The 72089-nt window shown below is 42.1% G+C and overlaps 2 protein-coding genes across 3 annotated transcripts; both read right to left on the bottom strand.

Moving 5' to 3' along the window:
- Positions 1–31305: 31305 nt before the first annotated feature.
- On the bottom strand, positions 31306–39619 carry LOC115137050 (protein YIF1B-like). Of its 2 annotated transcripts, none has more exons than XM_029673067.2 (8): positions 39457–39619; positions 33760–33986; positions 33552–33656; positions 33334–33412; positions 33184–33241; positions 32921–33076; positions 32648–32741; positions 31306–32533 (listed from the first exon to the last, which is right to left on the bottom strand). In XM_029673067.2, exons 1-8 carry the CDS (start codon positions 39521–39523, stop codon positions 32378–32380), a joined length of 942 nt encoding a protein of 313 aa, XP_029528927.1. In that variant the 5' UTR covers positions 39524–39619; the 3' UTR covers positions 31306–32377. The 2 variants fall into 2 exon arrangements, with proteins under 2 accessions (XP_029528927.1, XP_029528928.1); XM_029673068.2 differs by having other exon boundaries at positions 39481–39619.
- Positions 39620–47926: 8307 nt separating this feature from the next.
- On the bottom strand, positions 47927–62106 carry LOC115137049 (HHIP-like protein 1). Its single transcript, XM_029673066.2, has 9 exons — positions 61533–62106; positions 54990–55636; positions 54656–54799; positions 51203–51531; positions 50939–51065; positions 50613–50758; positions 50118–50199; positions 49613–49695; positions 47927–49500 (listed from the first exon to the last, which is right to left on the bottom strand). Exons 1-9 carry the CDS (start codon positions 61818–61820, stop codon positions 48455–48457), a joined length of 2892 nt encoding a protein of 963 aa, XP_029528926.2. The 5' UTR covers positions 61821–62106; the 3' UTR covers positions 47927–48454.
- Positions 62107–72089: the final 9983 nt, after the last annotated feature.

The following is a 72089-nucleotide window of genomic DNA, read 5'->3' as shown; positions in this document are numbered from 1 at the left end:
CGATGGTGTTTATACTTGCGTACTATTGTTTGTACAGATGAACGTGGTACCTTCAGGCATTTGGAAATTCTCCCAAGGATGAACCAGACTTGTGGAGGTCTACAATTTTCTTTCTGAGGTCTTGGCTGATTTCTTTTGATTTTCCCATGATGTCAAGCAAAGACGCACTGAGTTTGAAGGTAGGGCTTGAAATACATCCACAGGTACACCTCCAATTGATTCAAATTATGTAAATTAGCCTATCAGAAGCTTCTAAAGCCATGACATCATTTTCTGGAATTTTCCAAGCTGTTTAAAGGCACAGTCAAGTTAGTGTATGTAAACTTCTGACCCACTGGAATTGTGATACAGTGAAATAAACATTTGTTGGAAAAATGACTTATGTCATGCACAAAGTAGATGTCCTAACCAACTTGCCAATACTATAGTTTGTTAACAAGACATTTGTGGAGCGGTTGAAAACGGGTTTTAATGACTCCAACCTAAGTGTATGTAAACTTCCGACTTCAACTGTTGCTTCAGGTCCAGGGCAGAACACTGGGACAGGACCTCCCCCACTCCTACATCAGACGCATCAGCCTCCATCACAAACTGATGGGAAGGGTCAGGATAAACCAGCATGGGAGCAATGGTGAAGCAGTGTTTGAGGTCCCGGAATGCCCTGTCAGTAGCAGGGGAGCATGTGAACGAAACCTTGGGAGAGGTGAGTGCCGATAGGTGGGAATCCAGGTTGCTGTAACCCCGAATGCAGCGGTGATAGAAGTTGGCAAACACGAGGAAACGCTGCAGCTGCTCCCTGGACGGAGGCTGGGGCATATCCACAGGTTCTCACCTTCCCCGGATCCATCTGGACACTGCCAGAGGAGATGATGTACCCCAGAAAGGGGATGATGGAGTGATAGAACTCGCACTTCTCTGCCTTAACAAACAGCTGGTTCTCCAGGACGTGTTGAAGAACCTGTCAGACGTGGAGCTCATGTTCTATGGAGGAGTGGGAAAAGAAGAAGGATGTCATCAATGTAGACGAAGACGAACCGGTTCAACATGTTGCAGAGAACATCCTTTACCAGAGCCTGGAACACAGCAGGGTTGTTGGTGAGACCAAATGGCATGACAAAATACTCGTAGTGGCAGCTGGCCGTATTGAAGGCAGTCTTCCACTCATCCCCCTCCCGTATCCGCACCAGGTGGTAGGCGTTCCGTAGACCCAGCTTGGAAAACACGGTGGCCCCCTGGAGAGGCTTGAAGGTCGAGGAGATGAGTGGTAGTTGGTAGCGGTTCTTCACTGTTATTCCATTGAGTCCCCGGTAGTTGATGCACGGGCGCAAGGGTCTTGTCCTTCTTCTCCACAAAGAAGAACCCTGCGCCGTTGGGAGAGGATGAAGGACATATTAATCCTGCAGCTAGGGAGTCCCCAATGTAGGTGTCCATAGCCTTGGTCTCCGGTCTCAACAGTGAGTACAGTTGTCCCCAGGGCGGAGTGGTGCTAGAGAGGAGGTCAATCCAGCAGTCATATGGCCGGTGCGGCAGAAGGGAAGTGGCCCGGGCCTTGTTGAACACCTCCCGAAGGTCCTGGATCTCCTCTGGAATGGCGGAAAGGTCCGGGGCACCTTCCGAGCCCCCAGGAAGACGTCCCGGGGGAGGTTGCACTGACTTCAGACACTGAGCATGGCAGAACGGAAGCCTCGCTCCTGCCAGTGAGCCTGGTCTTTTTAAAGGACAAGAGGACACAAAATGACTAAAAGTTCCGCAATACAGACAACTCTTCATGTTGATCCTGTATTGCTGTTTCACAGCATGACTCAGCGACTCTCAGAAAAGGTCGGGAAGCCTCGGGTTCTCTCGGTAAGGGGATTGTCGGGGACATCCGGGATGACTCGAAAGCAAAGTGGAATCCCTGGATATGCTAGCGAAGTCAAATTTCCTCTCCCTCTGTCGTTCCCATAGTCGTCCATCGATTTGGCTAGTCAAAGCAATGAGGGATTTGAGATCCGTAGGTAACTTCCAAGCTGCAAGCTCGTCCTTGACCTCTTCAAAGACACCGTGCAGGAACATATCGAACAGTGCTTCCTAGTTCCAAGCACTCTCCGCTGCCAAAGTGTGGAAATCCACCGCATAAGCTGCCACACCGCTGGAGTCCTGCCGAAGCTGGATTAGCTTCCGGGCAGCTTCTCTCGCGGAGAACGCGGTGTAAAAAACCTTCTTCACCTCTCCCGAGAAGGTGGAGTGACCAATGAGACGGCACTGCTAGCAGCTGGGTTACTGAGGGGCTGAGGTTACCACAGTAATAGGCGGCCTCCTAGGCAACCCGCAGAATTGCTTCAGCTAAATGTCCAAAGCCCGGTCATGGCGTTCAGCCAATGTTTGGACCGCCTCCATAATGCCACGAAGCAGCTCCTTGTGCCTCCCGGATGGCCCCTTAGGAGGAGATGGCGTCGCCTAGCTGGTCCGGGTCTGCTGGGTCAGTCATGGCCAGTTCGTATTATCAGGTTTGAAGGTAAGACCCAGGTGCAGACTAAAAGTTTATTAAATCAAACACGGGCAGGCAAAGGTACAGGATGGCAGGCAGGCTCAGGTTCAGGGTCAGGTCAGGCAGAGGTTGGTAATCCAGAGTAGTGGGGCAATGGTACAGGACGGTAGATAGGCTCAGGGTCAGGGCAGGCAGAGGTTGGTAATCCAGAATAGTGGGGCAAAGGTACAGGACGGCAGGCAGGCTCAGGGCAGGCAGAAAGGTCAAAACCCGAAAAACTAGGAAACAGGCACTATAGACAGGACAGGAGCAAGGGAAAAATGCTGGTAGGTCTGAATTAACAAAACAAACTGGCAACAGACAAACAGAGAACACAGGTATAAATACACAGGGGATAATGGGGAAGATGGGTGACACCTGGAGGGGGGGTGGAGACAATCACAAAGATAAGTGAAACAGATCAAGGTGTGACACCCTATACAGTAAACATGTGTCCAAAATGAAGTTGCTTGGTGAGGGGGTTAAAACTGCTTTACTTAAATTGTGTTAAATGGCATTAGCAACAATTGGATGTGCGTTCAACCAACTACTGTGCAGGTGGATAAGAAAGATACAAAAAACAAAATAATTAGGGGTAAAACATAATCATACGAGAAAAATAAATGCTCTAGGGTCCTCCCAGGTGGTGCAGTGGTTAAGGGCGCTGTACTGCTGTGCCACCAGAGACTCTGGGTTTGCGCCCAGGCTCTGTCGTAACCAGCCGCAACCGGGAGGTCCGTGGGGCGACGCACAATTGGCCTAGCGTTGTCCGGGTTAGGGAGGGTTTGGCCGGTAGGGATATCCTTGTCTCACCGCGCAACAGCAACTCCTGTGGCGGGCTGAGCGCAGTGCGCGCTAACCAAGGTTGCCAGGTGCACGGTGTTTCCTCTGACACATTGGTGTGGCTGGCTTCTGGGTTGGATGCGCGCTGTGTTAAGAAGCAGTGTGGCTTGGTTGGGTTGTGTATCGGAGGACGCATAACTTTCGTCTCTCCCAAACCCGTACAGGAGTTTTAGCGATGAGACAAGATAGTAGCTACTAAACAATTGGATACCATGAAGTTGGGGGGAAAACGGGGGAAAATAAATAAATATAAAATAATAAATGCTCTTCTGTTAAAATCAAACATTCTAATCAGGCTCAGAAGGATTTTGTGAGAGTGGGACATTTTCTTGCTGACAAGTGCTTCTTCCGTGAAGCCTTGGGTGCCCCAAAAACTTATCAGCTGCAGTTATAATTATGTCCAGCTTAATGGATTTCTAAGACACTTGTGCAGTACAATTAATAATAACTGTGGCTATAAATGCTACAAAATCCACTTTCTTCACAATGAGTGTATCCAGATCACTTGATTGACTTAAAACATTTGCAACTGGTTGCGGTGCACCCATCACCATACTGTATCTTCTTCAGCACTGTGGCCTCTTGCCCCTTCGACTCTCTTCACTGCCTCCACATAGGAGATCTGCTGTCCAGCCCTCATCCTTGACACCTCGGCCCCTTTCACCCTACCAAGTCACTCAAAAAAGTCTGGAGTATTATCCTTACTGCGTATACAACATTTTTCATTCACAGATTCTTCAATAACATACTTCTCCCATCTGCAAACATTTGACATGTGGGCATATCTTTTGCAAATCCCACACTGTAGTGGTTTGGACAGAAATGATTTTCACTGCATACCTCACATATACAAGCTTCACATGTGCAGGTAGAGTCTCCTCAAACAACAATAGTATCAATAGGCTTTTCTCCTTCTATCTATGTACCATATCGGTCAGGCGACGTGTACTGACGACTCCTGGGATTTTCTGAATAAGGTACTGGACATCTAGATCTAACAAAACTTTATGTATAAGACATGTGACTTCTGATGTGGGCAATTTTGCCAGATCCAATGCACATTTCTTCTGTTCTTCATCAACACAATTAACCAAAACAAGGCCTCTTCTAGTCACCTTGATTTAATCCATCTTTCCCACTGCTTTCTTCACCATCTTCAATAGTACACATGGATTTTCCAAATGAGCCTCCTTGTCCAGAAAACACAGTCCAACAAGAAATGCATTATTGGACAGATCCTTGTCTTCCACTACAACTTGCTCATTTCGTTTCATTCGTTGATTTAACCCTTTTCCATTTTCCTTTCCTTTCAGACTCAAGCCTCATTTCCATGGATGCTGCCAATATAGTCCCGTCAATAAATCCTGATCGCCCACACCTAAATAATTATCAAGGCTTCCTGGCAGAGCTAACCCCCTGACCCGGCTGGTGCTGCCACCTGGGGATGAGGTGTGGAAGTGTAGTATGTTGTCCATCTATACTGAACAAAAATATATATGTGCCTCACACTAAACTACCCCCTATATCACAATAATATTTATGTTTTCCCTTTCTGTAATACACATGATTTCCAGTGTTCTATTTGTGACTCTCATTTATGTACGGTTTGATGATACTGAATGCTATGGCTTATACTCATATAATTTGACGCCAGAGCTACTGAAGGTGTAAGGACCGAGAACACACAGATTATTACTGTATTGATGGCATTATCAACACTGTGGCAGCTGGCAAAAACACTGTCTTTTGTTGTGACTTTCCACAAGCCTCTCGGATGGATGTTTACATAGCATTTCGTAATGCCTTAAAAGGGCCAGTCAACAAGAGGCCCGTTAGATATTTTCTATGCTTCTGGTTCCAGAGATGTCTCCCTGAATTATTGTATTAAACTGCATTTGTCTTTGATTGGTTTTATCAACTACTGCTCCTCTTTTTGTTCACCTGGAAATGATGTTGCAGTGATATAACAGGAATTTCATCTAGTGCTTTACAATGTAGCATAGCCTTTGCCACCTTATATTAGCTTGAATTTATGAAACATGGGGTCAGAGAGGAGGTAGAGAGGGGGCATAATATTTTCTTGGTGGCATGTCATATCACAACAGACTGACTATACAGAGGTGTCTGGGGTGAAGGTTCTCCATTGGGGATGTGTATTGGGGGGAGGTATCCGAGTTCCATCAGCCAGGACTAGGTATTGTACCCATCCATCCTTGTGCAAAGGGTTACGAACGTACGCAGGCACATCGTAAGTCTGACTTTTTTGTCCATGTATGACTGTGTGTATGTATCTACTCTAAACCTGAAGCAACACCACCACAGTGGCTCACACTTTGTTGTTCTTATTTTTATTTCATATTTACTTTGTTTTCTATATGTCCTACTTACAATCTATACTGACTGTCTACATTATATCTCAAACTATTAGATGTTCAGTCTAAACGAAACAACTTTAAACGTGCGGGGCTTTAACTCGCTAGTAAATATAATACAATGTTTGGAGCTACTTAGACATGCATTTCTTTAGCTCACCATTCAAGACACACTTAATGACATCAGATATTAATCTATTTCAAAATGAACACGATAAGGTTATACGTTATTCATGTGCTGCTAACAAACCTAAAGGTGTTTTGATTACGATCAAGTGAAAGCTTCATGTGAATATTGGGGTGTCTGGCAGAGATAATGATGAAAGGTGATTAAACGCATGACAGGCAGAGGAATTTAGCCATCATGAAAGCCGAATACAAAAGTGTTACAAGTTCTGAGGAAGTATTTTTCCACTTGAGAACAAGGCAAAAAATGCAGAGATCTGGTAGACTGTTGGCACGGAGACTAAAGCAGTCGGAACACTGGGCAGCAATTAATATATGATGAAAAATAAGGATGGTGCACTCTTTACCCTCCCTTCTCAAATCAATGAAGCCTTAACTACTTTTTACCATTTTATTTTTTATTTCACTTTATTTAACCAGGTAGGCCAGATGAGAACAAGTTCTCATTTACAACTGCGACCTGGCCAAGATAAAGCAAAGCAGTGTGACAAAAACAGCAACACAGAGTTACACATAAACAAATGTACAGTCAATAACACAACAGAAACAATCTATGTACAGCGTGTGCAAATGTAGAAGAGTGGGGAGGTAATGGCAATAAATAGGCCATAAAGGCAAAATAATTACAATGTAGCATTACTCTATCTTGTACACATCTGAGTTCTCTCTAAGTCATATGATGCTGTCCTTCCTTAACGCTTTGGATCTTCTATCGCTTCTGTCAATGAAGCAATCCATCTAGATGCCTCCATTTCCTTGCAGGAACATAAAGATGCTCTTGACTCAATGCTGAAATCTACAGTGCCTTCAGAAAGTATTCCCACCCCTTGACTTTTTCTAAATGTTGTTGTGTTACAGCCTGAATTAAACATTTATTACATTTAGATGTTGTGTTACTGGCCTACACACAATACCCCAAAATGTGGAATTACATTTTTTTGAATATTTTTTCAAATGAATAAAAAATATAAAAGCTGAAATATCTTCTGTCAATAGATATTCAACAAGTATTCAACCCCTTTGTTATAAAAAGCCTAAATAAGTTCCGGAGTCAAAATGTGCTTAACAAGTTTCATAATAAGTGGCATGGACTCTGCGTGCAATAACAGTGTTTACCATTGTTTTGCCCGCCACTATGTGTAACAGCAGAGAAAACCCCCTAAATTATATTTTTCAACTTGAAATTTGACGACTTTACCAAGAGTGACCCCAACATTAGAAAAAGTGAAACATCTCCTTTGTTCATATTTCCATGAAAGCTGTACACCACCAGGGTACAAAGATTGTCTTAGCGTCATTTTTGACCCGGCAGTTATAAAATAATTTACACACCACAAAAATCACAAGACACACACACACACACAATGAGAAATTGAGATTATGTGTGCTACTGATTGAACTCCTGAAAAGGAAGATCCCCATGGTTGGCACAGTTCAAAAGAACAAGCCTGAGCTCCACCCCGCCCTTCTCGTAACAAGGGGGAGAGAGGCCTTCTCATCAAAGTTTGCCTTCACCCCCACCACCACTCTAGTTTCTTACCTCCCAAAGAGAAACAAGAATGTGGTCCTCCTGAGCACACTGCACAAAACGGCTGAGATCAGTGATCGTGAGGACAGGAAGCCAGCCATCATCCTGGACTGTAACCACAACAAAGAAGGCATGGACAACCTGTACAAGGTGATTGGAACTTACAGCTGCAGGATGCCTCCGTGATATGGAACAAGATCAACCCTACCTGGATGCCTGATAAGCGTTTTGAAAAGAATTATGTTAACACCTATGCAGTAACTTTAGCAATACTAATAATAATAATAAACCTCTACTTTAGTAAAGAAAACAATTATGACAGGTGTGTTGTAACAAAAACGAGTGGTGTCCACTGATTAAATGCAGTCTTTCTGCATTGTGAAGAGGGAAAACCAAAACATTCACAGAGTTTGTGATGAATGACAGGTTGTTTCTTCATGCTAAATAGATTTGGGGTATAACATTCAATTAAGCTGCTTTATTTTAGGGGTTTAGTGAAGGCGGGCCATTTTTGACCCTTAGGACAAGGGGAGTATACAGAATGTTAAGAGTACACAAGGTTTAACATGATTTTTGGCTAACTCATCTCTGGACTCCACACATACAATTATCTGTAAGTTCCCTCAGTCGAGCAGTGAATTTTAAACACAGATTCAACCACAAAGACCAGGGAGGTTTTCCAATGCTTCGCAAAGAATGACACCTATTGGTATATGAGTAAAAAATAAATAAAGCTAACACTGAATATCCATTTGAGCTTGGTGAAGTTATCCATGAAAAAAAGGTTCAACCCAGCTTTTATTATTCCAAGTGTGCCAAATCCCAGTATCTCCCATATTCTAATTAACCTCACTTTGTTTGGCCAAAGCAACAAACAAAACGTCATATAACTTCTCGCATTCTCGGATGTAATCATTCCAACTTCCAACTTATTATTAACATTTGTAAATTAACATTTAGGGGGGGACACCGATCCTGTCGAGGTTTTAACATTTGTTCACTTTCTATTTTTCCATTACACTAATAGCTCTGAACCAACAAATCTTCTGAGGTCGGTCAGGCAGACAGCGAGGCTTATGCTAACTCCCGCTGCACCAAACTAAATTCTGTACTAGAAGCAAGAGGAAATTATGTGCTAGTTGCGATAGTGTGTGTCGCAGTGATGATGTACTGTAGATTGAACTTTTAGCAGGTATAGTGGGCCAATGGAGGGCCGATACAGCACGGCTTGGAACGCTTCTCATCCAATCAGCATCCAGGATCTAAACAACCAATTTTATAATACAAGTTGCATCGAGGAGACACATACAGAACAGAAGCACAAGGCACCGAACACACAGTACCGAAGGAAGTCACAACATCAGCTGCTACAGAATCACCCAGTGTCACAGTGGGGCAAAAAAGTATTCTCAGCCACCAATTGTGCAAGTTTTTCCACTTAAAAAGATGAGAGGCCTGTAATTTTCATCATAGGTACACTTCAACTATGACAGACAAAATGAGGGAATAAAATCCAGAAAATAACATTGTAGGATTTTTTATGAATTTATTTGCAAATTATGGTGGAAAATAAGTATTTGGTCACCTACAAACAAGCAACATTTCTGGCTCTCACAGACCTGTAACTTCTTCTTTAAGAGGCTCCTCTGTCCTCCACTCGTTACCTGTATTAATGGCACCTGTTTGAACTTGTTATCAGTATAAAAGACACCTGTCCACAACCTCAAACAGTCACACTCCAAACTCCACTATGGCCAAGACCAAAGAGCTGTCAAAGGACAAGATCTGGGCAGTAACTTAGGCAGATGTTAACGCACACACACTCATGAATTATATATTTACATGAATTCCCCAATGAGCGGCATTGTGGCACTAAGTGATGGTTGTATGGGGACTTTGTTTATGGCTCTATTGCTCCTTAAGTGTCAAGGTAACTGAACCGAAAAGGAATGAAAGCGTAAACAAAATATATACAAAATATAGTTCTCACACCAAAATCATCTAATTGGACTGTATTCTATATACATCCAATGTCCTGGCAAAATGACTCCATCATGGCATTGATAATTCTCCGAATATAACTCTTCAGATATTTTAATATCTGGCAAATTAGTCCTTTTTAATGAATTATTATTTACCTTACATCAGTCTCATTTCAAACAATGTAGAATTCTTGATTATCTGCAGGAACCCAGCCTAAGCTATGAATCATCCATACACCAATTGGCTTAATAATTTATATACTAACTAAATAATCACATAAATGCATAAACAAACAAACAGTAGATATTGGTTACTAACAATGATAGGGAAGATTCCCTAGTGGCTAAACCAATATGAAGGCTTGGTGAACAAGGGGAATGGGGTGTGGACAGAGAGCGGGAAAGACAAAATGGATTCATTACAGTCTATAATTATATACATTGAAATGCTAATCCTTCGCACATGAGCGGCCACTCATTCGAGAATAATTGTTGCAAGTACATATTTACGGTGTATGTCATTGTTGTCTTCTCTGTTGGAATCCGGTCCGTCTGCTGGAGAGTTCATCTGAGTCTCTCTCTCTTTCTTTCTGTTTCCCTGAAGATCAGTCTTTCGTGTTTAGAATCAATACCTCAGAGTCCCATTCAAAATATTCTCATAATATAGGTGGTTGTCGGTATTCACATCCCAGGTTTACATAATTTCTAGCTGCAGACTTCTAATTTGTATCTAAGATTTACTCTTATTCTGTAGGGATCGATAGTCTCAGAGTTTAACCATTTCCAGTGGTATAGTTTTCTAGTTTTGGTACTATACGTGGTATAGTTTTCTAGTTTTGAGTACTTTTTAGTACTCAAACCTGTGCCACCTCAGCTTACACAGAGGTATGCGTGGTCTTAACTATTCACAATCACAGCTCACTCTGTGGGTTTGCTTAGTCTGAAGAGGGTTTTCTTAGGAGGGGCTTTTATTCGTAACAGTAGAAGAGGGTGGTTCCATGACGCCTGATCATGTCTGTGCTCAGGGGGTGGACCAATGACTTAGTTAAACTTTAAAGGGAGTACAATTCTCTCACATGAAAGGTATCACATTAAATAATTTCACAAATAGTTTTATCTTTACTCATTTTATACAAGAATTAGATGCCAACCCCATAATTGAGAAATGTACACATTCAGAGATATAGTTACTATGTGTGTTTCATGTCCTTCATGAGGTCACAAAATGAAACACACTCAACATAACTGTCCCTTAAGTGTCCACGGACCATTCCCACACTCTCAAATGTGGACATACTGTTTAAAACTCCTATTTTGGGGATTTAGGAGTTTGGCCAAGTGAAATCCCTTGTTCTCTCTCTGTATTCTCTCTTTCTGCATGCCAGGGGGAGAGTCTCCACCAGGAATCTATGACCTGAGATAACAGAACCTGGGTGTAGGAGTTAGTGAGATGGGGAAGCCATGATCTACACCCAGAAAGGGCCACGTCATGACAGTGCAGACGGTGTAAGTTAAAGGTAAATATGAAGTATTTCATGGGAAAAAATACAGTTACTAAAATGACTGTGCCTAAAACCTACACTAAAAGTTTCAGTTGACTGATATTAACTAAAACTAAGAAAGATGAAATGACTAAAATGTGACAAAGACTAAAATGTATTTTTGTCAAAAGACTCAAATTAAATCTAAAATAACAGTCAAAATTCACACTGCTTGGCATGAAGGGCTTTATTTTAACAAACCCAATGCAATGGTAAATCTTAGCGCTGGTGGTAGTGCTATACTGTAGTTTCGGGGGTGTGCCAGAAATATTTTTGTTATTTTAACAACCAAAATTATGGAAGCAGTAACTGGTGGTGGTGTGAAAGATCTGTTTTTTTTATTGATGTCACTTGGTAAATCCACTTCAATCAGTGTGGATGAAGTTGAAGGAGACAGGTTAAAGAATGATTTTTTAGCCTTGAGACAATCGAGACATGGATGTGGGTGGGTGAACGGGCAAGACAAACGAGTTAAGTGTCTTTGAACGGGATATGGTAGTAGGTGCCAGGTGCACCAGTTTGTGTCAAATCAAATCAAATTGTATTTGTCAGATGCACCGAATACAACAGGTTAGACCTTACCGTGAAATGCTTACTTACAAGCCCTTAACCAACAATGCAGTTCAATAAATAGAGTTAATCAAATATTTACTAAATAAACTACAGTAAAAAAAGTCTAATCAATCAAAAAGTAACACAATAAATGTACATAACAATAATGAGGCTATATGCAGGGGGGTACAGGGTAATTGAGTACCGAGTCAATGTGCAAGGGTACAGGTTAATTGAGGTAATTTGTGAAGTGACTATGCATAGATAATAAACAGAGTAGCAGCAGTACAAATAGTCTGGGTGGCCATTTGATTAGTTTAGTTGTTCAGCAGTCTTCTGGCTTGGTGGTAGCTTTTAAGGAGCCTTTTGATCCTAGACTTGGCACTGCCCTCTGTAGTGCCTTACGGTCAAATGCTGAGCAGTCGCCATACCAGGCGGTGATGCAACTGTTCAGGATGCTATCGATGGTGCAGCTGTAGAAACTTTTGAAGATCTGGGGACCCATGCCAAATATTTTCAGTCTCCTGAGGGGGAAAGGTGTTGTCGTTCCCTCTTCACAACTGTCTTGGTGTGTCTGGACCATGATAGTTTGTTGGTGATGTGGACTCCAAGGAACTTGAAACTCTCAATCCGCTCCATTTCAGCCCTGTCGATGTTAATGGGGGACTGTTCGGCCCTCCTTTTCCTATAGTCCACGATCAGCGAACATTGAAGTAGAGGTTGTTGAAGGAGAGGGCCGTCAGGAAGTCCAGGATCCAGTGCAGAGGGAGGTGTTTAGTCCCAGGGTCCTAGGCTTAGTGATGAGCTTTGAGTGCACTATGGTGTTGAACACTGAGCTGTAGTCAATGAATTGCATTCTCATGTAGGTTTTCCTTTTGTTCAGGTGGGAAAGGGCAGTGTGGAGTGCAATTGAGATTGTGTCATCTGTGGATCTGTGCGGGGCGGTATGCAAATTCGAGTGCGTCTAGTTTCTGGCATGATGGTGTAAACGTGAGCCATGACCAGCCTTTCAAAGTACTTCATGGCTACCGACGTGAGTGCTACGAGGTTGTAATCATTTAGTCAGGTTACCTTCGCTATCTTGGGCACAGGGACTATGGTGGTCTGTTTGAAACATGTAGGTATTAGACTCGGCCGGGAAGAGGTTAAAAATGTCAGTGAAGACACTTTCCAGTTGGTCCATGCATGCTTTGAGTACACGTCCTGCTAATCAGTCTGGCCCCGCAGCTTTGTGAATGTTGAGTTCCAAATATCTCGAGCAGTCGCCCCAGCATGAGTTTTTTTTATGCACGTGATGTTAGAATGTTCTCTCCATTCCAGAATGTGATTGTTACGAAACAGTACATTTAATTTGCACTGTCCTCAAACCAAGCCACGCAGCCTGTTTTTATTTATAGGCTGTTTCAATTTCAAATGACTTTTTAGCTAGTTTTATTTTATAAGAACAGTTTGAATTGAGGTGTGTTCCGCCTTCTCATTCGTTCACATAAAATGTTGTCCTTTTTACTTTTGCGGATAATTCTTTCTTTTTTTTTACATTTCTGACCCGGACAAAATACCCCAAGCACTTCCGAATTGTTTGTGCAGTTCAAGTCTGCAGACATTTTCCGTATGTTTCCCGCATCACAGTCATTGTTTTTTCCTTACTCATAATACCTTTGGAAATGTGTGCATTTCTATCAAAGTGCCTTATTACGTTATAATACTTTCTGTATGTTGTTTCTACTATAGCTTACTGTATGGAGCATAATATATTTGTGTGTATATTCCTTATAAATGCAGACACGCGATGTAACGTTACTCATTTCATAGCCTTTATGGTGTTATTCAATCGTGCTTATGTAGCTAGCTACATAATTCTTTTAGCTCTGTAAAACAATGCTAATTGCATCAGAGAAGTATTAGATTGTGTTGTATTTGAAGCTTCCCTGTCCTTATGACTCCTACGTGGCACAGCGGTCTACGGCACTGCATCTCAGTGCTAGAGGCGTCACTACAGACACCCTGGTTCGAATCCAGGCTATATCACAACCGGGCCATGATTGGGAGTCCCATAGGGCGGCGCACAATTGGCCTAGCATCTTCGTAGTTTGGCTGGTGTAGGCTGTCATTGTAAATAATAATTTATTGTTAAATGACTTGCCTAGTTAAATAAAGGTTAAATAAAATAAAAAATATAACCATGGTTTGTTTTCAGTTGGCCTATTAGCATAGCTCTGTTCTGCCCTGCCTTGCTCCCTTGTGGAGCTCAAAAGTTACTGTTATAACTCAAATTTGTGATTTTGTCAATGCAATACCATTTTTTTAGCAGTGTTTATTATGCTACTTTGTAATATTGTTTTATTGCCCTATCCTTATATTGAATTATTATTCATTAGAATACCTCTATTCTGTACTTTCAGAACCCAAACAGTATTTGCTAATATCATAACTAGAACTGGACATCTTTTGAGCTGCAGATTGAGGCCAGCTTTTGTATGCTACCGTACACTCCTTAACAGTTTTACCGGATGAAAACACAGCAAGAAAACAAAGGCCAATATGTAAGTAATGGTGGTGGTTGGTTGAACAAGTTTTACTAGAGGAAAAAAAAACGGAATATCCATAACCCGTATTTAATATTTATGCAGTGATTGAACAACAACTAGTATCATGGAAGGAAAGTCACCTGTCAGGTCTGTCAGTCAGTCACTAATTGCTGCAGATGTGCTCAATATTGCTTGAGCATATGATACTCCCCAAAGCATGGTGAAATACATAGAGGTGTATCACAAGCTAAATGCATGTATATTGACAACTTCCTCTGCTTTCTTCTCCTGGTGCCAGACAGGCAAACTTTGCAGTGCCTCTGTGTGCGACTACCTTGAGCAGCAGTTTGAGGGACTTTGCAGGGAAAATGCCGTGCAGTGAGGCTTAGGGGATTGTCCGCAGCAGGACGACCCCCAGTGGATGGGAGCTGATGAGTGTGGTGCTACTCCAGCAGCTCCCTCATAAGGTTCTCTCTGTACTTTTGGTAGGTAATTACTTTATCTACGCGGGAGTGGGGAGGATGAGGGAAGGGAGAGGATGATGAGGCAGTGGGTAGGTGGGTGAAATATTGTCACTATAATTGCATAATGGAACTCTGTGATTTGTATGTGAACTGTACTTACAATTACAAAAAATACCTTGTTCAGTAATCATCTCACCTGTTAGTTAGTCTGGTTTGATTTTTCTCTCTCCCGTCAGTTGGTCCACCTTCCCTGTAGCCGACATGGTTGCTGTATGGACAGTGGAGAGGACATGGACGTCTCGTTTGTCATGCCACTTTACTGCCAGCTGTTGACCGTTCTCCTTGAACTCCACCTCCCCTCTCTTTATCTTCCTGCATCCGAATGCCGGCATCCCCTTCCTGTTTGACCTGACTGTGCTACAGGCCCCTGTGCTGTTGGAGAGCAGATGCTGGAAGAGTGTGGGACTGAGGTACCAATTGTCCACATACAAAGTGTGTCCCTTGCTGATGTAACCAACTTTACATAGCCTCTCAGAAGAAAGGCACACGGACACCCGCACTTCAGGTTGACTAGGTTTTTAGTAAGTAAAAGATATCAAACAGTGATGACAGGCATTGACAGGACAGTCACAGCCACACGTTCACTGCTCTCAGAATGTCTCTCTCAGACCCAATCTATCTATTGTATAGTATACAATAACAAAAATACAGAAAAGCATACCTGCAGTAAAAGATGTCAAACAGTGATGACAGGCATTGACAGGACGGCCACAGCCACAAACGTTCACTGGTTAGGTAGCCCACAAGATATATTTGAGATAGGAGCAACAGTAGTGATACATACCCTCAATGTGAAGTGATATTAATCCATAAATACAGAGCACAAGTACAACCCTTTTATATAAACCTTTTAAAAGGTAGTAAGAAAATAAACATTCACTTAATATTTCAATAAGTCACCTGCTGGCAATAGCTAGCGTGATATTGTAGTGCAGTGACCAACGGTGCTAGTTAAGTTAGCTCATCGTTAACATGGCTAGCTAAGCCAGCAAAAACTTGGTTAACTTGCTGAAATAGGTCTTCAATACATTAACGGCAAATTCAATATATTCATAGCCATATTCGCTATTGACTTCAGGATATACGAACCAGTTTTCCAAAAACACTTATGTTATACAGTACAGATTTTATATACAGAGGAAGGAGACAAGAACCTGCTCTCAGAATCTCTCTCAGACTGAGGAGCAGGCAGACCAACTTCCCAAATAGGGTAGAAGCACTCAAAACCCACTAGTTGTTCTTTCAAAGAAAATAATACAAAATGGTAAGTCCGACGACCTCTCGTATTATCAACCTTACTACAATGGCAGCAAATATTTTTATGAGTTCAGTACCACAAAATGAAAGGAAACTTTATTTATATCACCCCTTTTCCTGTAATGCATGGTTTCACCTACTACTCTACCGCGAACTTTTTTTTATTTTTTTTTTTATTTTTTTTTATTAACAACAAATCAATACATAAAGCACATGAGGGAACACAAGCATACATAGATTACAAACAATGGACAATCGAGCTAGGGGGTACAATTTCACATTACAATTACACAAGGACCTTAAGGGACATGCATATACTTACAATTCTAACAGCTTTTTTGTTAGTAGAGCATTTAACAGTCTTAAAATACAGTTCAATTTCTTTTTGTAGGATACGAAAATGTGGTTTTCTGTTTGTAAATTTACATTTGTGTATATGAAATTTGGCCAAAAGAATAATGAAATTAATTACATAAAAATGATTCCGCTTATTTCTATTGTATGTAAAGAATCCAAACAGTACATCTCTCCACAATAGTGTAAAATCTTCATAAATGTGTTCAATTATAAACCTACTGATGTCTTGCCACAGTTTTCTTACATGCATACAATGCCAAAAAAGATGCACAACTGTTTCTGGGTGGTCATTACAAAAGGAGCAATTTGAGTTGATGTTTTCCTTAAACTTCTTCATATAGTGGTTGGCAGGATAGTATTTATGAATAATTTTAAAGGAAACTTCCTTAATTTTGTTAACAAGTAGGTATGTTTGTGGCAACATCCAAACTTTTTTCCAACAGATATTATCAATAAATCCATTCCAGTAAGGCATGACATAAGGTATAGATACAACATCCTGCTGAAACAAGGATCGTATCGCTCTGTTGTTGAATGGACCAAAAGAGAAACAAATCTTTCCTACTGATGAGTCAACAGGGTCAATAGAAGGTAGGCTCTGAGGGTCAGGTCTTGACATGTTCCTGAATAACATAGCAACACCTGAGGGAATGGCATCTAAAACAATTGCAAAATCTTTAGGTGTTACAGGGACCTTGTAAAGTGATAAGAATTCTTTATAACTGAGTAAAAGACCCTCTGCATTTACCAGTTGGCTCACCAATAGGATATTATTTCTGAACCAATATTCTAAAAACAGAGAGGTATTTTTATACAATATATCCCGATTATTCCATATATAATATCTGTGTGGAGAAAAATTGTGTTTATAAATTAAGGACCATGACAAGAAAACCTGCCGATGAAAAGCAGAAAGTTTCACTGGAACTTTGTCAATATTATAATTGCAAAACAACATGAAGTTAAGGCCACCAAAAGTAGAGAAGACATGATGAGGAATACAATTCCAGATAGAAGTGGGTCTTCTTAGGAATTGTTTTATCCAATTGATCTTGAAAGTATTATTTAAAGTAGTAAAATCCAGAAAATTCAGTCCACCATTCTCATAAGTGTTCATTACAACAGTTTTCCTAATGTAATGGGTACGGTTTCTCCAAAGAAAGTTGAAAAGCATCTGGTCTATCTCCTTGTTTATTTTACAGTCAAGATATAAAGATAGAGCACCATATGTTAGTCTAGAGATACCTTCAGCCTTGGTTATTAGGACTCTACCTTTTAAAGATAAGTCCCTCTGTAGCCATTGATTTAGTTTCTTCTGGTTTTTTTTAATAAGAGGGTTAAAATTTAGTAAGCCTCTAGACTTCTGATCCTTTGTAATGGTTATGCCTAAATATGTAAGTTCTTCTTTTACTGGAATACCATAATATGAAGGTGTCACACAATCTTTGACAGCCATGAGTTCACATTTCTTAATGTTAAGATATAGACCAGACGCTTTGGAAAAGGATTGTATCACATTGATCGATATGGGAATTTGGTTAGCATCTTTCAGAAAAAGTGTAGTATCGTCAGCCAGCTGGCTTATAATAATTTCTTTACCAGCTATGGAAATACCTTGTACAGGACTATTATTTAAAGAATTTGCAAGAAGTTGGGTGATTAATAAAAACAGGTACGGAGAGATAGGACAACCTTGCCTAATTCCTCTCTTTAACTCAAATCTAGGTGAGGTGCCATATTTCAATTTGATAGAGCTGTTACCATTTGCATAGAGAGTCTTAATAGCTTTACAGAAAAAATCCCCAAAGCCAAGTCTCTCAAGGGAGTGGAAGAGAAACTGATGCTCTACTGTGTCAAATGCTTTATAAAAATCTAAAAATAATATGAAGCTATCCTCAGTTATTAGGTCTGAGTAGTCAAGTACGTCTAATACTAGTCTGACATTGTTAGAAATATGTCTGTTCCTCATGAAGCCAGACTGTGTTTCATCAATGATTGCATCCAAAACTTCTTTAATTCTTTTTGCAAGTAGTGAGGCTAATATCTTATAGTCATTATTAAGAAGACAAATTGGATGCCAGTTATCGATGAGCAGCACTTCTTTTTTAGGCTTAGGTATCAGTGTTATTAACCCCTGACTCATTGTAGGAGGGAGAACATTGTTTTTAATACTCTCTAAAAAGACTTGGAATAGGAAGGGAGCTACTTGTTCAGAAAATAATTTGTAAAATTCTGATGTAATTCCATCAACACCTGGTGATTTATTGTTCTTTAGATGTTTGATAGACTCTATAATCTCTTCAACTTTGATGGGTTCATCACACTGTTTAGATTCTATATCACTGATAGAGTGAACATTATTCAGTGAGTTAAAAAACATATCTGTGGATTCCTGACAGTACGTAGAGCTATACAATTTTCTGTAAAAATTGCTGCAGTATTTAGCGATTAATTTTTGGTCATCTGTAATAACACCATCAATGTTTAACTTATGGATAGTGTTATTTTTAGAGTGAAATTTCTCAAGTCTAAAGAAATAGGATGAATTCTGTTCTCCCTCCTCAATCCATTTTTTCCTAGATCTAATAAAGGCTCCTTCTGCTTTTAATTTATATATATTATCCAGTTTATTGTGTAACTCAATTAGTTCCATCTTCTCCTCCCCAAGAGGTCAGCTGGGGACCTCTGAGAAAGGGAAGTTATCTTAATGATCACCTTTTCCTCCTCAGCTCTTCTGGTCTTAGCAAGATTACTACCATATTTTCTAAGATATTTGGACACCTCAAATTTAAAGAGCTCCCAGTTCTTGCAATAAGATTTTTTCTTCACAAGCCCTTTCCCAAAAGTGTGAGAGCAGATCTTTAACCTCAAATGTAACTATATCATTATTTAATAATGAGCTATTTAGCTTCCAGTAGGATGCTCTACCAAGGTTTGTATCAGGGGTAAATATTTTGATATCAATGTAAATAGCCTTATGGTCTGTGAGGGGAGTAGTACAAATATTTGTAGTAACACACTCACTATCAATACATTTGGATATAAGCCAAAAATCTATTCTGGATTGTCTGGAGCCTGTTTTGTTACTCCAAGTGAATGATCTGTCGGCCGGAAACCTCTCTCTCCATATATCAGTAAGATCAAACTTTTCCATAAAAAGTATTCAACCCAAATTCTGATTGGTTGGCCTACCTGGGGGCCATCTATCAGTTGAATTATCTATTGTAATGTTAAAGTCCCCTCCTATCAATAATAACGAATTGGGAAATTTAGATAACCAATGAAGTATATGTTTCTCTATAGATTCAAGCAATTCATCATTCTCATGTTTGGTGTTGTACCCGTAGAAGTTTACAGTAATGAGTGTAATGTCATTGTAACTGATCACAAGACAAATAAAGTGACCAAAGGGGTCACATTCCGAGTGTAGAATATTACCACCAAAGGTATTTTTCATTGTAGTGACACCAGCAGAGCGTTCAGATCCATGGGAAAGCCAAATATCGTTGCCCCACTGTGACCTCCAGAAGTTGGCATCAGCAGAAATTGAGTGAGACTCTTGAAAAAAGCAAAAATCTGTTCGAAATTGTTTAGCAAATAAAAATAAGGCCTTGCGCTTCACACTGTTTCGTAACCCCCTAGCATTAAGAGATAATATAGACAAAGACAAAACAACAAAGATTATATAAAAGTATAAACTGTAGTAGGATGAGTCAAAGACGTAGGAGCAGTGAACGTAAACGATAAGGAACCGAGATCTGCACCATTTAAGTCAATTTAAAGTGAAAATAGCTTATTCCATAACATTTGAAATGCAACTCAACTGGAAATTATGTTCAAGACCAAACCAAGTGTTCTTGTAGTACGAGAGACTAAAAACCCTCTTTAGTGTAATCAGGAACTATTCTGAGAAATCATACAAATAATAATTTAAATAAAAGGGTACTACTACTTTAAGTACATATGAAAACTGATCATAAAATAATTGAATAACAAAATGTTTTACATATAAACGTTCCTAAGACCTTTTTGGAAATAAGTATTAATAACTAAATAGAACAATAACCGTGTAAAGTCAGAGCAGACCTGTATGCCATTTAAAACAGTATCTTAGTTACTGTATACATAAAACATAAATTCAGCTTTCAATCTTCTTCGTAAGTTTATAAACAAAATAGGACTTCTGGTCATACAAGAACAAACTAATGAATTGAAATACCTGAGTATTCCTTTAAAATAGTCACCTGATACTTGTTAGGTAAACAACATAAGGAAAATGAGAATACCATGGCTGAAACCATCAATCAACCTGTTCCTTCTGGTGAGATTTTAGGGAGGAATATGGATTTCTGAACAGTTGATGAAACCTCGTCCTCCGACGAAGTAAGCAGCCTTCCCCTCACTTCGTGCTATCTTGATCGTTGGCCACAACTTGTTCCTTCTTTCTATGTCTTCCGGGCTGAGATGCTCGGCGAAACGCATACCATGGCTCTGAAGGAAGGCGTTCTTCCTAGCAGCTTTCCAGACAGCATCCCTGTAGAATCTGGTAGTGAATAGGATGATGATACCCCTGGGTCTTGAATCGCTTTGCTGTTGCTTCTTGCCGAGGCGATGTACAACGTCGATGTTATCACCAACTTTGTTGTTCTCTGCAGGCAAAACTTCATGGCAGATACGGATAGCCTCTCCTCGCACATCTTCATTCTCCACCTCTGGCAAGCCGTAGAGTCTCAGGTTCCATTTTCTTGTGTATTGTTCCAGATCAGTGAGACGTCTATGGTAGACATTGTTATTCTTTTCCACCCTTTCCACATTTTTTTCAACTTTTGTCACTCTCGTTTTCACATCATTAATTTCACCACATGCAAACTCCACAGTCTTTTTCAAGCCTTCGATAACCATGGTGTTCGCGGCTACCATTTTCTCAATGGCGTCACACCTGGAGTTGATGAGTAAGGAGAGGGTAGCCACGATGTCAGAGTTCATGTTGGGTTTTTTGGAGGGTGGAGGTTTGCACGGAGTAACCGGTAAAGAGGGGAATTCGTCATCTTCAGCATTCGAAAGCATGATATTATCCATAGGCCAGGTGTAGTTATGGCAGTTGTCTATAAGCACGTTTCTCTCTTGTTGATTAGCAATAGAACGGCTAACTTTTTCCTTTCTTTTTTTGTCACGACTTTGCATGGACATGCTGAAATAAATTATCCAATTATCATTCCAGTCACAGGAAAGGTCTTATATCTTGAACAAATAAAAATAATAATGACTAAACTTTTTTTTAAACAATTTTCACAATCTTTCTGAAGTTTGGTACGGAGCTCGGTAAAAAAGCGTCTGTTCAAGCAGCCATCTTGGCCAATCTCTACCGCGAACTGCGTCGTTCTATGAAATCAACATTGCGCGCGAGGTCGATGAAAACTCTACATTTTCACTTTGTTACGCTCACCCCTGCTGTTTTCCATCAACCCATACAGACCTTAAAGACACATTACTAGGGCCGGCACTTTAAACCTGTTGAAGAAATACCTGAAGGGTAAACCTTAACCATGAGCTATCCATAGGACTGTACAAAACATTGTACAAAGTAATAACATGTCTTTTGCACATCACCTTCACCCTTTCTGTCCCTTAACCTAAACTGTGCCTTGAACTCAACACTGAATACACATAGCCTACATAATACTCTGTATCACTGATATCAAATACTTTCAACAGGACATTTAGGAGTGTTGCTATGGGCTCGGACATGTCAGGTTCTCTGACAAGCATTTTCATGGCTTCAACAAGTCTCTTTACTGGTCTAACAACCCTTTCGTATCATGTACGTGTCCCACTACCCTCCTCTAAATTATTCTTAGAGCTTTGTGAATTGACTGTATCGTGGGACTTGTCCATAACAATGTATTTTAGGGGAGATAGTCTGCTGCTTCGGGCCTGCTCACTTGGGCCGACTTCACGGACCCTGATACTATTCTGTGTGGCTGATTTGCTTGTTTGAATTTGATCACTTGGGGCAAAGTCACTGACCCTTATACTGCTTTTGGAGGACTTTTCTATTTCATCAGCCAAGGGTTGCAAGCTATCATCCTCAGAGTGGCAAAGGTCTCCTTTCTGGGTCTCTGTCACAATTGCTCTGAAATACAGAATGCTCCATGTGACCAGAGTCACTAGTTCTAGATTCCTGCTCGCTTCTCCCATTGACTCGGTTTCTCCATTACACTCTTGTCCTATCAACGAGGACCCGGAAGCGTCCATAGCCTCGTCCGAAGACCTCTCGCATTACCAACCTTACTACAATGGCAGCAAATATTTTTTATGAATTCAGTACCACAAAATGAAAGGAAACTTCATTTATATCACCCCTTTTCCTGAAGTGAATGGTTTCTCCGACTACTCTACCGTGAACTGCAGCGTTATTTGATATCTACTGTTGTGGCCAAAAGTCTGCTGCCTCAGTTTGTATGATGGCAATTTGCATATACTCCAGAATGTTATGAAGAGTGATCAGATGAATTGCAATTAATTGCAAAGTCCCTCTTTGCCATGCAAATGACCTGAATCCCCCCAAAAACATTTCCACTGCATTTTAGCCCTGCCACAAAGGACCAGCTGACATCATGTTAGTGATTCTCTCGTTAACACAGGTGTGAGTGTTGACGAGGACAAGGCTGGTGATCACTCTGTCATGCTGATTGAGTTCGAATAACAGACTGGAAGCTTCAAAAGGAGGGTAGTGCTTGGAATCATTGTTCTTCCTCTGTCAACCATGGTTACCTACAAGGAAACACATGCCGTCATCATTGCTTTGCATAAAAAGGGCTTCACAGGCAAGGATATTGCTGCCAGTAAGATTGCACCTAAATCAACCATTTATCGGATAATCAAGAAAATCAAGGAGAGCGGTTAAATTGTTGTGAAGGCTTCAGGGCGCCCAAGAAAGTTCAGAAAGCGCCAGGACCGTCTCCTAACGTTGATTCAGCTGCGGGATCAGGGCACCATCAGTACAGAGTTTGCTCAGGAATGGTAGCAGGCAGGTGTGAGTGCATCTGCACGCACAGTGAGGCGAAGACTTTTGGAGGATGGCCTGGTGTCAAAGAAGCCACTGATTGTGTTATGCTGTAGATACTTCTGTGAATGTCTGAACATTGCATCCAAAAATAAACTGCTCACTTTGGACATAACTTTAAGGACTGTGTTTGTGCAAAATGTTTCTGAAAAACGTGTGGCCAGCTCAAATGCTGGTTGCTGCGTTATTCGAAACTGTCCGTTCGAGAAAAGTGTTCTAAATGAGCATTCTAATCACACCGGTTAGATCGTATGTTACAGGGACCACTGTAGAATGATCACACCCTTGTGTTGGTACGTGTGAAAAGGTTAAAGGTCTGCGCACATCGGCTATGGAGAGCGTGATCACACAGTCATCTGGAACAGCTGGTGCTCTCATGCATGATTCAGTGTTGCTTGCCTCAAAGCGAGCATAGAAGTAATTTAGCTCATCTGGTAGGCTCGTGTCACTGGGCAACTCACGGCTATGTTTCTCTTTGTAGTCCTGCCACATCCAATGAGCATCAGAGCCGGTGTAGTAGGATTCAATATTAGTCCTGTATTGATGCTTTGCCTGTTTGATGGTTCGTCTGAAGGTATAGCGGGATTTCTTATAAGCTTCCGGATTAGTGTCCCTCTCCTTGAAAGACGTTGTCAATGCACTTATTGATGAAGCCGGTGACTGAGGTGGTAGACTCTTCAATGCCATTGGATGAATCCCGGAACATATTCCAGTCTGTGCTAGCAAAACAGTCCTGTAGCATAGCATCCACGTCATCTGACCACTTCTGTATTTAGCGAGTCACTGGTACTTCCTGCTTTAGTTTTTGCTTGTAAGCAGGAATCAGGAGGATATAATTATGGTCAGATTTGCCAAATGGAGGGTGAGGGAGAGCTTTGTATGCGGAGTAAATGTATCTGTGTGTGGAGTAAATGTGGTCTAGAGTTTTTTTTCCCTCTGGTTGCACATGCGACATGCTGGTAGAAATAAGGTAAAATGGATTTAAGTTTGCCTGCATTAAAGTCCCCGGCCACTAGGAGTGCCGCTTCTGGATGAGCATTTTCTTGTTTGATTATGGCCTTATACAGCTTGTTGAGTGCGGTCTTAGTGCCAGCATCGGTTTATGGTGCCGATGGCATTAAGAACTGCAGTGCTGCTGGGTTTTTCACCCTCAACACTCAATCATGTGTATCAAGAATTGTCCAACATCCAAAGGACATCAAACCAACATGACACAACTGTGGGAAGCATTGGAGTCAACATGGGCCAGCATCCCTGTGGATTGCTGTCGACACCTCGTAGAGTCCATGCCCCAACTAATTGAGGCTTTTCTGAGGGCAAAAGGGGGGTGTAACTCAATGCTAGGTGTTCCTAATGTTTGGTTTACTCGGTGTAAATGTTGCATTGAGACATTATGGCTGCTTACACAAGACTAGACACTCCTGAATAATGAGTTAATGTGCTTGTTTGAAACTCTTCTAACATGCATTTCATGAACATCATTTCCCCACATTACATTTTCGTGATAAATTTCAAAGCCAGACGTGTATCATACAATGTTATTATGTGTCCCAGTCCATACACCTGGTTCTTCTTTTCAGGGTGGGGGTTCGGGAGGAGTTTTGTGAAGAAGTCAGGCAGGTTTCAAGATAGACAAGGTAAAGCTGAGACTCCTTCTCTGAATCCCCTTCAAATCAACTGTCAACTAAACCAGGCCTGGAAGATTGACAGTGAAGACTCCCTAGTGGCCATTGGCGGCCACTATGGTCTAAGCATACTTTGAGCACCGAAGTGGCCAACCGGAGAAGGCAGTCTTTCAGTGCCTCTTCTGCTGCGATGGACAAAAATACAACTCATCCGCTGTTAACAGCATCAACTCTGACCACTATAAAACAGCTGACATCATGTGCGAAGTCCCCAACCAAATAGCACTTTACATTCAAGACTTTCATATCAGTCTTGAACCGGAGGGCCCGGAACGAGTTCTTCCCCTATGAGTTCACTGTCTGCATCTCGCCATTGTTTGACTTTGATAATGTCCTGCAGATGGTGCAGACCCTGGAGATGTGTCGACTGTTGGACGTGCAGCGGGTGGCAATCTACAGGAACAGCTGCAGCAGAGCTGCTCAGAGAGTCCTGGGCCACAATGTGTAGAGAGACTTCGTCAAGGTCATCGACTGGCCTGTGACCTCATACCTCAACCTGTCCAAGGGGTGGCAATGGACCCATTCCCCAGGAGACCTGCACTACTATGGGCAGATCCCTGCAGTGAATGACTGCATCTATCTCTACATGTACCAGAGCCGCTACGTGGCCTTACAGGACATTGATGAGCTCATCATGCCACACAGCATGGACAGCTGGGGTGAACTCCTGCCACAGCTTGAGATGGCATACGGCCCAGATGTGGGTTTTCAGTTTGAAAACAATGTGTTCCTCTCCACAGTAAAACAGAGTGACCAATCCACTTAGACAGACTGGTAAGGGGTCCCAGGGGTCAATATTATGGAGCATGTATATCAGGAGCACAACAACTTTAAGATCATTGTGAACTCCTGAGCTGTGTTTAGCATCACTGTACACACTCTTCTGCAATCAAAGATGGGCAGTGTTTGTGTAGACCGCAGCGTTGCCCGGATCGACCATCAGAAAGCCCGTAAAAACAGACCTGTCACAGGAGCAGCTCATACTGGACCAACGCCTCTTCAACTATGTTGACAGTTTGGTACCTGCTGCATCTGAAGTCCTAAAAAAAATATTGCGGAATTAGCTTGAGTTTTGCAGCTAATATAGCAGGGGGAGCATAACACACCACCGATAGAGAGGGAGGTAGTTGAGAGGGGTTCTCTCTTACTGTAACACGAGGGACGTCATTGCATGGTGCTAAGCATCATCATCCACTAGTGTTTTGTCCAAATGACCAACAGACTGGACAGTTTGTCATGGAACCTGTGGCACTGGTAACATGTGAAGATATGATTCAATTCATAATTTTAACATATTGGAAATATACACTGACTGTACAAAACATTAGTAAAATTCCATGACAGAGTGACCAGGTGAATGCTATTGTCCCTTATTGATGTCACCTGCTAAATCCACTTCAATCAGTTTATATGAAGTGGTGGAGACAGGTTAAAGAAGGATTTTTAACCCTTGAGACATGGATTGTGTAAGTGTGCCATTCAGAGGTTGAATGGGAAATACAACATATTTAAGTGCCTTTGAATGGGGTATAGTAGATGCTAGGCGCACCAATTTGAGTGTGGGCTGTTGAGTGTAGGTTTTTCAAGCACAACAGTTTCCCGTGTGTATCAAAAATGGTCTACCTCCCAAAGGACATCCAGCCAACTTTACACAAATGTGGGAAGCACTGGAGTGAATAAGTGCGAGCATCCACGCACCAACGAATTGAGGCTGTTCTGACGGCAAAACAGGGTGCCTCTGAATATTAGGAAGGTGTTCCTAATGTTTTGTAGGCTCAGTATATATAATTCATTTAGATTGCCTCCAAATATGTTGTTTGCACACTGCTTTCTGACCCTGGACATCAAAATAAGAGTATTTGCAGGAAAATGGAGAGATGGTACGGCCATTTGTGGTCTACAGCTTTCTTCAGAGAGACCCTCACAACCATGACAAATAATAATATGATATCCCTGGGTTTGACTCTGTTCACCATGGGGTAGGTGATTTTTACTACTCAGGAATGGTCTGTAAAGCAATTGTTTAGTAAGAGAGACTAGGCAACAGACACCTGCAGTCCAAATTTGAGCACTGACCTCTTCATCCCAATCCACAGGTCCAAAACATTTGTACTGAATGCTTTCTCTGAGCCCCCGGACCAATAACATGATCATCCGTCTCATCTCCACCGTCACCATTGTCCCCATCTTAAACAGGGTACCAAGAGTGTCCGGCTTCCCTGTCGAGCCTTGACAGAAGAGGCGTTACAACGAAGACAAAGTGGGTCTGGTGGAAGTAGTTCCCGATGCCCTCATCAAGGTCTTCCAGGTGTGGTATCGAGACCCGTAACATAAACTCATGCAAATAATAACAGTGAAAAAGTAACAGTGAGAACAAAAACCACAGACAACTAAATTACCATCAAACACTCATGGATTAATTTTAAACACACGGTAAAGGGGGACGGGAAAAGGGTCTGAGCTGGAACCAAGGAAAGAAACAAATATCCAAAAACACCCCTAAGTTAGACTAGCCTACCTCAATACAGCTAACTAACCAAAAATACAGCGGGTGGTCCGCCCGGTTCTAGGGTATTTAGACAAAGTATTCCTATGGGTAGTGTATGCCCATGGGCAATTTGTCTTGGTACCCCCTTTTCCCACCATCAAACAAACAGTCAATCACCATAATAAAACAATACTCACAGGATTCCGGACAAATGTGACATGTATGAACAAAAACCAAAAGAGAGCTCAATCCAACAGAGCGAGAGCGAGATATAGCGAGACACAGAGAGATCGAACTCCAGAGAAAACAACTGATTGGGGTTTTAAACCAAGGGAAAGGATATGATAGGGTAAGAGAAAAGGAGCAGGTGTCTTCTGATTGGGGAATGATGATTGCCACCTGTGAGGGGAGAAGGAGAGAAAAGAAAACACACAGGATACCTGTATCCGTAACACTGCACTAATGTGGCCATATTCCTGCGCTCAACGACTGTGTACAGTAACATGCACCAGACCAAGTATCTCCTCCTCCATGAACCATGATCATCGTCCCTGTGGACAACAACACCAGAGGGGAGCTCCTGAGCACTCTGGAGGGGATATACGGAAACAAGGTCAACTTCTACTTTGAAAACAATGTTTTCCCCATCCAGGGGACTCATGAAAGCAGCATGTACAACCTGTCAGTGGGCCACCATCCCCAACGTTAACTTACTCCAGCATGTCCTGTAAGAGCCCATCCTCAAGTCCCACTACACAACAGAGAATCTAATCACCAACCCCATTACTTTTTGAGATCTCAGTGCAAGGGCGTGGAGAGGCAGAATGTCCGGACTTTAGAGGTGACCTCCCATCTCGGCAGGCTCTATCATATCCTCGGGTGGAAGAACGCCAAGCTGAAGATCAGTGATTTGGTCAAGGATGAGGGACTGTCTAAACTCTACATCTAATCATTGTTTCTCTTCAGTTGAGTTCTTCATTTAGGTGTTTTAAGCAGAATCGTTGTTTAAAACTGATTCATTGCATGATATTTTGAGTGATAAATAGTCCAGACCTCATTGTGGAACGTGACTGGTAGCAACCAGACATTTCTTATGATACGCCATTCACCACAGAAAAATGTACCATCATAGGATGTGCTTCTTATCAGGAAAGAAACATAATGCTATTGTGAATAGGAAAATGCTTTGATCTAGTCATGAAGCTGCACAAGGCAGTTGTACTGGTGTCACATTTGTCAGAGGCATGAGATGTAGAATGGAAAATATTCAGACGCCTGCTGTGACTTACCTTACTCAATATTTTTGATGTGATGTTTTGTCTATCTTGTTGGTAATAAACAAGTTAGACAAAACTTGTACATTATGAGAAACTCCTTTCTGGTACTTACCTCAAATAATTTAGCACAATTGCTAACTACTTGGTACCAAATGGTACATAGTGACACTTGTGTCAATGAATCTCAAATAAAACCAATGTGTAATTATTATGCAGTTCTTAGAAACAACTTGTTAAAATGGTGATTAGCTATCTAACTATGGTAAATACTGGGCTGTAAAATAAAGGGTTATCAAAGGTTATCACCTTTGTTCAACACAGCATTGAATGCAATGGATCACGGCGTATAACTGAAAAACAAAATCTCTGTTGTTACAGACATGATTCAGCAGATTCACAGTTTCTTCATATAAATAATCACCATCTAATTATTTTCCCAGGTGATGTGGTTCTAAATGATATATAACCATAATGAATAATTTAGACTGTATGAGTTTTTAGATCACATTTTCTCTTGTAAGAAACATTGCAGTGATGTTCTTTTGAGTTTGCATTCCATTATTAAGGAAACGGCGATATAAATATTATATGTACATGTAATATCATTCAGGGGCTTTGGAGAACATACTCTTAACTGTGAATCTGGAGATACATTGACTTGCAATATTGGGCACCACTTCTCGTTTTAGAAACCTATCGATGACTCTGAAAAAAAAAACATGAATCAAAGCAGATGGATAAATTATATTTGGTTGTCTACGGAGAGTTTCTGTAGACAGACATGTAGAGAATAATATTTTTCGGAGAAGTAAAACCACACTGTGTTTTTCTTCCATAATGTCACTACCTAATCAGACTACCTACAGCCATCTTTATGAGGCATAACTGATCTCATTTTACACCTTGAGTGGTTGAATGGCAAAGTAAACATAATTCCAAATCATATTTTTGTATGGAGATCCCCTGACATATGTAGATGAGTCTTTCTCAGAACATGGTCAGAAACCCATTTAGTAGTAGTAGTAGTAGTAGTAGAAGTAGTAGTAGTAGTAGTATAAGTAGTAGTGGTAGATTTGATTATTTTCTCTCATTCATGGACTAAGTTGTACACCAATTTGCAATCATGGATTATTATTAAATACAACACAATGCAAAAAGATACAATATATACAAAACAATAATACTCCATCAACAATGTTTGGGTCGCAGCAGAAAAGCGCAGTGCCTGACAAGTATATGGTATAATGTGTAGGCCTAATTTTCCACCTGTACCTTTAGATCAAGCCAGAACGAATGGCGGGCAGATGGTGAATAGTCCATTTCAGTTGCTATAGGCCTATCAGGTTTGAAAATAATACATTGGTATTAGAATATATTAAAATTGAAAAGGATTACATTGTATCATATTATGTTCTGTGAATCTTTGAGCATTTTCCAGCTATCAATGAAGTGCAGAAGGCACATAGTTTTCTGTAAAAGTGAACGAGGCCACTGTCCAATGTAATATAGGTTTCGATACAAAGGACTATTTAGGCTACTTAGATTGACATTTTATGATTTTATGAAGCCATTTGCTTTACATGCGTGCTCCTTTTATTGATTGCCACTTTTATCCAAGCATTTTCATAATTTGACCACCCGTCTTGCGATAGGTTATCATATTCAGGTTACGTTAGCGATTTATGACTGATCCAATTATTTGGAGGAAACTCAACCATGTTTGTATTCACTTTTTTCATTTAGTGCTGTTTAGGTCCATACTAAATGTGATTTACAATACAAGATTTCAATAATATGAAGACAACATCCATGGTAAAGAACAACCCTGTCCAGAACTGTTTGGATAACGCGTTGTGTCATTCTGAGATGCACTTTGTAGCCTACTCTGGAACTCAACTTGTTTCGTTTTTTACTGTGTGCATTAAGGCCTTTACGTGTCATTTATACTTATACTGTGAAATAATTCTATTTTGTACATACATCCAGATATTCAGCTCGTTTGTGCGGTGATGTTTTACATCGTTGGATAACAAAAGTAGACTGTAATGATCAGTATAAAACTAAAACTGTGCGGTTTTCTGTCAATTTATACAGCTTGTGTCATAACGGAAGGTCCAAGTCAGGTTGAATGAATTTGCATTCAGGGATGGACCATGGCATCTGGGCACAATGCGGACGCAGTGGCAGATAAGATACACATTTTATTACCATGTGTAGACACAACACATCTTGATCCGATAGCAATCCACGATGACAACCACATGTTAATGTAAAGTGTAAATCATGGCTTTTGTTATCTGATTGTGCCATGTGACAGAGTATGATGCATCTGGTTTGGAATGGCGACTCTCAAGAGTTGGATCAAGATTGACAGGAACATCTGTCAAATACATCTGCTTATGTCAAGATAAACAGGATTTATCATATCATCCTAACTTGGGGCAGAGTGGGAAAGGGGCTAAGGTGTTAATCTTACATAGATACAACCAGACCGTGAAAGCTTATTTCCTGTTGGATCAACAGAAATCAAAGTTTGAGTGTGTGTTAGTGATATTGGACATAAGACATATTCAGCTTCATAAGTTACATTTTAAAAAGCTATAAAAAATGTGCACCCCAGTTTCAATTTATTTATCAGGCTGTAGAGAGCATAAGAGGATCCATGTTATTACGTTTCTGTATATCAATTATTCATAAAAGCAATTGAAGCATGGCAACGCAACACCATTTTAGCATATTTCTAGTAACAAGCCTACATTTCAAATGAAAGTTAGTAATTATAACATCTAAACCTCTGTATATTTTTTTCCTGTTCCCTTTTCCAGTTTGAACATGAATATCAATTACAGTGTCATATGCTCATGTTTTTTTGTCAAGCTTATTTAAAAAAGCATCAGCTGTAATGTAAGATTTCTTAATGGCTTTGTTACATGATAGAAAGCCTTTATTTGGGCTTCAGTTTGTGTCACCAAGACGTCAGACATGTACAACATTTTTCTCCTTCCTATTTACAAACACATCCACAAATCTGTTTAAATACATCACATCCTATGAATGAGGATAGAGTGCTTTTTTTGTGTTCACTGGACGGTGCAGGCAAATTACGCTAAAGCCTTTCAGTCAACGTAAGTGTGTAACGCAAGAACGCAGTCAGTCAAAATGGCTTCCCTGCGTAGTTGTGACACCTTACAAATTTTAGGCTGCAAATTCTGCAATGCAATCCTGCAGGACAGCCAATTTGCGTAGCTCATTGCGTTGCATACTTACATAGGCTATACATTTGCCTTAACTGTGCTTCTATCCTTGGCTCAGTCAAAGCTTTGGAGATTGAGGGCCCAAGCTAGATTGCTAATATACAACCATATGTTCACAAATGCTTAGAAAACATAATTGACTAAATTACAGTATACAAAACATGGCAAGCCAGTCAATTATTCTTTTTAGACAATTACATTAAAAAAAATATACAAAAAGACAAGTCAAAATCCTACTGTTACAGTTGTGCTGTGAGACTTGGCAATGCTGATTCCACAAAGCCATTTGTGTGTTTTTATTTATCTGTGCAAGTGTCCCGCACCTCCGCAGCGAATGGTTGGGAGAGGTGATGGTCAGTGAACAGTCTCATCTTTCCATAGAGAGGTAGTGTCTTGTAAGATGAAACGCTCCTGGTCAGCTCGTGGTCTTACCCGACCAGGTGATAGGTCAACCAGTACATGAATATGGGCTGGGCGGCTGCGATGGACATGGTCAGGTACATCCTCAGCTGGTTCCTGGCCCCGTGGATCAACACGCCTTGGGCTGCTGCCTCAGACAGGAGCTTTAGTCTCAATGTGCGGATCTGAAGAGAGGACCAAGGGAGGGAGCAAAAATGTAGCTTGTAAACCTGAGTGCAGTAGTCAAGGCACTGGCAGGAGTAAATTAGATTCTAAAGTTAGCTCTTCCTGCTACTCACCATGAAGATGAAGATGGATATACAGCACCACAGCAGCGTTAGGTAATAACCCGTTCGACCAAATAGTAACCCTGCCACGACCCCTACAATCATCCTGCACACACAAGGGAATCCTTCACAATTCATCCGAGTAGTCGATGTGTCATCATGTCGATACAACTTTTAAAAAATTATTTTTTATTTTAAATCAGACGACATCAAAGTTGAAAGACAGGAAAATCCAGAACCACAAAGTCATACTAATCATGTCAGAGAGCGAGAGACCATCCGTACCCCACATATTTGTATCCGGAGAAGGCCACAAGGTCGATGGTGGTGAGGTCTGTGTTGACTGTGACCAGGTAGAGACTGAGGAGGACAGCCAGCACCTCCATGATGAGCCACACCAGGGCCGAGCTGGCCTGCATGCCCAGGATCTCAGGGGTAAACCTAGAGACAGACGGGAGGTTGAGATAGATACAAGTTTCAGGATACTATTTATACAGAAAACTGGGAAGAAAGTTGCAAAAAAGTGAGTGGAAGTGGACCACCTTTACCTGTTCTGTGTTCCAAGTGCTAACCCAGACACCAGGATGTATGTGATGAAACCCATTGCTGCAAAACAACATAAAAAAAACAATAGGCTAGTTGTGAGTCTTATTAGTTTGGTTCAGTCAGGGTGGTAGACCTGACCAAATCTCTTTTACCTGGAATGTACAAGTCAGGAGCGTTGATATCAAAGCGTGGAGCCACTGGGGTGTCCTGTTGGTAGCGCACTTCCCAGTTCTAAAACACAAAAACATACATCTTCTTTAGTCACCCAATCAATGAGTGTCATCCTAGGGCGTAGGTTCAGTATCAGCTTGGTAGCTCGGAGTCTGGACATGGATACAAGCAATATGAACAGATGGCGACCAGATCTTACCTGGTGCATGTAGGGGAAGACGAGCAGTCCGAGTTTCTTGCCCACGTAAACTGTGTCCACAGCAAAGTAATACTTCAGTTTGGAGATGGGGAGGAAACGATCCAGCTGTAGATTAAATGGAGCAAAACCAAGATGATTTAGCCTTTCTTAATGTTGCTACTTACTAACTGGTACCACAACTATTTACAATCAGTACCATGAGTCTTACATTTTTGTCTACCAAGTCTTTGCCCTGGCTGGCCAGGCTGCTTCCATACGCCATGGCCAAGTTGGACATGGGGTCTGAGAGGAGGGTCTGGCCGGGGTAGCCCATCGCCCCAACACCCTGGCCCGGGAACCCAGCGGGCTCCACCCCCGGCGCTGCGCTGGTGTCGTCAAACAGCTGGCTGGGATCTGTTCTGTCCTTTGACGTGTTCCTCATCCTCAATTTGGGATCTATTACACAAGAGGAGGACGAAACCACATTCTGGTCAGTGGAGTGGGGGATACAGACCGCAAGTACTGCGCAACACATGCATGCATCGTTAATAGCTGTGATGTTATGTGAAGTTGTAAGGAGACAAACATGGCAATCTTCCAATGCATTTGAAGGACCAACATTTGTTTTGCTGCAAAAGAAGGAGCTATGCAGTGCACTTTGACACGTAGCAGCAAATAGCCTGGACGAATCAGACAGTGCCAATAATGGGGTCTCTGCATTCCATGTGTAAGACAAACCCTGCTCTCAGTCATAAATTCTGGGTGTGTTTTATCCCCTGAGGGCAGAATGGTCCCATCATCACACACTAAGCAGAAGGACATCCTTACGTCACCCCAGCCTCTTCCTATCAATTTATGCTTTGTCCTTCTTTCACAGACATTCATTGGCCTGCACTGTAGACTAATCGTATTATTACTGCTTAACAACAGGATCCCTTGAGATTAGGAACCTCCTCCTCAAGGAGAGATATCTGGCTAGAAGTCAGCCAGAACAAGTAGGCTCTATTTCAAAATGGACCAAAGAAACATTCAAAACAAGGACACATTTATAGATCTTCGCTTGGGGTCTACTGTCGAGCTGGGTCGATAAACCCCAAAATTAACCAAACCAAGGATTTATCGAGGACATTTTACTGATATCGATAATAATGATAATTAGCTTTGTGATGTTTAATGAAATAAGTCTGCTAATATGGGCTATTGCTAACTGGGCAAATGGTACAATATTACAAGTAGTAGTTTTAAAGGGTCATGTAAAAAACTGGTGCACACTAATGTCTAAGTTATCATTCAATTCATCATTATCCTGACAATTGAGTAAATTTACAGTGATAATCACCCAGCTCTAGTCTACTGTATCAAAAAAGCTTAAAAGCCTATAGGCCTAAATAATTAAATACAATGTTGGTTATGCAGAAGCACATCTCTTAATATCTATAATTCTATTTCTGACATTTTCATGGGTAGGCCTATTGTTTCCTATCCTTTACAAAATCAGTAAGTTTACCATGGTGCTCTTAGCCCTTCTCATGACTCCAATTTACATTCCATTACAGTGGAGCCAATCCTCGTCCCATTTTGCCTTGTGAGTGAAATGGCCCGGCGCGCCGACGCTGGCCAAATGCGCTGTCTAAACTCAATACGGCTCACTGGCGATATGGTTTTGGAAACAGTTGGAACTTAACTTTCATATAAGTGACAAAATAATTGTTCAAATACAAAAGATACACTTGCTGTACACAATTTAGGAGAGGAAATGTGAAATGGAATTGTCCAGTGGAAATGTGAGAGGATGTGTCGTAGCCGAGGCGGTGTGTGAAAACACCTGGGTGCAACTTTGCTAAACTGTGCACAGTAAGTGTATATTATTTGAAAGATTCTTTCTCTCATATGAAAGTTATGTTCCAAAGGTTTCCAAAACCGTATTGCTAGCAAGGATTAATAAAGTTTCAAAAAGTTTATGAAATGTGTATTTATTGCAGATTTCAAAAGTGCTATGTGTTCTTTTCTGCAAAATCCTCTAGAGGGCTGAATTTGAAAAAAACTATACCGGATACCAAACGATACCACGGCAAAAATAAATAAAAAGAAAGTGGGGAGGAGGATTGCGATTTCCCCTAGTATATTTATTCCCCTAGTATATTTAAAATCACACCTTTTTTTAACAGAAAAACAACAAAACTGGATGTTCTAAGTCCACAACAATGCTTAAACACTTTAGAGGACAATTGTTTTTGAAAATTATATATTTTTGTGTAGTCACCCTTTAATTCAGGTGCGCGCCAGCCAGTTGTGTTTGGCTAGCCGTGTTTCTGTAGCGCATATGTGATGGGAGTTTTCAAAACAAATGGCCACTGGATTGATGCAAATAATTAGGTCTGCCAGGCATTTTTAATTACCTTTTATTTGCTTTTCCATCTACCTGAAAACGGTTAGCACACAGGCTCATCTGGTTGTGTATTCTACATCACGATAAAAAAAAATTGGGCATACTACAAATTATATTTCATGCGAAGTTGTCCAATAAGACCTCATTGAGTTGTTTGGCAGTTATATTGGAAAAAGGCTTCTGTGGTTGTAATGCGTGAATTCTGTGATGGCCCTGTATCTACAAATATTGTTAAACCCCTGTTCTAGCTGTGTGTGTGCAATTTGGTGCCTTTATCACCAAAGTCACAATCAATAAACACAGCTGCCCCATTATATGGAATGTTATGTCTATGCTTCCAACATTCTAATGCCAATGGCACAATATACAAAACTAGTTATAGCTGGTGCTTTTAAAAGGTTGGTTATATTGTATATCATTTGAAAAGGTAATTTCATGACCTTTCAGAACCACTTGTCAAACAAAGTTTAAAATGTATCAGGGTTTCCTTTTTAAAGCCATTTATACAGGCAATTCTAAAACGTACCCTTAGAGGTCAAAGTTACATTGGCCTGAACATTCCCGAAAATATGTCGGATGGATAGCTGTGAATCTATGCTTTCCAATGATATATGATTAAAGGGTATAAGTGAACAACAACTTGCTGTATATTGACATTGTTTGTCATAGGGTAAAATCCCTATGGGAAAATTGAATGGGGTGGGAGTGATGAAAGAAAGTGATAACACACAGAAGGCTAACATTGCTGCGCTGCTCTCACATTTTCCAACTCTAGGGACATAGACCTTAAAAAAAAAAATCACTAAGAGTGTCGGCCCAAGTGAGCCTAACCGACCCCCCTGGCTCATGGCTACCTTGGATTTTTGAGAGATTGGGGGCTCTATCATAGAGCATATGCCCATTCATTTCCATTGCATCAAACAACTTCCTATATATAGTATTATAGAGCAGAATGAATCACCAACTCAGTCAATAGTACTACCTAGGCTTGTTATGGAGCGGTCCAGGAAGTCAGCCACCAGGTCCTACAAATCCCAAGTTCAATTGCACAAGATGCGGCCAAATTGGGACACCCATTAGTAGGCCATTGTTGGGCTTACCACAGCGGTGCCAGTTATTTTAGCAAGTACAATGTCTTCAGAAAGTATCCACACACCTTTACTTTTCCCACATTTTGGTTGTGTTACAGCCTGAATAAAACATTTATTAAATAGTGATTTTGTGTCACTGATCTACACACAATACCCAACAATGTCAAAGAGAAAGTTAGTTTGTAGTCATTTTTGGACATTTATAAAAAAGCTGAAACACCTAGAGTCAATAAGCATTCAACACCTTCGTTATGGCAAGCCTAAATAAGTTCAGGAGTAAAATGTGCTTAACAAATCACATAAAATGCATGGACCACCAATAGTGGTTAACATGATTGTTTTGAATAACTATCCCATCTCTGTACCCAACAGTAAGGTTCCTCAATCTAGTAGTGAATTTCAAGCACAGATATAACTGCAAAGACCAGGGAGGTTATTCAATGCCTCGTAAAAAATGGGTACTGATTGGTAGATGTGTAAAAATAACAGAAGCAGATGCTGAATATCCATTTGCTCATGGTGATGTCATGAATTAGGCTTCGGATGGTGTATCAATACACCCAGTCACTACAAAGATAAAATCGTCCTTCCTAACTCAGTTGCCGGAGAGGAAGGAAACTGCTCAGGGATTTCACCATGAGGCCAATGGTGATTTTAAAACAGTTATAGAGCTTAATGGGTATGATATGAGAATTGAGGATGGACCAAAAACCTTGTATTTAATCCACAATACTAATCTAAATGACAGTGTAAAAAGAAGGAAGCCTGTACAGAAAAAAATATTTCAAAACATGCATCCTGTTGAAAACAAGCCACTTAAGTAATACTACAAAAAAATGTTGCAAAGAAAAATTAACTTTTTGTCCTGAAAACAAAGGTGTTATGATTGGTGCAAATCCAACACAACACATCAATTACTGAGTACCACTCTTCATTTTTTCAAGCATGGTGGTGGATGCATCATGTTATTGGTATTGGGGCTTTACTTGACTAATCGTGACCTAGCGACTCCTTGTGGTGGGCCGGGTGCCTGCAAGCTGACACTAGTCGCCAGCTGAGCAGTGTTTCCTCCAACACATTGGTGCGACTGGCTTCCGGGTTAAGCTGGCGGGTGTTAAGGAGCGCGGTTAGGTGGGTAATATTTCGGAGGACGCATGACTCCCCCTTTGCCTCTCCTGAGACCGTTGGGGAGTTGCAGCGAAGAGACAAGATGGAAATTGGGGAGAAAAAAGGGGGGTAAAAAATTCATAAATAAATATTAAAAAGTAACAGAATACAGCAATAAGCACAGTCAAAATCCCAGAGGAAAACCTGGTTGTCTGTCTAGCAATAATCAACAAGCAACTTGACAGAGCTTGAAGAATTTAAAAAAGAATAATGGGCAAATATTGCACAATCCAGATGTGAAAAGCGCAAAGATTTACCCCATAAGACTCACAGCTGTATTCACCACCAAAGGTGCTTTTACAAAGTATTGACTCAGGTGTCTGAATACTTAATGTCAATCAAGTATTTCTGTACTTCATTTCCCGAGTGGCGCAGCTTTCTAAGGCAATGCATCTCAGTGCAATATATATACAGTACCGGTCAAATGTTTTAGAACACCTACTCATTCAAGGGTTTGTCTTTATTTTTACTATTTTCTACATTGTAGAATAATAGTGAAGACATCAAAACTATGAAATAACACATATGGAATCATGTAGTGACCAACAAAAAAGTGTTAAACAAATCCAAATATATTTTATATTTGAGATTCTTCAAAATAGCCACCCTATGCCTTCATGACAACTTTTGACAGAGAGACAAAGAGAGAGAATTCAGGATGTAACACAAAATGTGGAACAAGTCAAGGGGTGCTAAATTACTAAAAAATGTAATGTATGAATACTTCCTGAAGGTGGCTACTGTAGCTCTGTTTTGGGAACAAGTTCTGATTGGACACTGGCCGGAGACCAACAAGAACCTAACGTTAGCTAACATAACCAGAGGCACAGTCCCATGACCCGATTTAGAAGCAATGCGGGCAGTACGTAAAGGCTTGATACAAGAAAACGTAACTCTAGAGAGCGAATAGCGCGACCTTCTAACGCAAACCCTAATAATGTAGCCCGAAACTGATCAGACATGTTTCAGGTTCTCTGTCTACATAGAATATGAAAACCTATTTGGTGATATTATCTAATGTGGCTAACCACGAGCAAGCTAGCTAACTTAGTCTTGTGCAACATGGTGTCAGCTAGCTATATTAGCAAGAAATGTGCTTTTATGATTGATAACACACAAGATATGACAAAACAATAGTTGTCTACATTTGCCAGGTGGTTAGTTTTGGTTTGAAGAGCAGACATGGAGTGGGTTAGCTTACTAGCTAGTTATTAGCATGCCGGTTAACTAGCTAGCATACGTTAGCTTGATTTCTCGGTCAAAAAGCAAGACATCTTACCAATCCTTTGACCAAGTAACTTACACTGTGTGAACCCACTTTGGGTTGCTGTGTAATCCATGTCCATCAATTATTACAGGTAATTTGGGATATCGTCTCTAAAAACGCTGATATGAAACCATTCAATAGGCTTCTACAAAATTTGACACAGCCACACCCATGTGTCAACTGGCCAATGATATTATCATACAACTAAAAAAAAGACAAAGGCGTTCCTGGTAAAATGTGGACCAATCGAAATAATCACTATAATTATTTACTTACGCAGGGAGGACAACTCCGTGAAATCCTTTTTCGTTGTTAGTTACAGTACATAACACTATGTTAACTTTAGTACTTTACACCACTGATTTTCACCTATATTTTTTGGCACATTACATCTCCTGCACAGTAATGTGCAGCTGTATTGCATCCTTAGCAGGAATATTTAGATTCCAATCAGGTTATGATATAGAGTGCATCTGTTTCTAATGGGCAATGGTGTTCTAATGTCTTGCTGCGTTCAAATGAGGTATCCTGCACGTTTTCAATTTAAGTCAACATTTTCTATTACTGCTCAGTTGAATTTACTTCACATTTAGGTAGCCAATTTAATGGTTTGTTTGCCAGTGCATGTCTAGATAGCACAACCTGAATTATGCCTACAACAGTGAAGTTTCAGTCCGCTAGGTGCATCTCTACAGCATGGACATATCTCTGGACATCCCCATGCATGTGCCTTATAAAAATATGACGTTCAATATTGCACCATCCCATTCTCTGGGCTCTGTCTGCAATCATAACCAGTAGTATCTAACAGGAATAATGAAACATAGAATAATAATAGATGTCTTGTGAGTATTTGAATTATGTATGACCACTGGAGTCTTTGCCACTCAAAATATATTTTTATTCAAATACTTTCACATTAATTTCGTCACTCAAAATCTGCCAACGCATATTCTGTGGGAGGGGTTAATATGTATTCAAAATAATTGTACGTGATTTATATGAATTGGGTCATGAACATATGGACTTTGAAATTAACAAGGGAGAGGTTAAACATAGGCTAAATCTGGCATAAACTTATTCCCAAACTTAATAACTATGTTGCAGTGGTTTTAGGTAGTCTCAGTATAAGCTATTCCCTCCATCGCAACACTGCTGCCCAGTTGAAGAGCTTGTGATCTCCACGCAGCACCACAGCACCATGCACCTTCGGAAAAGCAGCCCTCAGCTTCAGAAGATGCCCTTCTGGAGGCATGCAACCATAGTCATTATACCCTTAATGTAGGCCTTTTTGCCTACTAGCCAAATAGTGCAGAGCATGCATGATGCTTGCAACGTATCATTCCAACATATCTGTACGTTTAATTCCTCGTTCAGTCAGTCAGTATGTCATCCATTGTCATTTGTCTGAGTTACAACAGGAACTAAATCAAAGAGAATAGAACAGTCTTAACCATTTGTTTATGTACATCTAAATTCTCCAAAGTTCTTTAGCCTACCATTTTAATAATTCAATGTTTAATTTAGGCCTATCCAAATAACTAAAAACAGGCCTTCACCTTGTAGGAATTGCAATTTAGGCTTTCATTTTGGGTACTGGTGTCTTGCCGAATACTTTTACAACTCTATTCGTGTTTTATAACTGTTGTGAACGGATCTGCTTGTCCGAAGCACCCTAACACAGGCGGGAGGCATAAAATGAATTGACCAGAGGCAGTGGTTGTGGTTCCTTTTATTTTGTATCGTTTACTACATGGGTCTTCTTTCACCCGACAAAATAACTCCAGTACAGGGAACATCCAATGCTGACAACACCCAGTGTAATGAAACAAATAAAAATGAACTAAGCCGTTGACCAAAATGCCAGTGGCAAAAAAGGGAACGCAACAAACGGCTACTCCTGTCTTAGGCTATCGTCTACACATAAGTTGCAGGGGGAACGCTTCTCTCTACCTAAAGCCTGCCTAGGTTAACGGAGAGACAGGGTGGCCAGTCACAGAAGCGTCCTCTGAGGTAGGCAAAATAACTAAATAAACGACATCCCCACCTATATAGAGGAAGACACAAAGCAATTAGTGGGCCCAGCTGTGTACTAATTGGCTTTCCAATAAATACCTATCCCCCGAGGAGGGTGCTGTCATTTCATCTTCCTCCGCCTGGTCACTGAACTCTCACACTGTTTTTACTATAGGGATCCCCTTAAAAAGAGACCCTAGCTTATAGGCCTCTAAATATAGCTTCTAAATACATTTGAAACAAAATAGTTGATGATGCACGTGCAGTGGCTGATAGGGAAAACATATCTTGCAATAAGAATAGGCTATCTGGCAGAGTTACTCCACATCAAGAATTCCATTTGGCGAAAGGCTCAGCATGTGCATACTCAGCCTGACTGGCTCTTGTTCAGGCAAATTAGAAATAAGTGCACTCAGGCTATGCGGAAGGCTAAAGTGAGTTACTTTAAGACCTGGAGAATAAACCCTCCTCCTCACAGCTGCCACATGTCCCTAAATGTTGATGATGTGGTTGTTACTGACAAGGAGCGCATGGCTGAGCTCTTTAATCACCACTTAATTAAGTCAGGATTCATATTTGAGTCAACCATGCCTCCTTGCCCATCCAACATTTCCTCATCTCCCAGCCCTTCTAATGTGACTTGCCCCAATGCTCCTCTCTCTTTTCCCCCTGCCCCACTACAAAGTTTCTCCCTGCAGACGGTCACTGAGTCTGAGGTGCTAAAGGAGCTCCTTAAACTTCACCCCAAAAAAACATCTGGTTCAGATGGTTTAGATCCTTTCTTCTTTATGGTTGCAGCCCCTATCATCGCCGAGCTTATCTCTGACCTTTTTAACCTCTCTCTCTTCTCTGCGGAGGTTCCCATTGCTTGGAAGGCAGCCACGGTGCGTCCTTTATTTAAAGGAGATCAAGCTGATCCTAAATGTTAGCTAATTTTATATTTTGCCCTGTTTACCGAAAGTGTTGGAAAAACTTGTCAATACTCAACTGATTGGCTTTCTTGATGTCTGTAGTATTCTCTCCGGTATGCAATCTGGTTTCCGCTCAGGTTATGGATGTGTCACTGAAACCTTAAAGGTCCTAAATGATGTCACCATTGCCCTTGATTCTAAGCAATGTTGTGCTGCTATTTTTATTGACTTGGCTGCCAGGTTGTGTTGCTACTGTGTTGTTGTCATGTCTTGCTGCCATGCTGTGTTGTTGTCTTAGGTCTCTCTTTATGTAGTGTTGTGGGGTCTCTTGTCGTGATGTGTTTTGTCCTATATTTAAAAAATGTATCCCAGCCCCCATCCCCGCAGGAGGCCTTTTGCCTTTTGCTAAGAATTTGTTATTAACTGACTTGCCTAGTTAAATAAAGGTATAAAAAATTTAAATAAAGTTTTCATCCTTCTCACACAAGTAATTTGCAGAAGGCCCAAGACTATACTCCGCCATCTACTGGTATATCATCGCTATTGAATGCAGTTCTAAAACAAGCTCTAGACTTTTATTTTGGAAATTAAACCGGAAGCTGCAGAGAAACTCTAACATCTGGGCTAGAGTTGCTTGATTTACGAACTAACTTTGACTAGCTACGTTCGGTTCATGTCTTTGCAGATTTTTAGGTAAGGTAGGTAAGTTGAGAACAAGTTCTCATTTACTATTGCGACCTGGCCAAGATAAAGCAAAGCAGTTCGACACATACAACAACACAGAGTTACACATGGGGTAAAAGAAACATACAGTCAATAATACAGTAGAAAAATAAGTCTATATACAATGTGAGCAAGTGAGGTGAGATAAGTGAGGTAAAGGCAAAAAAAGGCCATGGTGGCGAAGTAAATACAATATCGCAAGTAAAACAATGGAATGGTTGATTTGCAGTGGAAGAATGTGCAAAGATAGAAATAATGGGGTGCAAAGGAGCAAAATAAATAAATAAATACAGGGAAAGAGGTAGTTGTTTGGGTTAAATTATAGATGGGCTATGTACAGGTGCAGTAATCTGTGAGCTGCTCTGACAGCTGGTGCTTAAAGCTAGTGAGGGAGATAAGTGTTTACAGTTTCAGAGATTTTTGTAGTTTGTTCCAGTCATTGGCAGCAGAGAACTGGAAGGAGAGGCGGCCAAAGGAAGAATTTGGTTTTGGGGGTGACCAGAGATACACCTGCTGGAGCGCGTGCTACAGCTGGGTGCTGCTATGGTGCCCAGCGAGCTGAGATAAGGGGGGACTTTACCTAGCAGGGTCTTGTAGATGACCTGGAGCCAGTGTGTTTGGCGACGAGTATGAAGCGAGGGTCAGCCAACGAGAGCGTACAGGTCACAGTGGTGGGTAGTGTATGGGGCTTTAGTGACAAAACGGATGGCACTGTGATAGACTGCATCCAAATTATTGATTAGGGTATTGGAGGCTATTTTGTAAATGACATCGCCGAAGTCGAGGATTGGTAGGATGGTCAGTTTTACAAGGGTATGTTTGGCAGCATGAGTGAAAGATGCTTTGTTGCGAAATAGGAAGCCAATTCTAGATTTAATTTAGGATTGGAGATGTTTGATGTGAGTCTGGAAGAAGAGTTTACAGTCTAACCAGACACCTAGGTATTTGTAGTTGTCCACATATTCTAAGTCAGAGCCGTCCAGAGTAGTGATGTTGGACAGGCGGGCAGGTGCAGGCAGTGATCGGTTGAAGAGCATGCATTTAGTTTTACTTGTATTTAAGAGCAATTGGAGGCCACGGAAGGAGAGTTGTATGGCATTGAAGCTCGCTGATGCCACATTACTGACGAAAGTTTGTACATATAAAAAAAGATCTGTAACCGAGTAAAGGGAGACTTAAAATAATAATTTAAAGTCTAAATGTTAATTCATAGTCGTAACATATGTTTACAGATCTAATTTAAAGTTTACCTTTTATGTTTCAAGCATGGCTTTTCTTACCATCCTAACCATTTACGTATGGATTTTCTTACAATCCTAATGATACCTCAACCTTTTGGCAGCTATACCAGTCAAAACTGTTCGCTGCTCTGGCCCCCCAATGGTGGAACAAACTCCCTCACGACGCCAGGACAGCGGAGTCAATCACCACCTTCCGGAGACACCTGAAACCCCACCTCTTTAAGGAATACCTAGGATAGGATAAAGTAATCCTTCTCACCCCCCCCCCCCCCCTTAAAAGATTTAGATGCACTATTGTAAAGTGGCTGTTCCACTGGATGTCTTAAGGTGAACGCACCAATTTGTAAGTCGCTCTGGATAAGAGCGTCTGCTAAATGACTTAAATGTAAATGTAATGTAAATGTCTATCTCCTTCCATACTCATAGTTCCCAGTGGGAAATTACACTTGAATGACCCTTCAAATAGGTATTACAAGCAGTGGTGGAAAAAGTACCCAATTGTCATTGTTGTACAAGAGCAGCTCCCTTAATAGAAAATTACTGAAGTAAAGGTGAAAGTCACCCAGTAAAACACTACTTGAGTAAAAGTCTGAAAGTATTTGTTTTTAAACATACTTAAGTATCAAAAGTAAATATAATTGCTAAAAAATACTTAAGGGAGTTATTCATAATAAAGATTACATGGAGAAAATCGGACCTCTCTGAAATGAAAATGGGTGGCCCTCCCTTATTTACCTAAACCCTCCCTGAACACTTGAAAAAAATAACAAGTGACCCTCCCCTATACCCCAAATAATAATTAAAACATGTGACCCCCTCTTCTATACCCAAAATAATCATTAAAACATGTGGATTGGAGAGAACATGTCTACCATTTACCATAAGTTCTTGGACAGACCAGAGCCTTGGATATGCAGTTTTAGAAACTGTTCTTTGTCCTGTAAGCATTACATGGGAATTTTGATAGCGCACAGGACTCCGGGCCAAACGGTTGTGTATCTGCAGACCACTATGGACGAGAGTAGGGGTGGAAAGATCTCCTATATAGTCAAAGCAAAAATAGCCTTTTATAAACATTTCATGCAATTCTACGCAATTTGACATATTAGCAGAATATTTTTTAAATACCACACAAGTTACTGAATCTACAGGCTAAGAATGGACAGAGAGATAGGCATGTGTTCCTCTTATCATATGTCTCCAATGACATTTCATTGTGTCTTGTTTGCAACGAACCTGTTTGCAAATAATAAAATATGAAACATTATTAGGAATCTGAGCACGGTACTGTACATTCAAATATAAGGCCTACCTTTCCACCCCAGACAGAGTAGGTCTACCAACGAAGAAAAATGTAAGTTTTAACTGCTGGCTACTCTTCTTCCGTGGCTTAACCCAACGAGAGAAGGTCACAAGTGTTTCCCTAAAAGCTGTCTGGGTTTAAACATCTATTGTACGGAAAGTGAATAGCTTAATCAAGTGATAGTGACAGAATTCGATTATTTCCCAAGCAGAGTACATTTCTTGTCTCCTCGGGTATAGAAGGTTGTAGCTCAGCCTCTGAATAACAACGATATCCCCATATGCATTGGAGTCATGTCTTTTACAGCTTGTTCCTAGCATAAAGCATCGCTGACCAAAGCGCTGTTATAGATCACTTTATATAATCGGCCTCAGGATGGAATATCCATTGCAGCGTGTAATGCAGCCTAGTTTTATTTACACCATCTCAGCAGCCATTTTAGAAAAATAACTTTGCTCTGTGCTTCTCCGAGCATGCACTTCGTAGTTTATAGGCTATGGATAATTTGATTGAGACCACACTAAATAGCCTATAGGGACACTTGATATTGCGCGCCAAGCAGACAATCAGAGATGAGGGGCGGCATCGGGCACACACCAATCTATAGCTTTATAAGCAACTCATTCTAAAACAGTGAGAAATATAGACATTTAGTCAATTACAAATTACACGACCCTCCCCTGGACTAGATTTTAAAAACTAAATAAACCCCTTGACTGAAATTGATCAAGCATGACCCTCCACCATTTTCATTCAGCTACCCATTATGTAAATTCCGATCCATCCCTCATTATCAAAAGTAAAAGTTTAAATCATTTCTAATTCCTTATTTTAAGCAAAACAGGCAGCACCATTTTCTTGTTATTTTTTATTTAAGGAAAGCCAGAAGCACAGTTCAACCCTCAGACATAATTAACAAATGTGTTTAGTGAGTCTGCAAGATCAGAGGCAGTAGGGATGACCATGGATGTTCTCTTAATAAGTGCTTGAATTAGATTATTTTCTGTCCTGCTAAGCATTAGAAATATTAATGTCAAGTACAGATAGACCAAAAAAAATAAACACCAGTCTCAACGTCAAAAGTGAAGAGGCGATTCCGGGATGCTGGCCTTCTAGGCAGAGTTGCAAAGAAAAGCCATATCTCAGACTGGCCAATAAAAATAAAAGATTAAGATGGGCAAAAGAACACACTGGACAGAGGAACTCTGCCTAGAAGGCCAGCATCCCGGAATCGCCTCTTCACTGTTGACATTGAGACCGGTGTTTTGCGGGTACTATTTAATGAAGCTGCCAGTTGAGAACTTGTGAAGCATCTGTTTCGCAAACTATACATTCTAATGTACTTGTCCTCTTGCTCAGTTGTGCACCGAGGCCTCCCACTCCTCTTTCTATTCGGGTTAGAGCCAGTTTGCGCTGTCCTTTTAAGAGAGTAGTACACAGCGCTGTACGAGATCTTCAGTTTCTTGGCAATTTCTCGCATGGGATAGCCTTCATTTCTCAGAACAAGACAAGACTGACGAGTTTCAGAAGAAAGTTCTTTGTTTTCAGCTGTGCTAACATAATTGCAAAAGGGTTTTCTAATGATCAATTAGCCTTTTAAAATTATAAACTTGGATTAGCTAACACAACGTGCCATTGGAACACAGGAGTGATGGTTGCTGATAATGGGCCTCTGTACGCCTATGTAGATATTCCATAAACAATTTGCTGTTTCCAGCTACAATAGTAATTTACAACATTAACAATGTCTACACTGTATGCTTATCAATTTGATGTTATTTTAAAGGACAAAAAAATAGCTTTTCTTTCAAAAACAAGGACATTTCTAAGTGACCCCAAACTTTTGAACAGTAGTATAGCTAGTTTGACCATGTGTCAATGTTAAGCAAGCTAGCTAACTTTATTATTAGCAATGTTAGCTAGATTATCAAGATAGCTAACATCTCATTGGTTGAATAATTGTTCAGACTTCAAAGACACGAACACATTCATGTTGTATTTACGACTTCCCAATTTCCCATGAGCACATGAAACCACCCTCTCCCTTAGGGTCCAGCATTATGCCGCGTTCACGCGCTAGTCGGAACTAGGAAACTCGGAAATGCCCAACTTGCTGAATGGTTGAACGCAGCTTGGCTCCTGTATAACTACAAGCTATTGGCAAGTCAGACATTTCTGAGTTTCCTAGTTCTGACTAGCACGTGAACCCAGCATTAGTCCTCTGGATAACAGTGTAGTTTTATCTGGTTCTCCATGGGTGATGCTTGAGTATAAATGAGGAGCAGGAATGAAATTTAAATCTCAGTTTATTAATCTCAAAGGCACCCTGTACCTTGAAAACAGTTTACAAATATAATCTGTCAAATTATACAATAATAAAGCACACAATGTCCAGCATTTTCCTCACTTATATCATCATTATTATTTTGACTGATATCACTTTTTTTTGTATTAAAAAGAAAACATATATATATAGATGTGATTATCAATTCATACAATGTAAAAAATAACAAGGTTTTCAACAACATGTATGCCTTTTCTCCCCAGCAGAGGGCAATATTGTAAAGTGATATACATTTTTCTGGCAGGGAGGCAAGTGAAGGGAAGGAAATGGTTGCTGCCTCTGAGGTGAAGTATCAGAAAGTCTATTCTACAATCAACAATTGTTGATAATCATCATGAATTCGTGTGTGTGTTTACATGAGTATATGTGGGGGAGTAGAGCGGTGAGATGTGTCTGACCACAGTACATAGAAGACGTTTCTGTTCAAGCACAGGAGAGTAGTAATGATCCTTTGTGGACATCCTTTGGCTCATTATTTATCCTCGTCGTGGTGGTAGCCACACACCACCCCCACATCCTCATCGTGTGCACAATTGTGCTTGCCCAACTTTGCCCGTTTGCAGTCCAGTAACGTCCTCTCTGTGCCCTCACACTCCACATCATCTAGCAGGATACTGCCACTGCCACCCCCCAGCTCTGCCCGTTTAGCCACACGCAGGGCTACAGGGAAGCCTAGTTGCTGGCAGACCACCGTAGCCGCTTTACTATTAAACAAGTCATCACATACTGTGCCCCACTCCCCCCGTATGTAAATCTCCACCCGCCCACGATCCGACAGCTGCTCTGCACTGATCAGCCGCACCGACCCAGCCCGATGCTTCCGGCGCCGCTGCTTCCCAGGTTTGGAACCCCGGTTCTTCTTGTTGACTCGGTTCCCTGTGGAATGTTCTGTCTTGTCACTCTGCCCTTTCAGGAACTTGTCCTGGGCCTTTGAGAGAGTGAAGTTAGGCCTCTGGGTGGTGTGCTTTGTTGCAGCTGTCCAGTACGTAGGCCTTGGTGTTGTCTGTGGCCGATTGGTCGTAACTCCTAGTGGAAAGGGTCTGACTGTGGCGTGTGGTTGCGGTCGGGTCAAGGGTCGTGCTGTTGGTGGAGAGGGCCTTCTGGCTCCAGTTGTCAATAGTGGTCGGGGCTTCGGGGTAACAGTGGGCCTGGTGTAGGACAACGACGGTCTCTGCCGGGAAGGAGTGGTGGCTTGACCTGGCCTAGCCGTCATTACCTGCCTCCATGAGATGGTCTGTGCAGGTGTAGCGGTACCAGTAGTCCTCTGCTGCATTGAGGTGGGATTGGAAGGTGTTGTTACAGGTTTAACAGTAGCTCGTGTTGTTAGAGGTTCAACTGTAGCCCTTATCGTTGCAGGTTTAGCAGTAGCCTTCAGGGTTGCAGTTGGAGGTGTGTAGGTAGGTCTCGTCGTCATGGAGCGCAGGGTGGTCGGAGGAGTACGGAGCGTGGTGGTAGCTGTTGTTCTCGCAGTAATAGTGGGCGCAGCGGTGGTCGTCGGCTTCTTGTCAATGACAAACTCTGTAGAGCGAAAGAAACAGCCCTTTAGAGCACTCCAACTGACTGAGATGTGTTGCGCTGTGACTCATGATGGCCTGCAAAGGAACGCGTGTTTGTTTGTGGTGTCACTTACCCTCCTTCGGGTGGAAGTGAATCAGCTTGCCTTTAATCTTGACAAGAGTTGGCTTGAAGCTGCACTTGCCTGGAGGTGCTCTCCTAGATGGTGAGAGAAATCCATCAAACAATCCATTGATTTTAATGCTGCCCATGACAGCTCTATCTCCTACTAATACAGTATAGAGTCATTTGAATCATACATTATAATAACCACATGGAGAACAGTTCTATCATTGATAAGCACATTATATTCAGTAAATTGCCGTTATGGTAAAAGATTTAGCAGATATTCCCTTAGCGTGACACAGAGTGATTACATTAGCTGATTACATAGTTAAAGTAAGAGATATACTAAACAAACACAGGGGGATTGAAGACCACATCAATAATTGGATGGACAATAAACATTAGTATATCTGGCAAAGGTATGTCTGTTTTGGGAATCTGCCATTAATCCAAGATAGGGATGAATTCCCAGAAAGCCCCCTGGCTGTTGGGACACTGTGACCCTTGTTTAATACCTGGATGGATCCACTATCTTATAGATCACCCCCGCTCTGGCAGACGCACTGGGAGCTCCCGTTGCCAGGAAGTACAGCTCCCCTAGAAACAAGAGGAAAAAAGGATCTAAGACCCAGCACAAAGATATGCAACACTTTCAAAGTGAAATCAAGACAGCCCGTTTCTTTTGAACCCCTTCCCACTCTACTCAAATCAGCTTTGAAGTCAAGTATTCTGAAAAAGTTTGCTTGTTGAGACTTAGTGCATGCTCTTTAGCTTCAGATAAGTGGCACACCACTGGGTTTGAACTGGGTGTGTTATTTCTTTATTTCTGTTCGAAAGCAGCAGAGGCTCATCATTAAATAACTCAGAGAAGCAGACAATTTTCCATGGTTGTCTTGGGTGACTGAATTCACAAGCAGCATGCATCCCCTAATGGCCTTTTCATGTAAGGATCAGTACAAACAAAACACAAAAAAGACAGAAAAACATGCAAAGCTAGTTGTCAAGGTTACCTGCCTCATCTTCAGCAAAGGAAATTATGTATTTGTAATAGCTGTTGATAAGTTTGGGGAATCGGCACGTCTGGTCTTTTCCCATACAGATCTCCTTGTACTCCCACTTCCCAGTGCTTTGGTTCTCCTTCAGTGACATCAGGCGCCTAGACACAGAAGGAGTCACTCAGATTGTGCATGTGTCAAGTGAGTTTTAGGGCATTTGAAACATTTGTCAATGATCTTTCAATATTAAGAACATTTGTGTATCAACTTTTTTTCGAGGCATGACAATCTATGAAACATTTTGTGCATTTTAATCAGTATAACGTTGTATAAACACACACCCACTCATGAAATCCCCGAATATGTAGAGGCCATTGAGATTAGGCATCTGGCAGCCGCGGTATATGTAGCCTCCAGTGACCGACTTCCCCAGTTTGTGGGGGTAAGCAAAAATAGGCAGGATGTCATCTGAGGAGAAAATATTTTTACACTGCTTAAGGGATTTAATACATATCTGAATCTCTTCACCAAATAATGAATTGATTCTTCATAGAGAAGCAGTCTGCCACCTCTACCAAGTTCTGTTGGAGGAATAGCCTACTCACCAAGAGAGGAGTTGTGACACAGTCTGTTGTCATAGCAAGAGAAGCCCTCCTTGGCTCTCCAGCCATAGTTGCCACCCTTGACGATGAGGTCCACCTCTTCAAACTTATTCTGTCCCACGTCCCCGCAGAACAGTCGGCCACGACCCTGCCCCGCGATGAGGTCGCCCCGGTCGATGGAGCAGCGCCACATGTTACGCACCCCGTAGGCGTAGATCTCAGGCAGCGAGCCCTTCTCCCCCAGGAAAGGATTGTCCGATGGGATGCTGTAGGGTTCCACGTCATCGTTGTTGTCCACATCGAGACGCAGCACCTTGCCCAACAGAGTGGACCTACACACACATGGGTTTAACTGAGTTGTACTCATAGGAAAATGTCTGAGTATTTTAGTGTAGGCTTCTGTCATTGTTTTTCATTTGTGTATGTGTATCCAACCTGGTCTCAGAACGTTTTGTATTATTCTGTACGTAAATCTGAGACACTCCTTTTAGTATGATATGTTCCAAATTACAATCTGTATTATATGTTACGACTTTGCAAAATGTACAATATGTTAGGAATTTGCTAAATATACGACATACAAATTCTAGCTAGGTGGCAAGGTGGCTAACGTTATATAGGCTAGGGGTTAGGGTTAAGTTTAGGAGTTAGGTTAAGGTTAGCTAACGTGCTAAGTAGTTGCAAAACAGTGAAGTAGTAAGTCGTTGAAAAATGTCTAATTAGCCAAAATGCTAAAGTTATCCGTGATGAAATTTGAACTTGCAACGTATGGGTTGCTAAACATTAGTCATAACAACTGTAACGTGTCATGCTAATTTGACTGTCCTTGATTTACTTTTACTATGGTACGAGACCAGGCTGGTGTGTCACAACAGTCATCAAAGACATTTATGATTAATGAAAGTTATAGATGCACAAAGATTATGCCCCCAAAAGCATTTTTCTTTAGGAGGAATGATATTTCTGCCTCTGTGACTTTCTCTTACTCATCATTATTCACGATTCATTCATGATTATCTGTAATCATGGTAACATCCACATTAATGTAGAACTGTTCAGAAGCATATTCTATTCCTATTTACAATAAAACGGACTCTAATGACATAATACATTATTTACCATTCATTTCTACTAGGCACAGCATAATCCGAAACACAACCAATGCAAACTGCAAATGCCTCCAACAAGTTTGTAGGGTCACAAGCTTGATGCAGTCAATGCGTGCTAAGAATATGGGACCAAATACTCAATTTTTGACTACATTTAATACACTATAAGTGAATTTGTCCAAATACTTATGACACCTTCAAATGGGGGGGATTAGATACACAAAATGCTTTCACTTCTAAATGATAAAACAGATATGTATGAAAATACCCTCAAATAAAAAGGTGACATTCTGTACTGTCACCTTATATAAAACATTTGATCTCAAATCCAAAATGCTGAAGTATAGAGCCAAATGAATTGTTTTAGCTTCACTGTCCAAATAAATACTTACTCATGCCACTGTTGAAATTAGGAGGATGCGGTCATTGTTGTGGCTGGAATAGAATGAATGGAACGGAGTCAGTCACGTGTTTTCCATATTTTTGGGATTCGTTTGATACCGTTCCATTTATTTCATTCCAGCCATTACAATGAGCCCGTCTTCCTATAGCTCCTCCCACCAGCCTCCTTTTACATCTACATCGTAATATTCTGAACAGAATAGCAGATATTCTACCTCCGTTCGGGTCTTTAAAAGGAGTGGCAAACGTCCCTTCAAGCTCAACTATGCAAGACTGTAGTGATTATCACATGGTAAGAAAATGCCGGACATCGCCCGACAACATTCTCCATAAATATTTAGCCTGACACAGCAGGTCCAGACTCTGGCCACTGACCAAAGCGCTGTGGGGGTGGCACTCACAACCTGACTGGTACTGCTATGCCCTGTCCTTGCCCATGGTTCAAAATAAAGTGCATTCTAAGACACAGACTGTCCAGAGCTCAGTGATGTTTTTCCTCAAAGAAGGGTTTAGAGTTTCTCATAATATCACTGTGTGTACAATTCTGTCACGGTGTTATAACTATAGAGGCAGGTCACTTTCAGCAAAATGTTTTGGGCTGCCTTTGAGTCCTTTCTGAATGGCCCTGTGACACTATGTAGATTCTGGGCACTGCCAACCCCTGCCCTGGCCCCTGCCAGGAGAAAGCTAAACATACCGTGCCAAGGCTAATATTGTGAACAACTGTACTGTCTGTCTACATGAATGTACATATAGCCTTGAGCTGAGTGTTTGTCATGTCAAATGCTCAGGGGTTGAGGTCATAGATGGTGATTTCTCTCCCAATGTTACCAAAGCATTGGCGCCATTGACAAGTAAGGTCATAAAATCGCACTTTCATGAATAGCTGCTGAGTGGCATTGCTGAAGGTCCTGTATAAAGTTAATTGCGCTTCAATCCATACATTTATCACTCTCTCAATGTTGAGAGCTTGTCAATTTCTAGTCAAAGTTTTTAGTAAAAGATTCTTCTACCCTCCAGTGTCAATTCATCTTCTGGAATATTAAACTTGTTTATGACAAGTTGACAACAACTCAGACACAAATTTAATCTAAACGTGTATTAGTCAACCATGAATATAATAATTACTAGACATTTACCAGGGCAACAGGATTTTCCATTCTTTAAAAATAGAATCATGTATCACTATGTTACCATATGAGAACATCACATACTTTGGCAATTGAGTAATACAGTTTAAAAGCACACTAATAGACTAATTGTGCCCTGTGGTCCCCTTTACTGTAGCTTATATTTACATCAACAAAGATGTCACGCTATAGGTTAAACTTTTTGAACTCCTATTTTCCAGATTAAAAAAAAAAGTTAAATGACTGCAAATAAGTATACTATGAAGAGCCAGATGTATCACATTAAGCGTTTCACTCCACTATTAACTATAATTGTCACTTCTACTCCCTCTCCGGCGCTCGAGGTCGGCAGTCTGCTGATTATTATGCACACCTGTCACCATCGTTAAGCGCACCAGCGCCTCATCAGACTCACCTGGACTCCATCACCTTCCTGATTACCTTCCCAATATCTGTCACTCCCTTTGGTTCTTTCCCTAGGTGCTATTGTTTCTGTTCCAGTGTTCATTTTGTACGCTACCTGTGTTTCTTGGTTTGTTCTATGTTCATTTAGTTATTAAATACACTCCCTGAAATTGCTTCCTGAATCCCAGCGTACACATTGCAATAATACTCCGACACCACTGTTTAGGTGTCCTTTGTTGAACTATATCTTCAACTTAAAAAATGTAGGTCTCTGAAGCAAACATATCATTCTGACCTTCAAAAAACATCAACATGGGGTGAAGGCTAGATATACACTAAATAACTAAATGTCACCCCTTAATTTGTTTCCCCTGAATGAGTTTTGAAATGTATAGAGCATGGGGACTCACTTATTCTGGGAGTTCCCAAACTTGCCAAAGGGATCCCCTGCTCTTCCACCATCGCCGATGAAGATATAGAGGTAGCCATCGTGTCCGAAGAGAAGCTGGCCCCCGTTGTGGTTCGAGGCAGGTTCCACCACTTCCAAAATAGTTCTACAAAGAAAACCATGCATGACCAAACATCACTAAATTCTAAATCTGAAAGGATGATTGTAGTTGCAGATCTTTATTTCAAATCTGCTGATTTGTATTGTTTCAAAATGTCAAATACATGCAGGTGAATGGAGCCCATGTCCCCACAGGTTCTGATTCAGTCCATGTCATTTGGTGAAACTTCTCTTACCTCTCTGAGGAGTGATCTAGTTGGTTCATATCGTCAGCGGACAGTGTGAACTCACTAATGCGGATCCTCTCCTCCTTCTTCACAGACACAGAGTAGTAGACATAGGCCTTCTGCACCAGTGTGAAGCGCGGGTGGAGGGCCATGCAGAGGAAGCCTCTCTCATCCCCTGCCCAGGGAGAGGTGAGCACTGCCTTAGTTAGGTTGAGGAAGGGCCGGTCAATACGGGAGCCGTTGGGCAGGTACGTCCACACGTAGCCCAGCTGCTCTGCCACAAAGAAGCGGTGAGTCCCGTCGTCGGCGTGGACCATGGCCACCGGGTTCCTCAGACCGTTGGCCACCTCCTGCAGGCACAGTTGGAGACAGCCCTCGGGGTCCGCCCGAACATCTCCCAGGTTGGCGTTGAGCTTGTCGTCGGAGAGCACGTTAGGGTAACAGTACTCCCTGTCTTTGAGCTCCAGGAAGTTACAGAACTTATTGCGGTCCTCCTCTATGCCCACCGTGGCGTTGTTGTCGGTGAGCAGGCTAATGGTGTAGCGGCACTGGTGCCAGAACTCAGAGCAGTAGTCTCCGCACAGGCCTGGCAGCTCCCTCATGGGCGTGTTGGCATCCTCAGCATCGTACAGGTGGGCAGAGTAGGGAGAGCACTCCTGTGAGGATGAGGAAAGCTTGTTTGAAAAGTGGCAGAGGTATTGGTGCTCGGACTACACACGCTTATGAGCAAAACTCAGTAGATCTACCTTGTCGGCTGATAACTTTCATAATGAGCTACCACTTAAACTGTAGGCTATAGCCACTTTGTGTAATCTCAAATTGAAACTTCAAAAGCATAGTCTACATGTTAATGCTATGTCATGTCTGTTCATGATACTGTGCAGCTATTTTCATGATGAACTCTCCCTAGGCTTGTAAACGTTTGAAATTCAGCATGTCCTCTTTTCCTCCCAGTACTCACCAGACCAGCTGGTAATGACTATTCTGGGTATAAATAAGGCCTGTTTAAATGCATCTTGGAACATCCAATCCCCTATTAAGTCAAAGCCACACAATTACACCCATTTTGACACTGGTAATCCTTTGGAACAATGATGCAAAACATATAAACCACTGTAACAGCTGGTACTGAAAGAAACAATTCTGTTACAAAAACGGATGAATAATATAATGATTCCAAGTCTTAAGCAAAAGGGGCATAATGTGTTCTGAAGTTCTGTTCAGTAATTTTTCATTTCCTTCCATTTAAATCTGGGATATGCTCTCCCAAAAGGTGCCGTCAAATAAACGGTGCCATCAAAAACTCTACATCAAAGTGTTTAACATCAACAACACTTGGCCAACTCAGGGTTTAAATCTGTTGCTGGCCGTAGATTGCAGGGTGGATTATGCAAATCACATGATTCCCAGGCAGTGACGTAAAAAGGGAACAATCTGGAGGTGCTATGTGTTACACACAGCCACATGTCTGAGTTGGGGGTACAATATAAAACTAGTAGGTAAGAACTGGCAAATGTGGCCGTATAGCTGCTAAAAGGAACATAAATAAAAGCATGCATGAAATGCCTTAATTTTAAACAAAATGTAAGATATGTCAGGTCATGGCACATTGTGAGGCCCATTTCTTAAGGTACTGTTTCTGTGACCAACAGATGCATATCTGTAGTCCAAGTTATGTGAAATGTATAGATTAGGCCTCCTGGGTGGCGCAGTGGTTAAGGTGTAGCCGCCCAAAGGTGCAGCAGGAGAAGAGGCAACAGGAGCAGCCCAAAGAGGAGTACAGTATGGACTATACTTCTTGGGAGGAGATAGACAGGTGGGCGGTCGACCCAGGGAGAGTGCCGGAGCCCGCCTGGGATTCGATGGAGCAGTGCGCAGAAGGTTACAGGAGAATGGGGTTGGCGAAGCAAGCACGGCGGCGCGGACGGAAGCCCGAGAGTCAGCCCCCAAAATTTCTTGGGGGGTGGCTCACAGGGAGTAGGGCTACGCCAGGTAGGAGACCTGCGCAAACTCCCTGTGCTTACCGGGGGGCTAGAGAGACCGGGCAGGCACCGTGTTATGCAGTGGTGCCCACGGTGTCCCCAGTACGGGTGCATAGCCCGGTGCGGTATATTCCAGCTCCTTGTATTGGCCGGGCTAGAGTGGGCATCGAGCCAGGTAAGGTTGGACAGGCTCGGTGCTCAAGAGCTCCAGTGCGCCTGTACGGTCCGGTCTATTCAGTACCACCTCCACACCTCAGCCCTCCGGTGGCAGCTCCCCGCACCAGGCTTCCTGTGCGTGTCCTCGGTCCAGTACCACCAGTACCAGCACCACGCATCAGGCCTACAGTGCGCCTCGCCTCTCCAGCGCTGTCGGAGCCTTTCTCCTCTCCTGCGCTGCCGGAGTCTCCGGCCTGTTCAGCGCAGCCAGAGCCTTCCTCCTCTACAGCGCTGCTGGAGTCTCCTGCCTGTTCAGCGCAGCCTGAGCTGCCAGCCTGCATGGAGCAGCCAGAGCTGCCAGCCTGCATGGAGCAGCCAGAGATGTCAGTTTACATGGAGCAGCCAGAGCTGCCAGTCTGCAAGGAGCTGCCAGTCTGCAAGGAGCTGCCAGTCTGCAAGGAGCTGCCAGTCTGCACGGAGCTGCCAGTCTGCAAGGAGCTGTCAGTCTGCAAGGAGCTGTCAGTCTGCATGGAGCAGCCAGAGCTGTCAGTCTGCATGGAGCAGCCAGAGCTGTCAGTCTGCATGAAGCAGCCAGAGCTGCCAGTCTGCAAGGCGCTGCCAGTCTGCAAGGAGCTGTCAGTGTGCACGGAGCCGCCAGAGCTGCCAGTCTGTAAGAAGCCGCCAGAGCTGTCAGCCTACATGGAGCAGCCAGAGCCGCCAGTCAGCGTGGAGCAGCCAGAGCCGCCAGTCAGCATGGAGCAGCCAGATCTTTCAGTCTGCCAGGATCCGCCAGTCAGCCAGACTCTTCCAGATCTGCCAGTCAGCCAGGATCCGCCAGTCAGCCAGACTCTTCTAGATCTGCCAGTCTGCCAGACTCTTCCAGATCCGCCAGTCAGCCAGCCTCTTCCAGATCTGCCAGTCAACCAGACTCTTCCAGATCCGCCAGTCAACCAGACTCTTCTAGATCTGCCAGTCTGCCAGACTCTTCCAGATCCGCCAGTCAGCCAGACTCTTCCAGATCTGCCAGTCAGCCAGACTCTTCCAGATCTGCCAGTCAACCAGACTCTTCCAGATCCGCCAGTCAACCAGACTCTTCTAGATCTGCCAGTCTGCCAGACTCTTCCAGATCCGCCAGTCAGCCAGACTCTTCCAGATCTGCCAGTCAGCCAGACTCTTCCAGATCTGCCAGTCAACCAGACTCTTCCAGATCCGCCAGTCAACCAGACTCTTCCAGATCCGCCAGTCAGCCGGGATCTGCCAGAACTGCCAGTCGGCCAGGATCTGCCAGTCAGCCGGGATCTGCCAGTCAGCCGGGATCTGCCGAAACCACCAGCCAGCCAGGATCTGGTAGATCCATCAACCTGCCTGAGCTTCCTCTCACTCCCGAGCTTCCTCTCACTCCCGAGCTTCCTCTCACTCCCGAGCTTCCTCTCACTCCCGAGCTTCCCCTCAGTCCCGAGCTGCCTCAGTCCCGAGCTGCCCCTCAGTCCCGATCTGCTCCTCAGTCCAGTGGGGTTCTGGGTGAGGACTACTAGGCCATGGTTGGCGGCGAGGGTGGACTATCCAAGGACGCGAGGAGAGGGGACTAAGACATTGAGTGAGTGGGGTCCACGTCCCGCGCCGGAGCCGCCACCATGGACAGACGCCCACCTGGACCCTCCCTAGTGTTTTGAGGTGCGTTCGGGAGTCCGCACTTGGGGGGGGGGGGGTTCTGTCACGCCCTGCTCGAAGTATTTTGTGTTTATCTTCATTTATTTGGTCAGGCCAGGGTGTGGCATCGGTTTTTGTATGTGGTGTGTATGTATTGGGATTGTAGCTTAGTGGGGTGTTCTAGTTAGGTCTATGGCTGTCTGAAGTGGTTCTCAATCAGAGGCAGGTGTTTATCGTTGTCTCTGATTGGGAACCATATTTAGGCAGCCATATTCTTTGAGTGTTTGGTGGGTGATTGTCCTTAGTGTCTTGATGTCCTTGTTCTGTGTGTATGTGCACCAGTATTAGGCTGTTTCGGTTTTCGTTACGTTTATTGTTTTGTAGTGTTTGTATTTAGATTTGTGTTACGTTAGTTGAATAAACATGGATCGCAATCTACACGCTGCATTTTGGTCCGACTCTCCTTCACAACAAGAGAACCGTTACAGAAGTATAGATCAGGTTTGGGTTATAAAAAAATATCTGAAACTTTGAATATCCCACGGAGCACCATTAAATCAATTATTAAAACATTTAAAGAATATGGCACAACAAACATGCCAAGAGAAGGCCACCCACCAAAACTCAGGGACCAGGCAAGGAGGGCATTAATCAAAGAGGCAACAAAGAGACCAGAGAAAACACTGAAGGAGCTGCAAAGCTCCACAGTGGAAATTGGAGTATCTGTCCATAGGACCACTTTGAGACGTACACTCCACAGAGCTGGGCTTTACAGAAGAGTGTCCATAAAAAAGCCATTGCTTAATTAAAGAAACCAAAAATATGGAAGAAGGTACTCGGATCAGATGAGAATAAAACAAGATTTTTGGCCATCAAGGAAAATGCTATGTCTGGCGCAAACCCAACACCTCCCATCACCCCAAGAATACCATCCCCACAGTGAAGCATGGTGGTGGCAGCATCATGCTGTGGGTATGTCTTTCATCGGCAGGAACTGGGAAACTGGTCAGAATTGAAGGAATGATGGCTGGCGCTAAATATTGAGAAAATCTTGAGGGAAATCTGTTTCAGTCTTCCAGAGATTTGAGACTGGGACAGAAGTTCACCTTCCAGCAGGACAATGATCCTAAGCATACTGCCAAAGCAACACTTGAGTGGTTTAAGGGGAAACATTTAAATGTCTTGGAATGGCCTAGTCAAAGCCCAGAACTAAATCCAATTGAGAATCTGTGGCGTGACTTAAAGAATGCTGTACACCAGCGGAACCCATCCAACTTGAAGGAGCTGGAGCAGTTTTGCCTTGAAGAATGGGCATAAATCCCAGTGGCTAGATGTGTCAAGCTTATAGAGACACCAAGATACTTGCAGCTGGAATTGCTGAAAAACGTGGCTCTACAAAGTATTGACTTTGGGGGGGTGAAGCACGCTTTCTATTTTGTTAAATTGTACATTTTATCGTAGAAACAACCCTAGACTAGCACTACCACACGCACACCCACAAACACTGTGAGAGTAAAGAAGGACAGTAGTAAAACGGTTAAGTACACGATGTAGGGTGAGCTGGTAGGGTTAAACCTGTGTGTGTTGGTTTCCTTTCCTCCATGAGTCACCAAAGTCAACATCAATACACTCAAAGAAACCTCTAAAACGGCCCTCCTTCCAAAAGGGGTGGGCAGTAATGAGAGAGTGCACATGTGCCACATGTATAGGACAACCCTTCAATGTTCCACGTTGCCACGATCACTGTAAATGTGAGACTTCTCAGCTTCCAAAGTTGGGAAGGAGGTATCGGATAGGCTGTATTTATTCAAATGGTTGACGTCAATGTTACTAATTGTTTTGTAACCCAATAGTCAGCCTTAATCCTACCACAAGTAGACGGTATAGTTCCTTCAACTACTTCAGCTGGATTCAACTCCTCACCTCCCTCTCCCTCCTTCCCTCCCTCTCCCTCCTGCCCTCCCTCCCTATCCCAGTGGAAATATGATACTGTATATCCTGTTCAGTGACCAGAGAGGAAATCGATGTTTGGCTGGTGGTCAGTGGGCCTCTTGACAGATCACAAGCATCCCCCTGTATCTATGATAACTGTCTGGACAAAGAGCATGATTGAGCAGAATTTACCCTGGCTAAGTGGCCTTGGGCATTGGGTCTCCAGCCACTGACCACACTGCCTGTACCTTAGCATGGCTGATATGAGAGCTGAGCACAATAGCTCATTTCCACTAGATCCAAAACCAAACAAAGCTGAGGACACGTTCACGTGGTCTGCAATTCTCTTCATTGGAGAGGAGAACAAATATATTCCATCCAGTAGTGATGTTGTGGTACTGTGGTTCAGGCCCCAAAATCCATCATTGGTAACAGTACTGTCGTATGTCATGGTTGAACAGACACGTCAACGCCTTACATAATCCCTCCAACTGTGATTTGTTCCAATCTACAGCGTGCACATTTGGAAAGGCCTGGGGTATGTAATTATCATGATGTTCACATACATTTCAATAATGAAGGGGGTGTCAATGTGTAAAAATTGGAATGAAATATAGTTTCATGAAATATGATCGATTAATCTGTATAAAATGTTTTATATCCTGTGATGAAATAGAATTTTATTACAAGTGAAATTTTAAAAAACAAACAGGCGTGAAGATGATCCATTCTACAAATGCACTCTTAGAAAAAAAAGGTATTGTCTTTTTGTGGAAAGTTTTAGATAAGGAGGCATTAGCTAACATCCGACAACTGACAGACTTCAATTTACCTGACAGAGGATGGTGCGTATGTATTTCGCACAGGTCATGTAACCCGAGTAGTCAAAATAGTCCATGATCTTGTAGAAGTTTTGGGAGATCTTGTCATCTTTCTCCAGGTCACAGCAACCAAACTTGGCGTACTCCTTACAGAAGACCAGAGGCTCCCGTGGCTGGAAGGGGGGCTTGTAATCCAGGCACTGGGGATGGGTATTCCCATGTCGGGGTGTGTGTAGGACCAGTAGGACCAACAGCCAACGGGACAGCAGCTCAACTCCCTTTCCACTTACCCTGCTCATTGCAATAGTAGTTTACCCTGCCACCTGTAGAGCTAATTCCTGGAGAGATGCAAAATTCCAAAAGGTCTGTGTGTAGTGGTGATTCTGTCCCTTCCCCCGGTGCCTGACTGTTGGAGAGCCTTCCTATGTTTGCTCTGGACATGTGCTCTTTCGCGGGACAAAAACGAACGGTGGCGGAGAGCAACAGGCCCTTTCATTCAGCAGTCCGCCCTGGCCAGCCACGATGCTTCCACTCTCCACTCAGAACCTATTCCCTCCCTCCTTCTGCTCCCTCCTCCCCTTACTCTCCCTCTCTCCTCCTCTCCCTCGCTCTCTGTCTGTCCTCCACAGACACATGGCATTCTTTCCCATTGCGGCCTGTCTATATCACCCTGCTGTAGCTCTCCTCCCCCCTCTACATACTCAGCCTTTTCTCTACTTCACACACACCTCCCTACCCTGCCTCAGACAGATTCACTGAATGACTCAGGACATGTGCTGAAAGAAGAGAGCAATGGATCCTCCACACACCGCAAACAATGGCATAGTCTATAAGAAACTGTATGTATATGAAGGATTACATATGGATAATGCTTGTGTGTTTAATACAGGCTACTGCTGTTATTCAACAAGCATTTGTAAACCACTTGGTGATATGAAATTGGTCTAAAACCAGTAGACATCAACTAAAAAATCTGTTCTAAAGTGAATTGAGTCTAACGATAAAAGGCGAGACAGCCTTTGAATTGGCTTGCTGCTGAATGTTGTGTCCTAGACCTACAGGGTATACAAATACCAAAGACATATGTCTTTCATTTGGGCTCAGCCACCTGCCTCCCATGTACTTGGCTTCAGGTCTGACATATTTGCACAGCACATCTTAATTTCTCTGGTAACATCATAGGAACTGTTTCTATTTCCTCTTGCAATGACATTTTTTGAACGTGTGGATTTTAAACCATCTGCCTCCGAAAAAAATAAATACAGCCCGCTATTATTAGAGGAAAGGCTGGATAAAAAGCCCATTAATCAAATATTGGTTTTTCAAACCGGTATCTTTTCTAATTTCTTTTCCACTCAGACCTTTTCAGACCTTGCATGGCTGTCCGTGTTCTGTGCTTTATTGAGGTGAAACGGCTGTGAGTCAGAGTGAGTCATAGAGAGTTTATCTGCTTTCTGGGAATTGTACTGCCTCATATCAGTAAGCCAAGACTCTTAAACACTTGAGATAGACAGAATTAAGACGTAGATTGGGTCATGACTTTTTTGGAAAGGCTATCGATTTTTTTTTCTCAGAAATATTATGATAGGTTAGTAGTCTGTAGGGTGTAGTTTGTCTTACTGTACCATTTGGAAATACTTCTGCCATTGGCAAGTGGTGCAGTCTATTCCTGCATGTACAATGATAAAACTACATTTCAGAGAAAGTGTTAAATAATACAGAATGCTATACTTTGGGGGAGGGAGAGAAAAAAAAGCAATGTCTCATCTGAATGAAAGAAGCCTGGTGTTTGAAGGTCAGTAAATCAAATCAAGATTGTGCAAAGCCTATCATCAAGACAAAGGGTGGCTACTTTGAAGATTCTCAAATATAAAAAAAAGTTTTTGATTTGTTTAACACTTTTTGTATTACTACATGATTCCATATGTGTTATTTCATAGTTTTGATGTCTTCACTATTATTCTACAATAAAGAAAAACCCTTGAATGAGTAGGTGTGTCCAAACTTTTGACTGGAAAAAGTATGTGAACCCTTTAGAATGACCCGGATTTCTGCATAAAATGGTCATAAAAGTTGATCTGATCTTCATCTAAATCACAACAATAGACAAACACAGTCTATAAACATTAACAATGTAGGGTGCAAAAGTATGTGAACCCTTGGATTTAATAACTGATTTGGCAGCAATAACCTCAACCAAACGTTTTTGGTAGTTGAGGATCAGACCTGCACAACGGTCAGAAGGAATTTTGGACCATTCCTCTTTCCATTCCTCACACCAGCAATATTCTGGTGTGAACCGCTCTCGAGGTCATGCCACAGCATCTCAATCGGGTTGAGGTCAGGTATTTTCTTCTATTGAAGACATTCTGTTGTTGATTTACTACTGTGTTTTGGGTGTTTGTACTGTTGCATCACCCAACTTCTGTTGAGTTTCAATTGGCGGACAGATAGCTTTACATTCTCCTGCAAAAGGTCTTCATCAACATGGGAATTCATTTTTTCATCAATGATTAGATTAGATTCAACTGTATTGTCATTGAACAAGTACAAGTACAGGACAACGAACTCTAACCAGAAGTGCAAATAAGAGTACAACAAATGTATAAGTGAAACAATTAAGTACAATGTATATTATTAAGTGGGATGTACAAATGTGCAATGAAGGCAAACGGCAAGTACAGATGGCAAGTCTAAATGTGCAATGAAGGCAAATTGAAAGTGCAAGGAGGCATGCAACTGAAATACAGGGATAGCAGCAATGAAGTTACCGAGGTAGACATCTACGTGTACAACTGAATGTCTAATCAGACTTTGCAAAATAATATCAGAGTCCAGTAGTACCGTGAAGAGTGCAAAGTGAGTAATGCAACAAGAAGTCATTAGCCTTGGGGTTCACATACTTTTTCCAACCTACACTATGAATGTTTAAAGTATGTATTCAATATAGACAAGAAAAATACAATAATTTGTGTGTTATTAGTTTAAGCACACTGTGTATTGTAGTGATTTAGAGGAAGATCAGACAACATTGTTTGACTAATTTATGCAGAAATCCAGATAATTCCAAAGGGTTCACATACTTTTTCTTGCAACTGTGTGTGTTTATTTTTACTATTGTCTACATTGTAGAATAATAGTGAAGACATCAAAACTATGAAATAACACATATGGAATCATGTAGTAACCAAAGAAGTGTTAAATCAAAATATATTTCATATTTGAGATTCTTCAAATAGCCAACCTTTGCCTTGATGACAGCGTTGCACACTCTTGGCATTCTCTCAATCAGCTTCATCTGGAATATTTTTCCAACAGTCTTGAAGGAGTTCCCACATATGCTGAGCACTTGTTGGCTGCTTTTCCTTCACTCTGCGGTCCGACTCATCCTAAACCATCTGAATTTGGTTGAGGTCGGGGGATTGTGGAGACCAGGTGATCTGATCACTCTCCTTCTTGGTAAAATAGCCCTTACACAGCCTGGAGGTGTGTTGGGTCATTGTCTTGTCCCACTAAGCCCAAAACAGATGGAGTGGCGCATCGCTGCAGAATGTTGTGGTAGCCATGCTGGTTAAGTGTGCCTTGAATTCTAAATTAATCACAGACAGTGTCACCAGCAAAGCACCCCGACTCCAAAACACTTCCTCCTCCATTCTTTACGGTGGGAAATACACATGCAGAGATTATCAGTTCACCCACAACACGTCTCACAAAGACATGGCGGTTGGAACAAAAAATCTCCAATTAGGACTCCAGAACAAAGGATAAATTCAAATCAAATCAAAGATTATTTTTCACGTGCGCCGAATACAACAGGGGATGCTTTATTACAGGCTCTACCCAATTGTGGAAAAAAGGAATTAGGTGAACAATAGGTAAGTAAAGAAATAAAAACAACAGTAAAATACAGTGAAAAATACCAGTAACGAGGCTATAAGTAGTGAGGCTACATACAGACACCGGTTAGTCAGGCTGATTGAGGTAGTATGTACATGTAGATATGGTTAAAGTGACTATGCATATATGATGGACAGAGAATAGCAGAAGCATAAAAGAGGGGTTGGTGGGTGTTGGGTGGCAGGACACAATGCAGATAGCCCGGTTAGCCAATGTGCGGGAGCACTAGTTGGTCGGGTAAATTGAGGTAGTATGTACATGAATGTATAGTTAAAGTGACTATGCATATGTGATAAACAGAGAGTAGCAGCAGTGTAAAAGAGGGGTTGGGGGGCACACAATGCAAATAGTTCGGGTAGCCATTTGATTACCTGTTCAGGAGTCTTATAGCTTGGGGGTAAAAACTGTGGAGAAGCCTTTTTGTCCTAGACTTGGCACTCCGGTACCGCTTGCCATGCAGTAGTAGAGAGAACAGTCTATGACTGGGGTGGCTGGGGTCTTTGACAATTTTTAGGGCCTTCCTCTGACACCACCTGGTGTAGAGGTCCTGGATGGCAGGCAACTTAGCCCCAGTGATGTACTGGGCCGTACGCACTACCCTCTGTTGTGCCTTGCGGTCGGAGGCCAAGCAATTGCCGTACCAGGCAGTGATTACAACAAGTCAGGATGCTCTCGATGTTGCAGCTGTAGAACCTTTTGAGGATCTCAGGACCCATGTCAAATCTTTTTAGTTTCCTGAGAGGGATAGGCTTTGTCGTGCCCTCTTCACGGCCGTCTTGGTGTGTTTGGACCATTCTAGTTTGTTGTTGATGTGGACACCAAGGAACTTGAAGCTCTCAACCTGCTCCACTACAGCTCCGTCGATGAGAATGGGGGCGTACTCGGTCCTCCTTTTCCTGTAGTCCACAATCATCTCCTTAGTCTTGGTCACGTTGAGGGATAGGTTGTTATTCTGGCACCAGCCATGACAGGTCTCTGACCTCCTCCCTATAGGCTGTCTCGTCGTTGTCGGTGATCAGGCCTACCACTGTTGACAATTGCAGATGACAATCTGCAAACTTAATGATGGTGTTGGAGTCGTGCCTGACCATGCAGTCGTGGGTAAACAGGGAGTACAGGAGGGGACTGAGCACGCACCCCTGGGGAGCATAGAAGTGATTTAGCTCGTCTGGTAGGCTCTTGTCACTGGGCATTTTTCGGCTGTGATTCCCTTTGTAGTCTGTAATAGTTAGCGAAGCCCTGATTTAATCTTAGCCCTGTATTGACGCTTTACCTGTTTGATGGTTCGTCGTTGGGCATAGCAAAGATTTCTTGTAAGCTTCCGGGTTAAAGTCCCGCACCTTGAAAGTGGCAGGTCAGTGCGACTGTTGCCGGTAATCCATGGCTTCTGGTTGGGGTATGTACGTACAGTCACTGTGGGGACGATGTCCTCGATGCACTTATTGATAAAGCCAGTGACTGATGTGGTGTACTCCTCAATGCCATCGGAAGAATCCCGGAACATGTTCCAGTCTGTGATAGCAAAACAGTCCTGTAGTTTAGCATCTGCTTCATCTGACCACTTTTTTATAGACCGAGTAACTGATGCTTCCTGCTTAATTTTTTCCTTGTAAGCAGGAGTCAGGAGGATAGAGTTGTGGTCAGATTTACCAAATGGGAGAGCTTTGTACGCCTCTCTGTGTGTGGAGTAACGGTGATCTAGAATTTTTTTCTCCCTCTGGTTGCACATTTAACATGTTGATAGAAATTTGGTAGAACTGATTTAAGTTTCCCTGCATTAAAGTATCCGGCTACTAGTAGCGCTGCCTCTGGGTGAGTGGTTTCCTGTTGGTTTATTTCCTTATACAGCTGACTGAGTGCGGTCTTATACAGCTGAAAACTCTCTAGGCAAGTAGTGTGGTCTGTAATTTATCACAATATACTCTACTTCAGGCGAGCAAAATCTAGAGATTTCCTTAGATTTCGTGCACCAGCTGCTGTTTACAAATATGCACATATATATACAGGTTTTCATCAAGGATCTCTCTGTACTTTGCTCCGTTCATCTTTCCCTCGATCCTGATTAGTCTCCCAGTCCCTGCTTCTGAAAAGCATCCCCACATCATGATGCTGCCACCACCATGCTTCACCATAGTGATGGTGCCAGGTTTCCTCCAACGTGACGCTTGGCTTTCAGGCCAAAGAGTTCAATCTTGGTTTCATGAGACCAGATAATCTTGTTTCTCATGGTCTGAGAGTCCTTTAGGTGCCTTTTGACAAACTCCAAGCAGGCTGTCATGTGCCTTTTACTGAGGAGTGGCTTCTGTCTGGCCACTCTACCATAAAGGCCTGTTTGGTGAAGGGCTGCAGAGATGGTTGTCCTTCTGGAAGGTTCTCCCATCTCCACAGAAAAACTCTGGCGCTCTGTCAGTGTCACCATCGGGTTCTTGGTCACCTCCCTGACCAAGGCCCTTCTCCCCTGATTGCTCAGTTTGCAGCTCTGGAAAGAGTCTTGGTGGTTCCAAACTCCTTTCAATAAAGTTTTATGGAGGCCACTGTGTTCTTAGGGACCTTCAATACTGCATAATTTTTTGGGTACCCTTCCACAGATCTGTGCCTCGACATATTCCTTTCTCGGAGCTCTACAGACAAAGCAATTTACTTTTTGTCCTGAATACAAAAGCATTATGTTTGGGCCAAATCAATACAACATATTATTGAGTACCACTCTCCATATTTTCAATCGTAGTGGTCGCTGCATCATGTTATGGGTGTGCTTGTAATCGTTAAGGACTGGGGAGTTTTTCAGGATAGGCACAGGTACAGGCAAAATCCAATAGGAAAACCTGGTTCAGTTTGCTTTCCACCAGACACTGGGAGATTCATTCACCTTTTAGCAGGACAGTAACCTAAAACGCAAGACCAAATCTAGACTGGAGTTGCTTACCAAGTAGACAGTGATTGTTCCTGGGTGGCAGAGTTACAGTTTTGACTTAAATCTGCTTGAAAATATGGCAAGACCTGAAAATCGTTGTCTAGCAATTATCAACAACCAATTTAACAGAGCTTGAATAATTTTTATACAAATAAGGGGCAAATATTTTTAATCAAATACAGGGAAAATGTTGCACCATCTAGGTGTGGAAAGCTCTTAGAGACTTACCCAGAAAGACTCACAGCTGTAATCGCTGCCAATAAATTCACTAATATTTCTGAAAGCATGTTTTCACTTTGTCATTATGAGGTATGTGCGTGTAGATGGATGAGGAAATCAATCTACGGAATCAATTTTGAATTTTCTGAAGGCAGCAGTCTCTAAGGTGCAGGGTAGAAGAAACGGGTGATAGCCAGCTAATAGGTCCTTGATGATCTTCTTGGCCTTCCTGTGACACCGGGTGCTGTAGATGTCCTGGAGGGCAGATACAACTACAGCCAATGTATGTTATGTGATAACCTGTGAGTCCAATCTAAGGTTGATAACTTATAAACACATCTTGGATCTAAGTTTACCCCGTAGTAATTCAACATAAACTTGCTATACTTCTTTCTCTGGAAACTGTGGTATTTTGTGTTTTGTGTAGTGTAAGTGTTTTGTACAAAACATTAAAAACAGCTGCTCTTTCCATGACATAGACCAGGTGAATGCTATGATCCATTTTTGATGTCACTTGTTAAATCCATTTCAATCGGTGTAGATTGAAGAGGAGGAGACAGTTTAAAGAAGGATTGTTAAGCCTTGAGATAGTTGGGACATGGATTGTGTGTGTGCCATTGAGGGTGAATGGGCAAGACAAAAATATTCAAGTGCCTTTGAACGGGATATGGTAGTAGATGCCAGGCAACAGGTTTGTGTCAAGAACTGCAACACTGCAGGGTTTTTCACGCTCAACAGTTTCCTGTGTGTATCAAGAATGGTCCACCAACCAAAGGACATCCAGACAACTTGACACAACTGTGGGAACCATTGGAGGCAACATGAGCCAGCATCCCTGTGGAAGGCTTTTGACACCTTGTAGAGTCCATGCCCCGACGAACTGAGGCTGTTCTGAGGGCAAAAGGCGGTACAACTCAATATTAGGAAGGTGCTCCTAATGTTTTGTACACTCAGTGTATATCTTGCTAACGCCAGTTCCCACTCGCCCTCTTTCTCTCCTTGCCTGCCTGCCTCAGATTACCATCTCAGGGTTGAGTATCCATTAACTCCGGAGACAACGCTGGAGCAGTGCATTTCATGCTCTGACGCTTCCCTCTATCTCCAACCTAAGAGCCAGACAGGGTGAGTCAAGGAGTGGGAGAGGGTGCATTTGGATCACCCAGGAAAGTGATGAGCGTCGGGGGTCGTTCAGGGGTAACCAGTATACCATGCTGCACTTTCAGAATGATACACAGCCAAATCCACCCTTTAGTTTAGCATCACTAAGCATAATTTCTTATGTGATATGTTGGTTTTATAAACAGTGACTGCTTGATTGTTATGCAATTCCATCATTTGAACAAAAGTGGTGAAAAAGGGTATGAGATGACTGTATTATGCTTTAGAGTTCCCACACTTCTCTATACCAAGTCCCTCTCGTGAACACGCCTCTCCGATGGCCTCCCAGGCACCATCCCACTTCTGACATCAGTGTAGCGAATTCAGCGGTACCTCCGACAGGGGTTCAAACCTGGCTCTAGCGATTGTACACTTTAGCCACATGTGGTTTTACTGTGTTTGTGTAGCATTACAGATAATCTGACCTGAAAATCAAGGCATCTTTCAGTGTTAAAATCAATAAAGGATTGATATTTCATTGTGGACCAGTGGAGACTGTATTGAGGAAGTGGAGGATAGCACCCTACTCTCAGTAAATTGCTGTGACATCATTGGGATGGCAGCAAATTAACATGTTTTGTTAAGCTTTAGAATGCCCAGTGGGCTAACAGAGAGGGGTACTCCCAATGTGTGTGTATTCTCTCCCCAAAGACACATATGTGGCATGGCTACAGATGGCTTATCATGGATTGCCTGGAGCCCAAACATCCTGAACTGTACAAAACACACCCAGTGTGTCTTACGTATACACATCAACTGCTTATCGTACTATAAAACGATCCAAGCATGTATTTAAAATGTAATATACACTCTGTACTTTCTTACTACCTAAAAACTTTAACAAATAATTGCAGCCTTTATCCTAAAGATTTTACTGGTTTTCCACAGCGGACTGACAGTCAGGCTGACACCAATATGTTTGGTATTAATATTCCTAATTCCTATGTAAGCCAATTTCCTGACATATTATGTAACACATCAGCCAAGTAAAGTTAGTTCCCACAATCCAAGGTTGTTCCAGCTCTAAAACGTCAGGTGGATTAGTGCTTTTACCTCGTGGTTCACCCCAGTTGCTCTCAGATAAAAAAAAAAAATTGTTTAAATGCTTAAATGTCCCTCAAAAAGCCCAGGATATAAGCTTCAGTCAAATTGCTACTGACTCTAATTGATTCTCATTTTAATTGTAAATATGAGAGATAGAAGAGCCACATACAGCTGAAGTCAGAAGTTTACATACACTTAGGTTGTCATTAAAACTAGTTTTTCAACCACTCCACAAATTTCTTGTTAATAAACTACAGTTTTGGCAAGTTGGTTAGAACATCTTCTTTGTGCATGACACAAGTCATTCTTCCAACAATTGTTTACAGACAGATTATTTCAATTATAATTCACTGTATCACAATTCCAGTAGGTCAGAAGTTTACATACACTATGTTGACTGTGCCTTTAAACAGCTTGGAAAATTATGAAATTCCAGAAAATTACGTCATGGCTTTAGAAGCTTCTGATAGGTTAATTTAAATCATTTGAGTCAATTGGAGGTATACCTGTGGATTTATTTCAAGGCCTACCTTCAAACTCAGTGCCTCTTTGCTTGACATCATGGGAAAAGCAAAAGATATCAGCCAAGACCTCAGAAAGAAAATGGTAGAACTCCAGTCTGGTTCATCCTTGGGAGCAATTTCCAAACGCCTAAAGGTACCACTGTACCTTTTTCATCTGTACAAGCAATAGTACCAAGTATAAACACCATGGGACCACGCAGCAGTCATACCGCTCAGGAAGGAGACGCCTTTTGTCTCCTAGAGATGAACGTACTTTGGTGCGAAAAGTGCAAATCCATCCCAGAACAACAGCAAAGGACATTGTGAAGATGCTGGAGGAAACAGGTACAAAAGTATCTATATCCACAGTAAAACGAGTCCTATATCGACATAACCTGAAAGGCCGCTCAGCAAGGAAGAAGCCACTGCTCCAGAACTGCCATAAAAAAAGGCCAGACTACGGTTTGCAAATGCACATGGGGACAAAGATCGGACTTTTTGGACAAATGTCCTCTGGTCTGATGAAACAAAAATATAACTGTTTGGCCATAATGACCATCGTTATGTTTGGAGGAAAAAGGGGGATGCTTGCAAGCTGAGCACCATCCCAACCGTGAAGCACAGGGGTGGCAGCATCATGTTGTGGGGGTGCATTGCTGCAGAAGGGACTGGTGCACTTAACAAAATAGATGGCATCACGAGGTAGGAACATTTTGTGGATATATTGAAGCAACATCTCAAGACATCAGTCAGGAAGTTAAAGCTTGGTCGCAAATGGGTCTTCCAAATGGACAATGGCCCCAAGCATACTTCCAAAGTTGTGGCAAAATGGC

Source organism: Oncorhynchus nerka, linkage group LG11 (assembly GCF_034236695.1).
Source record: "Oncorhynchus nerka isolate Pitt River linkage group LG11, Oner_Uvic_2.0, whole genome shotgun sequence".
Lineage (NCBI taxonomy): Eukaryota > Metazoa > Chordata > Actinopteri > Salmoniformes > Salmonidae > Oncorhynchus > Oncorhynchus nerka.
The sequence above is the reverse complement of the archived record's forward strand: the minus strand, read 5'-3'. Positions and strand labels throughout refer to the sequence as shown.

Coding starts and splice junctions, on each gene's coding strand:
- LOC115137049 (XM_029673066.2), bottom strand. CDS start 61,820: ATGAGCAGGGTAAGTGGAAAGGGAGTTGAGCTGCTGTCCCGTTGGCTG. Junction 50,759..50,938: donor TTCGGGGATTTCATGAGTGG/GTGTGTGTTTAT, acceptor TTCTGTGTCTAG/GCGCCTGATGTCACTGAAGG. Junction 49,501..49,612: donor TCACTTCCACCCGAAGGAGG/GTAAGTGACACC, acceptor TTCGCTCTACAG/AGTTTGTCATTGACAAGAAG.
- LOC115137050 (XM_029673067.2), bottom strand. CDS start 39,523: ATGGACATGGATTACACAGCAACCCAAAGTGGGTTCACACAGTGTAAG. Junction 33,657..33,759: donor AAGACTTGGTAGACAAAAAT/GTAAGACTCATG, acceptor TTTAATCTACAG/CTGGATCGTTTCCTCCCCAT. Junction 33,413..33,551: donor TCTTCCCCTACATGCACCAG/GTAAGATCTGGT, acceptor TTTGTGTTTTAG/AACTGGGAAGTGCGCTACCA.